Source organism: Lontra canadensis, unplaced genomic scaffold, assembly GCF_010015895.1.
Source record: "Lontra canadensis isolate GAN:19392208 unplaced genomic scaffold, GSC_riverotter_1.0 scaffold33, whole genome shotgun sequence".
Lineage (NCBI taxonomy): Eukaryota > Metazoa > Chordata > Mammalia > Carnivora > Mustelidae > Lontra > Lontra canadensis.
Genome location: NW_022631027.1, coordinates 2,949,902 through 3,021,990, shown reverse-complemented (window position 1 = coordinate 3,021,990; position 72,089 = coordinate 2,949,902). Strand labels below are relative to the sequence as shown.

The 72,089-nt window shown below is 38.4% G+C and overlaps 2 protein-coding genes across 2 annotated transcripts in view; both read left to right on the top strand.

Annotated features, from left to right (window-relative positions):
• The first annotated feature begins 23,096 nt into the window (after positions 1–23,096).
• On the top strand, positions 23,097–48,815 carry LOC116873333 (guanylate-binding protein 4-like). The gene is made up of 11 exons (XM_032867067.1): positions 23,097–23,370; positions 26,902–27,097; positions 37,455–37,582; positions 39,776–39,885; positions 40,088–40,290; positions 42,264–42,509; positions 43,396–43,676; positions 45,715–45,927; positions 47,006–47,108; positions 47,447–47,640; positions 48,542–48,815. The coding sequence occupies exons 2-11, from the start codon at positions 26,908–26,910 to the stop codon at positions 48,758–48,760; spliced, it is 1,887 nt and encodes a 628-aa protein (XP_032722958.1). The 5' UTR covers positions 23,097–23,370; positions 26,902–26,907; the 3' UTR covers positions 48,761–48,815.
• Positions 48,816–62,305: 13,490 nt separating this feature from the next.
• Positions 62,306–72,089, top strand: part of LOC116873443 (guanylate-binding protein 4-like) — a 24,929-nt gene continuing 15,145 nt past the window's right edge. The window contains exons 1-3 of the mRNA XM_032867268.1: positions 62,306–62,411; positions 68,073–68,268; positions 71,889–72,016. Of these exons, the coding sequence (XP_032723159.1) occupies positions 68,079–68,268; positions 71,889–72,016 (318 nt within the window). The 5' untranslated portion in view covers positions 62,306–62,411; positions 68,073–68,078. The remainder of the gene's footprint in view (positions 62,412–68,072; positions 68,269–71,888; positions 72,017–72,089) is intronic.

Genomic DNA, 72,089 nt, shown 5'->3' with positions numbered 1-72,089 from the left:
TGTTGTCTTGCCAGCCTGCCTCTTTCCTAGGCCTCTGGCTAAAGAAAATGTGCTTTGATGAGGTTTTTGTTTGGAAGCTTCCAAACAAGTTGCTATTTCTGGGTTGTCAGCTTTTCCAGCACCAAAACTGCTACACATCTAATTTGCCTCCTCTTTCCCTTCCAGAATTTTCTAAGGTTTGTTATGTATACAATAGTCAGGATGATTAGTGGTACTTAATGGGAGGAATAGGGAAAGCATTTCTACTTTATCTTTCTGGAAACGGAAGTCTTCAACTCTGAATATTTCCAATTTAAGGTAAAATGGGAAGAAAAAAGGAAAGGGGGCAGGAAAAAAGAAATATCTTGACCCCATATTTCAATCACAACACAATCTTTTGCTCCTTTTCAAATCAGTATTTTGACAAATTGCACCCCTTTTGTTTTTGAAAATTATGAAATATGATATATGCATAAGAATGCATAGAATATAAAATGTAAAATACACAATAGAATTTTAAAGACTTTATTTATTTGTCAGAGAGAGAGAGAGATTGGGAAAGCATGAGCAGGCAGAGGTAGAGAGAGAAGCATGTTCCCTGCTGAGCAAGGAGCCCCATGTGGGACTCGATCCCAGGATTCTGGGATTGTGACCTGAGCAAAGCAGCAGCTTAACCGACTGAGCCACCCAGACATCCCCACAATATAATTTTAAAACAAACACCTAATTATAGAAATTTAACATTCCTAAAAACCTAAAGGTGCATTCCTAAAATCCTGACAACCTTGCTAAGAGCCAACCAATATCACCAGCTTCACATTCCTTTCTAGGATCTTATCATGGACATCTGAGTCCTAAATAATATAGTTTAGTTTGGCCTGCTTTCAAACTGTAAATGCAATTACATTGTATGTATTATGTTGTGTCTTGATCATTTGTTCAACAGATATTTGTAAAATTCATCTAGTCCATTGTGTGTATTGTAAACTATAAATATTGAGCTATACAAGAACAATAATTTATTCATTCTATTATTGATAGGTATTTGGATTTTCAGGTTTATCTTTTATGAAATATTATTAAGGATTTGTTGAATATATGTAAAAAATTCCCTTGTGTAATAAAGTCAGAAGTGGAATTCCTAAGTCATAGAGGATTTGCATCTAGTCTTTCTAGATCGGGTTTAACATCATTTCAGTCTCTCTTACAATCTACCTACTTATCAGCAGAATAGAATTGTACTCCACATCAGACATCAGAACTTTTAACTTCTCTTAACATGATGACTGTATGACATATCTCAATATGTCATTGAGATATTAATCTGCATTTTCCTCACACAAATCAGATAGAATATATTTCCATACACTTGCTTGCTAGTTCTTAGTCTTTTTTTGTGAAATGGCTGTTGATGTCTATATACTGGGTTGTCTGTCTTTTCCTTGACTTGTATGATTTTTTTTCTAGCTTCCATCTTTATTTTTTTATTGTGTTATGTCAGTCACCATAAAATATATCATTAGTTTTTGATGCAGTGTTCCAAGATTCATTGTTTATGTACAACACCCAGTGCTCCACGCAATACATGCCCTCCTTAATACCCACCACCAGGCAATTTGTATGATTTCATAATTTATTCTGGACACGAGTTTTTGTTGGCTCAATAATTTGAAATGTCATTTCCCTTTTGGTGACTTGGGTCATTAACTCTTCTTATGGTGTTTTTCATGAAAAGAATTTTTAATGTTCATATCATCTAATAACATTTTATTTTATGGGTAGTGGAGCCTGTGTGTGTGTGTGTGTTCTATAAGAATTATTTTTCTTGTACTAAAATATTTATCATTTTCCCTTCCATATTTAGGTCCATAATCCACTGAGAATTTTTTCCCCATGTGGTGGGAAGTATAAGAGTAAAATATTTTTCTGGAGGATCACTCATTTTCTCATCAATTTCCCCACCCCTGTGAAGGGTTACTCTGTCATCTCTTGCTATTTGTTTTAAAGATTTTAAGTATACCCAACATGGGGATCAAACTTACAACCCTGAGATCAAGAGTCACATGCTCTATGGACTGAGCAAGCCAGACACCCCCAGGGTTACCTCTGCCATAAGTTAAATATCAATATATAAGTATACCTTTTCAGAGATTCTCTCTTTTGATCTATTTATTAATCCAAGTACAAATATTACAATGTATTACTTATTAAATTTTAATAAGCTTTTATTACTGTTCTAACCAATCCTTCTAAAATGTACTTCAAAAGTACATTTGACTTTCCTTGACCATTTGTGTTTCAATATACATTGTAAAATCATTTTATACACCAAGCAATGGTTTGTATTTTCACTGGGTTTAAACTGAATCCATTAAAAAATATTTCTATCAGCTTTACTCTGAAATCAACATTTTATTCATTTGGAAATTTTTTAACTGGGTAAAGAATTTTGGGTTGCCATTAGTTTTTCTCAGTACTTAAGAGATGTTTTTCCACTTTCTCTAATTTGCATGGCTTCCAGAAAGAAATCCCTCACATTCTTCATTTGTTTCTCTGTATGAAATGTTTGTGTTTCTCCGTATGTAATGTTTGTGTTTCTCCAGCAGCCTTCAAGATTTTTTCTTTATATTTAGATTTCATTACTCTGTCTACAGTGTGCCTAGTTGTGTTTTTCTTTGTGTTTATCCTGTTTGGGTTTCCCTGAACTTCTGGATCTGTGGGTAACTGTCTTTCAGTAATTCTGGAAAGTTATCCATCATGTTCTCTTTCCTTTCCATTTCTTTTGAAGTACATGATTACTGATATTGTGCTTTTCATTTTTAGCATTTCCATCTAACTCTATCAGTAGTTTCCATTTCTCCACTGACTATACACATGTGATTGTATGTGCTTTTCACTTCCCCCATTAGATCCCTTTATCCAATGATCATAGTGTTTTAAAGATCCTGTCTGATTGTTCCAACACTTGATCTATCTCTGTTTCTGGTGCTTGTTTTATCTCTTCACAATGGATAGTTTTACTTTATTTTTCTGTATATCTCATTTTTTTTAATTGAATGCTAGGCATTGTTTCAAAAATAGTTGAGATTGAGATATTAATATTTACCTGGAAATAGGACCTCCTTTATGTTACAATATTTGTGGCAAGCATTGATTCAATGAGTTGTAGTTCAGTTAGCTCTGGGTTTTGCTTTCCTTTTTCTATAGCTACCTTCAGTGTACCAGAAGCCTCAAATTTCTCCAGTGGAGTTCTGCTACTACATTGTTCTTTATATAAGGCCTGAAATGCCAGAATGTTTGTCTTGGTGTTGCTATTCCTCTCCCAGTTTTAGCAGCCCTGACATATCTATGTCACAAGGGTCTTTTTCTTTAGGCTCTTGTTCCTACCCCAGTGATAGGCTGCTGGGACTTGTAACCTGGTTCAAGATAACCTGGTTATCTCTACTCTACAGGTATTGCTGTGCAACCACAAATGATGGAATGCTCAGGTGGCCCGTCCAGCCCAAGGGGCTCCTTCATGTCTCATGCCGCCCACCAAACTTGCGTGATGGAGGCCACTTTTATGGTCTTTCAACTAACCTTGTATAGCAAGATATTACAAAATGAGACTCTTCATGTCTGTTTATTTTCATTGGCCCCAAGGCTGAATACAGTAGGTGCCAAAAACCCCACAATTTCTAATACAAGATATTAAGATCATTTTTTCTGGAGTTCAACTAATAGAATGTGAAAACACTTCAATTAAATGAAGCCTCATTAACCTCTGTCAGTTTAGGAAACCATTTTGACAATTCTTATTTTACCAATAATAGACTCCTGTGACTAAGATTTATTGAATATAATTTTAAAAGATATTCTTCTTTGCAACAATTACAAACCATAGAATCTGCAAGAAAGTTCAAATTTATTTTTACTTTCATTACTAAATAATAATTTTAAAAAATCTTGTTTATAGTCCAAAAAAAAAACTACCTAGGTATAGATTCCTTTTTTTCCTAGAGTGACATCTTTATAACCCCATTAAGAAAATGAAAAACAAAGACATAAGTGGGAGTACACTTCTTTGATCCAGTTAGGAGAGAAAAGACTGTCCTTACTCATATGCCTACCCACCTCGTACCTTAATGTCTATGTCTCAGCTTGGGTTCAATGCTCCAAATGGCCAAGTTTAGTGTCAGGACCCATTAAAAATCTGTCTCTGATATTGTTGCATGTACAATTATAATATATACTTCATTTCTAAGTATTATATGGTTGTATTTTGCAAGATGAGTTCATACAACCCAGCTAGAGATTTTATTTTTCTAACTACATTTCCAGCTTGGTGTGGTCATGTGATTACATTCTATATATAATATGAACAGAAGTGCATGTATGTCACTTGTGGATCTGGGCCAGAGAACTCTGAACCTGTACTCCATGGATCTCTTCTCTTTCCTACTGTCTGGATCACAGATGTGGCAGCAGTCAAGCTTTGACCTTGTAGATGAATACAGTGACTTAGTGGGTACAGAACAACAGGATGCAAGGAACCTGCATCCCTGAATGATCCTGTGGAGCAATGTTTCCATTCAAGCCAAGAGCAGAATGACTATAGCATGTTTTTTAAGCTGAACCAAGAGCCTCCTGAATAAGTTTTCTCCAGTATCTCCTATTCTCCCTCTTCTCCTGCCATCAAAGGGATGGACCTCAAGCACAGCTCTGAGCATACCTAATAATCTTCACTGTCCCTGGAATAAAGTCTATGACCAAGGTTGCCATTGATCTTCCAACCTCATCCTCAAAGGGCCCATTGGCTTTAGTGGACTCTGGCTGATTCCTAGCATTTACTCACTACCATTGCATATTTACTCATTCCCTTTCTTTGTTTTAAAATACAATTCATCCTATCTCTTTGATGAAATTGGAGTCATCCTCCAAAATTCAGCATAAATGGTACCTTCTTGTGAAGCCATCTATAATTTTTCTAAGTATAATTAATTGTTGCTTTTTTTTTAAGATTTTATCCATTTATTTGACAGACAGAGACTGCAAGTAGGCAGAGAGGCAGGCAGAGAGAGAGGAGGAAGCAGGCTCCCTGCTGAGCAGAGAGCCTGGTGCGGGACTTGATCCCAGGACCCTGGGACCATGACCTGAGCCGAAGGCAGAGGCCTCAACCCACTGAGCCACCCAGGTGCCCCTTAATTGTTGCTTTTAAAGAGACTCAAATATTTCATTTGTAACATTATATTAACACTGATCACTTCTCATTTTATTTACAGTATCTGCTCCTTCAAGGTATAGTCTCACCAAGAGCAAGAACTTTGCTTTGGTTCATTTTTAAATATCCATTAGCAATGGGTCCCATCTTGAATTATATGCTTTAGTAAAATGTGCCCTCAACTGTTGCAGGAAGAAAAAAAAAAAAACCCTCATTGCCCAATCCGAATAATCCCAAGTATAAATAGACAACTGAAAACAAACCAATAATCTAATTTCACAATGACATTACATAAGAAGAGTACATTTTTAACATTTAATATTAGGCAGGATAGTATATAAGCTCACTTTAAAGTCAACATTCCAATAAAAATGTGATTAATAGCATTATACATCAAAGGAAAAAGATTTTAAAGCTTCAATATGAAATTCTACTTACACATGGGTTACACTATTATGACACAAGTTTGTCATATTAGGAACTAAGAAGGGTATGGAAGTGAATCTCTAATATGTAAACATTGGTACTTATTTTTTGTCTCATTGTAGTCAGAGTCAATTTCACAAAAATATATTGGTGAAATTGGGTAAGATTCTTAACATCTTCTCAATTCACTCTGAACATTCTGGACATAGGAAAAGAGCAGATGAACCAGACAGTACATTGTTCTAGCAAAACAGTTCCTACCTGTATTCATTCAGAAGATGAGATATCATAAAAAAAACTAATTTAACTTCAATTCTTGTTCTATTGCTCAGCATAAGGGAATAAAATTTTAAGGTGTATTAAAATGGTTCATCTGTGTGCCTCAACTTTATATGCCAGAATTATTGCTCATACTGAAATTCAAATATGATAGGAAGTGCTCTAACAGAACTAAAACTTGGAAACTAAGATAAAATGTTTGTAGCATTTGTCAGCTTCAAAAAAAATGTTGCTTATGATTCATTTGCTCATTTTATTTTTTTATTTGCTCATTTTAAACATTTACTTTTAAGTTTTTATTATTTTATTCAAAGCTGAACCCTAAATTATATAAACTTCAAGATAGCAAAACCCCCATGTACGCTAGAATAAGCAGAGCAAAAATCGAGAAAAATATGCAACATAGTCATTATCTCTGGACTGTTATACTAGTCTTTCTGTTTTTTTATAGTGTTCATTGATTCATTAGCTGGATACAATACCCCGTGCTCATCAGATCATGTGCCCTCCTTAAAGAGCATCACCCAGTTACCCCATTTCCCCACTCCCTTCCTTCTGCATCCCTCAATTTGTTTCCTTTTTTTAAAAAAGCTGCTTTTTTTTTTTTTTTAAGATTTTATTTATTTGAGCCTGAGTTCCCCGCTGAGCAGGGAGCCTGATGCAGGGCTCCATCCCAGGAGCACAAAGGCAGATGCTTAACCAACCGAGCCACGCAGGTGCCCCATAATACTAGTCTTACACATAAAATATGTAACTTACATTATAATACTATAATGTTTATATAAACATTTTTAATATAAAAGAATACTCATGCTAACTACAAGAGTACTTTTTAAAAATGAGTGAGAAAGGCAAGAAAAAATAAGAAATAAGTAAACATTACAAAACACACACACACACACACACACACACACACAAACTGATTCAAACAAACCCCAAAGCTGTCCCCTGAGGAGGATGCATCCCGGGAGACATGCAGCCTCAGGCCCCGCCGCCGCCACACTCCCGCCGCGGGCTCAGTTTCCCTGACCAAGGCCACGGAGCCGACTGCGCATGCGGCGCCGGCACGCCTTGGGCGCCGGGACATCGGAGGTGCAGGAACCGCACGCACCTGCCGCGCGCCTCGTCCCACACGCCCAGCTCTCCCGCCTCATTGAAACAGGCGAAATCCCCCGCAGTTAGCGCCGCAAAAACTCTGCGTGTACTTTCGATTACGGTGCTCCGCATCCCCCACCCACGGCGGCATGGCTGTAATATCCCGCAGCTCTCCCGCTTCCAAAGGGAACAGGCAGCTTCCTGAGAAGCCAGACGCTGGCGGAGCGCCAGAGGGGAGAGGGAGAGCGCCCAGAACTTGTGCCCTGACTGCAGCGCCCTCCGCATGTCAACTTCGCTCCTAAACTTGGTTTTGCGCGGCCGTTTCGGCTTCGAGAACAGCACAGGCCCAAGCGCAGGGCCCAGGAAGGCGGCGGGAGGCCGGCGCGGGGAGCTTAGCTCCCGCCGCTCAGCGTGTCCCCTGGACCAGGGCGCCCACTGGGCAACAACGCTCATGCCTCGTCCCGGGAGGCGCCGCAGCCCCTCAGGCGTCACCAGGATCCGGGCGCGGGAGAAGCACCTGTGCCTACCGCCTGGGCTGCGGAAGGGGACTGAAGCCTTCCTTGGACTGGGTGGGGTCGCTCCTCCTGGGGCGTGTCCTGACTGCCCCCTGTCGGGTGCTGGGAAAACAGCCAGGATGGCCCTTGTGTCACTGGCTACTTAAATCACAGATTTTTTTCTGGCTTATTTTGTATTAAGTACATTTAATTCCATAGATTCTAAAAAGCTGTATTATATAGAGCAATTCGGTCTCGTTTACATTAACCAATTGTTAAAAATATAAAATTTACTTGTGTTTATCAGATACTTTTTATTTTTTTTAAGATTTTATGTATTTATTTGACAGTGAGAGAGAGAGACAGAGAAGAAGCAGGCAGAGTGGCAGGCAGAGGCGGAGAGAGAAGCAGCCTCCCGGCCGGGAGCCCAATACAGGCCTCGATCCCAGGATGCTGGGATCATGACCTGAGCCGAAGGCAACCGCTTAATCGACTGACCCACCCAGGCATCCCTATCAGGTACTTTATAAATACATGGTCCATGCACAAACCACATCAGAATGACCTGTAGCAGTTGTTGCAAATATGGATCTGGAACATCTTAATCACTCTAGATTCTTCTTATGGACAATAACTTTTGGAAACTGTTGACTGTCTACAGATCTCATAGAATTACCTCATTCTACTTGTTTAATTTGGAATTAAAACTTCTTTTCTTGGCTGTCTCGGCCCTCCTTTGCAGGAAAAACAAAAACCAAGCAAACAACCAACCAAATAAAACCAAACCTACAATTTTGTAAGTTCATTTACTCCTTCCCAAAGCTTTTTAAAATATTAACTCTAAGAATTCAGCAATTCTTCCTGCTTATAACACACCAAGAAAGGATTCATATTTTACTCTATACTGCTCCTCAAGAGCTGACATAAAATAAGATATATTATTCAGAGGAAGTCTGAGGAACCAATGTTTTTTTCCTGACAAAAGGATTTTTAGTTTATCTAGATTTCTTGTACTTTACAGCTTCTAGGGGCTTATTAACACATATGAACTCATGGCCTCACTTGCTTGTTGGAGAAATAGTATATTGATACTGGGAATTTAAAATAACTTACTGAGAAACTACTTGTCATTAACCAGTAATGAATCAAGAAGGAATAACTGTTTCACCCATAATATTGATGAAAACATTGAGGCTTGCAGAGATAAGATCCTTTTTCAAGCTCTCATAGGAATGATTTGAACTGAACATTTGAACTCTTGACAGCCTGACACCAGAATGTGTTGGGACAGCCCTAGATGGCACTGGCTTCCCCTTGCCTGGCATCCTCCAAGGATGCCCTCCCAGTCAGGTCTTGCTGATGACTGCTCCTGCCTGATCTTCTTTTGACAGGATGTGCCCTATCCTTCCTTACTTGGAGAGAGCCAAATTCTTTATCTCTTCTCTCAAGATCACTTCTCCATCCAAACTGCCTCCAAAGCCCACAGATTTACTAAATCTCAGCGAGCTCACAGATCACTTTTATTTTGTCTCTCTCTTAGAATACTCTTCGTATAATTTCAACGCCCAATATGCTGTATCATCATTTCCTGCTCATTTTCTGCAGAGCACGTCCCACCACCTAGCATACACATATTTCTGGTTTCTTGATGGTTCATGAGGCAGGAATTTGTATTCTTTTTTCTTTTTCCTATTTTTTTTTTTGAGAATCCCAGATACTGAACATCTAAAACAATGCCCAGTACATAGTGAATACTCAGTTTATCTTTGTTGATGTAATACATATTGGTAAACCTAATGATATATCTAGTCCTTCTATGTGAACTTTCTGAGTATATTTAATATTACTGATCACTGCCTCATTCTTGATATGCACTCATCCTAGGCTTCTGAGGCATGTTCTCCTAGAACTCCTAGGACCTTCTCTGACCACTCCTCAGTTTCCCTCATGTCTTATTCTGTTTGCAGTAATACTCAAAATATGAGTGTTCTCAAGGCTCCATCATCAGTCCTTTGCTTTTCTCATTCTAATTTTATGCATCCTCTGGGCAAAGTCTTATAAGGACATCCCTACAGTTTCCATGCATAAACTGCAGTCTTACAGATATACAATGAATATGTACCTAACTCCCAGGCAGAAATTTTTCCTGAGCTCCACATCTGTTCAAAGTAGCAATATTTATTTGGTCTCCTGTACGAACTGAGAATTGGCTTCTCATCTTACTGAGATGAGAACTTACTATCAGGAGATACAAATGAGCAGGATAAACTGTGAATAATGCTTTTCTAGCAGGAGATACATGCATTCAGGGTTATACAATTCCATTTGAATGTTCTATGAGTCTACAACTAGTTACACATGTCCAGAAAAAAATCAACATCCGCTGAAAAGACACTGCTGTGATTATGTTTGTTACTTTTTGACATCAACTTAGTTATTCAAGTGAAAAACCTAGGGATCATTTAGATACCTTCTAATCATCTTAATCCTTTAAATCATTCTATATGCTGTTACTTTTCAATTTTAACTGTCTTTACTAATTTGCTCCTTTTAGAAAATTTTCTTGGTTCAGTCTTCCTTCAGTGATATTAGATGATCCTTTTTTGTGTATAGTTAACACACAATGTTACATTAGTTTCAGGTGAACAACTTAGCGATTTGACAAATTTATACATTATGCTGTGCTCACCACTAGTGTGACTACCATCTGTCCTGTTACATGGCTATTACATATCATTGACTGTATTCCTTATGCTGTGCCTTTTATTCTAACTTATTTATTCCATAACTGGAAGCCTTTATCTCTCTCTCCATTTGGACTTTCCTTCTTTTTTATTTAGGCACTATTCTGTACCTATATCTATCATGCTGCTTTCTCTACTCAGGGTGCAATGATGTATTGTCTATCTACATCAATACAACATAAGTTCTAGAATTATCTATGGTTGCTGTGGAAGACACTAGGATTTATCTTGAGCATTCACTCTCTCCTTTTCTCATTGAAAAAGAACACTTGATTTTTACCTGGGTGCATGATACACAATTTGCATTTACACTTAGAATTTCTAATTTAAGTAGAATAGGAAATTACAATTAGAGATACTAAATGCCCTGGGCTTCTTTGCAGATAATCTTGCCATGACATGTAATTCTAGTAAATAATTATAATGAGATGTTATTATGCATAATCAATCACCTAGGAAATGTGCTTAGAGGGAGGAAACATTGTCTCTTTTTCCCTATACTCTTCTGCTGAGTGCAAGGTACACGTGAGGGTAAGAAAATTTTACCCATGAGGTGGCATGTTAAACAACAGCTAAGCAGCACACAAAAGGAACTAGGGCCTCTATGCTAATAAAGCACAACCAGGGGGTTTCAACTCTTTTAAGAGTCAGGAGGAGAAAACACATTAGGCCACCCAGACCAGCTGAATGGGTGCAGACTATACATACATTGGACTCAAAAGTGAGGGGAGCTGGGGATTGCGAACGGGACAAGTGTTAACAAGGCCTAATCACAGAAGCAAGCACTTAGGGGTATAAAGTATTGACCTAATTCCAAGACCTGACCTACAGAAAAGCACATACTCTCCCTGAAGGCGAAGCAGGAGGAATCAGATCTTAACCCCAGTATAAGGCAGGTTTGGCTGACATGGGTTTCATCCAAAAAAACAAGCCTAGGACCTAATCAGAAAGTAGGTCCGATCAGTCTGATCAGACCAATCAGAAAGTGGGACCATATCAGGCAGCCAGTCCAAATGAGGACTCACTATGGCCAATTTAAAGCTACTGCCTCAAGAAGGTTTCAGGATATGGGCTATCTATGCCCTGGAAGCTACGGAGATGAGTGGGGATGGGCTAGAGTTCTGCAAGTATGAAGGGCCCTGGAGTTCCAAGGTTGGCTGATGGGATGCGTTCTCTGCGTGCGCAGGCTTTCCACCATAGCACTGGAACAGTGCAAGTGCCGGGAGGAGTCGGGTCTCAGGAACGGGTTTTGGGTGGTGCAAGGCATCTGCTTAATCCCATGCACTAGGTACCCAAAGATGAATATCCCTGCTGAATATCCCGGGTAGTCCTGGTTCCAGGAGAAGCCTGGGTCGTCATCAGGCAAGAGGGTCACACGGGAACTGATGCCAGTTGAAAGCTGCTCACTCAGAATAATTTTCTTGGGGTGGACTTTCTCTAACCTGAGACTGTGCAGGTATTTGGGGATCAGCCTAAGCCGCACAAACACGGAAGGCTCAGGCTGTCCAAAGCCAGCCAATGTATTGCATAGTTCACATGCTTGTGCCCTTGCAGGACAGGGTAGCCAGAGGCCTGGAATAGAGTAAGCATCCTGATATGCTGGGTCACAGAAATGGGTTTGGGGGTGGGGGGGGCACTAGGTATTTACTTCATTCCAAATCTTAAACTACACAAATGTGCATATTCTCTCGGAAGGCAGACCTGGAGGAATCTGGCCGTCTTGCCACGATATCCTCCAATACAACCCTTGATTGGTTGGAGAAGCCCAGGATCCCATCCAGCAGCAAATCCAAATAGGGACTGACTGTCACCAGTTTAAAGCTCCTACCTCAGGAGATTTGTGGTGAGCCAGTTTCCTCCACCCTGAAGCCTATGCAGGTGATTGGGAACTGACCCAAGTCTCTCAGGCCTGGAGGGCCTCGGCTGCCCAAGGCTGGCTGGCAGAGTGTGTACTGTTCAGGCATGGGTGAACAGGTCAGAGTAGCCTGGGATATGGATCAGTCAAGTAGAGGGAAAGGCTGGGTCACAGCTCTTAGGTATTTAAGGAATCTGCCTAATTCCAAGCTCTTACCTACACAAATGAACCTATTCCCCCTGAAGATAATACTGGAGGATAAAATACTGCTGATTTGCCAATATCATCCAATAAATTACACCTTGGAGCTCTGGTGGGAGAAGGCTGGTACATAATCAATAGCAGGTCTAAATGGAAAATGACTGTAGCCTACTTGCCGCTGCCACCTCAGAGTGGAACCTTTTGAGATATGGGCTCCTTATATTCTGGAAGGTATACAGGGCTTTAGGCCTGGGCCTCAGATCCCCAGCTCTGGTAAGCCCCAGCTGCCCAGGGTTTACTGAAGGGCTGTGTATTACACATGTGCTTACAGCTCATTTCGGGATTATCAGCAATGTGGAACATGGCAAGGGTTGAGAGAGGCTGATCACAGGAGCAGGACCTTGGGTAAACAAGCATCTGTCCAGTCATGAGCCCTAACCTAGCCACTGACTAATATTCCCCATGAAGGCAAAATGTGAGGTTTTTGGCAGGGAGGGACTGGGCTGATTCATCCTGGGTTCCATCAACAGGAAACACCTGGGAGCCCTGATAATGGGAGAAGCCTGGGACCCAATTAAACCACAAATTCAAATGAAGACTGACTGTTGCCAGTTTAAAGCTCCACCTCAGATTAATTTTCAGTAGGTGTGCTCCCTCCAGCGTGGAGTCTATACAGGTGGTTAGTCACACACCCAAGCTCCACAGGTCTGGAGGGACCCTGATTCCCAAAGCCATAGCTGGAATGTGTACTGGGCTCCTTCCCGTTGGAAGGCCAGGGTAGCCAGGGACCTGGAACAGGTCAGGTATCTGGAGAAGCTGAGTCCTAGGAGCAGAATCCTGGAGGAGCAAGGAATCTGCCTATTCATAAATTCTGACATACCCAATGGGTAATACTACCCCGAAGACGCAACAGAAGATATTACTTTGACTATCTTGCAAGGGAGTTGAGCGGACTGACCACAGTATCCTTCAAAAAGTGACACCTGGGTGCCTTGGGCATAGGTAATGCCAACCTGGGTAACTTCAATTTCTAAAGGTCAACTTGTATCATATCATATAACCTAATCGTGACATGAAAATCCAACAAATTCCCAGGGATTGTGTAAATTCTTTCTCTGATTTAACCTGGAGCCTGATAACTAGTGTTCGACACAGAGTCAACAGTTCTTAACTGTTATATGCATGTGCTCATGCTACCTCTGTGGAATTGAGAACCTTTTCTCTTTTATAGAACTGCTTAATAGGGGCGCCTGGGTGGCTCAGTGGGTTAAAGCCTCTGCCTTTAGCTCAGGTCATGATCTCAGGGTCCTGGGATCAAGCCCCACATCGGGATCTCTGCTCAATGCGGATCCTGCTTCCCCCTCTCTCTCTGCCTGCTTCTCTGCCTACTTGTGATCTCTTTCTGTCAAATAAATAAAATCTTAAAAAAAAAACAACTGCTTAATAAAGTATCACTTAATGAAGGATTGAAAAAGAAGTCTGAGGAGTTGCATTTAGAGATATATTAACTAAAAGAAGAAACTGAAACAACTAAAAATAAAAGTGGTTATTGATTTCAAAGATCATAGATATGTCTGGCAGTGTGGTAATTGTTTCACTACCTGGTACTGCTAATCTGTTTGGTGTGGGGATAAAAATTTTCAGCCCACTGACAAAACAGGCTTATATTTCCTGGCGTGGATATTACAAAATGAAGCATCTTTTGTTTTAATAGCATAATACTGTAGCTCATTTTTGAAGTCTATGTGTCATACTAGTTTCATTCAACAAAAGTTCAAAAATAAATGATTCAAAAAATATTAGTACATTATAATTATTTTATTAATATTTTGGTATTTTGGCTAATTTCTCTTTTCATATTTCATACACATTTGTTCAGTGTATTCATGATGAAAGGATATACAAAGACTTTATTACAGAGTTCTATTCCTTATATAAATGTTCTAAATACAAGTTGTTAGAACCATCAACTTACAGACACCATATTCTAATCAAGTGACTTACCTGTTTTTGTCCAATGGTCATAGTGTGAAAACAGTGTAGGGGAAACAATGCAGTGAACACTTTCAAATACGTTGGAATCAGAGGTGCCTGGCTGACTCAGTAGATCATGAGTTTCTTGATCTTGGGATTGTAAGTCCAAGCCCCATGTTGGGTAGAGAGATTACTTAAAAATAAAATCTTTTTTAAAAATGTTGGATTTATCCTCTATTGGAATTTTATCCTTATGTTGGCACATCAGTATGGATTTGGTCAGGAAAATAGAGTGACCACCATGCATTGATTATGCTTCATGTGGGAATTATGTTGATACAGGAAACATAAATGATTCAGGGGAGCTAAGGTGTGAAGGTCTGATTGGGGAGACGTGGTGGGACGAAGAGTTACTAAGCATTGAGCCTGAAGCATTCATGCAGATAGAGAAGATGGAGCTTGTGGGAAAGTCCAAAAACCTGTACCCATCTGACTACCAACACAAGACTGGAGAGATCTGCGGAATAGCTGCTTCTGGCCAGCATTGCGAATGAAGCCCCAAATTGCCCTGGAATCATGGTATCCACTCTACTTCTGCCTTCCAAATAACCTTTGAAACTTGTATCTAGAGTATATAAAGAACTCTTACAGCTCAATAATAAAAAGAGAAATTACCCAAGGAAAACATGGGCAAAAAAATATGAATAAAGATTTCTCCAAAGAAGATATACATGTGACCAAGCAGCCCATGAGAAGATGCTCAGCATCATTAGCCATTAGGAAGATGTAAAATCAAAACCACAGTGAGGTACCACTTCACACCCACTACGATGGTAAGAATAAAGAAGACACATTGTAACGAGTTGGTGAGGAAGAATGTAGAGCAGTTTTGACCTCCATATGTCGCTAGTGAGAATGAGAGGTGGGACAGCCACTTTGGAAAACAGACTGGCAGCTTCTTAAAAGATTAGAGGTAAAATTCCCTTATGACCCAGCAATTCCATTTCTAGCTATATACTAAGTGTAACAAAGTGAGTTCCTCAAGACCTTGTGTTGTACAATTCCATTTATGTAAGGTTAAGGTTGAAATAAATTTAGTTTGGCTTCAGTTTAGGATGATGAAAAAGTTCTGGAAATGGATAGTGGTGATGGTTGCATGACAATGTGAATGTACTTCATGCCACTGAACTATATATTTAAACATGGTTAAAATGATAAGTTTTAGTTATATGTATTTTACCACAATGGAAAATTAAAGTATCTGTTTCACAGCTCTGTTGAGCCAGCAACATCTAAATGGTTTGTTCTGTAGTATTATCAGTTGAATTTATGATCACATGAATTTAAACTCATTTTGTGTTGTGTCAGTATCCAAGTTCATTGGCAAGGATTACAAAGAAGCACACCTTGAGAGGCAGATGTTGATGTCACATTGCCCTCCTGATAGCCAGGGGAGAAAAGGGGCTAGCCAAGGAGCTATAGCTTTAACAGCAATTAGTAAGTTGACTTTTAAGAACGAGCTGCTTACTCTTATTTATCACTTCAGTGGACCAGTGCATGTGTAGAGGAAAAAAAAAAAGTCAATATCAGTTGACAATATTGAATGTATTTATGCTAAATATATGAAGATATTATGCTAAAAATAAAAACTGATCCGATTCCTAAACAGAGTAGGCCTCTAGCAGGTCATTAATGCAGTTTCCATTTTCCTCATACTCTAGGAAATGTAACATCAAGACAAAGGAGGTTGGGTTTGGCTGATGGCTCTCTAAATGTCCTCCCACTGCAGGAATTGTATGAAATGGTAAAATGTAGTCCAAGGGCCACACTCTCCTTCTACATTTGTTTTTTTTTTGTTTGTTTTTTGTTTTTTTTAAGGTTTTATTTATTTATTTATTTGACAGACAGAGATCACAAGCAGGCAGAGAGGCAGGCAGAGAGAAAGAGAGGAAGAAGCAGGCTCGCCGCTGAGCAGAAAGCCCAATGCGGGGCTCAATCCCAGGACCCTGAGATCATGACCTGAGCTGAAGGCAGAGGCTTCAACCCACTGAGCCACCCAGGTGCCCCTCTCCTTCTACATCTGTAGCATGATTATTAGAAACATATTCTGAAAGAGTAGTGGAAATGAATGAGAAGGTAGACCCTCCTGCTGAGCAAGGAGGCTTAATGGAACCCACAGCTCTGAATGTGAAATTTCTGTTATAGTGTGAGCTCTTTATAGTGACAAGTACACAGGCACTTAGGTCTTCAGGTTTTGTATTAGATTCATTTTATTATTATTATTGGGGTAGGAACACTCAACATGAAATCTACCCCCTTAACAAATCTTTAGAAGCACAGTACATTACTATCAGCCATAAGCATGTTGGTTCTACATCAGATCTTTAGAATTGATTCATTTTGTAAAACTGAAACTTTATGTGTGTTAAGCAACAACTCCCTGTGCCCCTCTTTTCTTAGATTCTGCTTTTTCCTTTGGGGTGGTTCTAAAAGACAACCCCCTCCCTCTTCAAATCTTAAAGTCTCTCAATTTTTGTTATGTGGACTCTGCCACTCAAGAAATGGTAAAAAAGGAGACATTAAGCTAGAGATAACATTTCCCCCTCATAAACCAGGACTGATGAGGCTTTACAGTGAGAACTGCCTAACAGTGAGATCTAAAACCCAAGTCAAAATTTCAGAACTTCTCAACTTAAAGTGGACCAAATGTGAAAAGGAAGTACTTGAGGTCTGGCCCAACGCCAGTGCACTTACCTATGTCTTCACACCAAAACAGATGCGGTGGGCCCTGGAGGGTCACACCCACTAATTGTTGTGAAGGTGTTTTTCAGATTGGGTCTCTGGGACAAGGATGAAATGCTTTTTCACATCAGGCCCATTTATAAGTCACTGAATTGTCACCCTGGGAAGTCAGAGCCGTGTGTCTGAAGGGTCTCCCAGAAGGAAGAATAACCAGGAGCCTGGGGCCAGGGAGTGCTTGTTATTGTCTTTGATGTGGTTCCAGGCTGAGTCTCACCTCATTTAAGGTGAGGTGAGTAGAGGGAACTCACTGGATTGAACTTGTATGGAATAAGGGAACAGGGAATTTTCTAGGGCTTCTCAGAAAGTGACATGAGAGATGCTTTGGACTGCCATAAACTCGTAATTATACAGTAGTAGCTTTCCAGGCATTCCTCAAGGCTCTTTCTTCTCCTAAATATCTATCTCACTAATTAAAATCCTCTATAATTTTAGTTTTCCATGTATGCCCTGTATTCCAAAAGATCATAACTAAAATGAAGGTGTGCCCTCCCTCTAGTCATGTACTCTTTAGCTTGCTGGAAAGGGGACATGCTTATTATAGTCAACAGGCAAGCTAGATCATTGCCTTACTTTTTGCATAGTTCTGAATTCTATTCTTTTATTGTGGTTTTTTTTTGGGGGGTGGGTTTGTGTGTGTGTGGTGAAAACACAATCAACCCTTCAAGAAATTTCAACTATACAATACAGTATTGTTAACCATAGTCACATTGTTGTATATTAGATCTCCAGAACTTATCTTACATAGCTGAAATATACTCCTTGAGCAATATCTTCCCATTTCCTCCTCCCTCAGCTCTTGGCAACCAACATTCTACTCTCTGCTGCTATGATTTTACTATTTTTGATTACACATATAAGTGAGATAATGCAGTATTTGCATTTCAGCATCTGGCCCATTTCCCTTGACATTATGTCCTCCAGGTCCAATCCACATTGTCACAAATGGCAGGATCTCCTTCTTTAAGGCTGAGTAATATTCCACTTCACTTATATCCACATTTTCTTTATCCCTTTATTGATTGGTGGACATTTAGATTGTTCCCATATCTTGGCTATTGTGAATAACGCTTCAGTGAACATAGGGATGCAAATATCTCTTTGAGATCCTGATTTCATCTCCTTTGGATATATACCCAGGGGCTGGCTTGCTGGGTAATATAATAGTTCTGTTTTTAATTTTCTGAGGAACCTACCATTCACAGTAATGGTAAAAATAATAAAATACTGAAAAATAAACTTTGCCGAAGAGGTAACAGATTTGTACACTGAAACTTATAAATCAGTGATGAAGGAAAATAAAGAAGACACAAATAAATGGGAAGACATCTCACATTCACGGATTAGAAAAATTAATATTGTTAAAAGGTCCATACTACCCAAAGAGATCTACATATTCAAAGCAATACCTATGCAAATTCCGGTGGTATTCTGTGCAGAAATAGAAAAATCACCCTAAAACCTGTGTAGAGTCACAAAAGACCCTGAATAATCAAAGCAATCTTGAGCAAGAACTAAGCTAACAGCATCACATCTCCTGATTTCAAAATATATTAAGAATCTACAATAATAGGAACAGTATATACTGGCATAAAAACCAAAATTTAGGCTAATGTAATGGAATATGGAGGCTAGAAATAAACACATTGAAGGCCAACTGATCTTCAACAAAAGAAGCAAGAATACACAATAGGGAAAGGATAGCCTCTGAAAACTGGATATCCACATACAGAATGATGAAATTGGACACTTACCTCACATCATATGCAAAAATAAACTGAAAATGGAGGAAAGACTGGGGTGGGTGGCTCAGTTAGTTACGCTTCTGCCTTCAGCTCAGGTCGTGATGCCAGGGTCCTGAGATAGAGCCCCACATGGAGCACCACATCCGGCTCCCTGCTCAGGGGGAGACTGCTTCTTCCTCTGCCCTTCCCCCCTACTTGCACTCTCTCTTAATTTCTCTCTCTCTCAAAAAAAGAAATAAAATCTCTTAAAAAGTGGATTAAAGACCTAAAAGCTGTGGTTTTTTTCGATGCTCAACAACATCCAACATGCTTTTAGTTCGGGTTGATTTTTATAGTTAAATCACCATGCTAACCCTCTCTGATTCTAGAATTCTTTAAGCATGTGAATCTTGTTTCCTTTGTACACACATTTTTCTCAGTGGCAGAATTGCATTAAATAGATTTTTTAAACAGAAACTGCTTTAAGTTTGTGTCCCTTCAGAAGAGCTAAAGTATCCATGGCTTTGTAACCAATTGTTGTATAGCAGGATGTTAAAATGAGACTCTTCCTGTCTGAGAATTTCCATCAAATAAACAGTTTCTAAAATAACATCATTATTTTTGGAGTTAAAGTAGTATAACATGAAAAAACTTCATTTTAGCTAAATTGTCTCATTTATTTCCATGAATTCCATAAATAAATTTAGGAAACTATTCAACCATTCTTTCATTACCAATATTATACTCTCATTATGACTTGTCTATAATTTTAAATTTAAACTTTAAGAGATTTTTTTCCATAGCAATTATATACCTGGGAAGTTAAAAGAAAAACTCCAAATTTATTTTCTTACATTATAAAATAATAATCTTACCATTTTTAAGGTAATACATACTTTATTTAAAATTATAAAATACAAATGTTAAATTTAAAATATATAAAATATTAAGTACAAATAATAAAAATAATTTTTTAGATCTTTTGGGCAAAAATTACTAGCTTTAAATTCTTCAACTCCGGACTTGGCATTTTTATAGCCTCCTCATGAACAAAAACAAAAGAGAGAGAAGATTTTAACCAAGTTGGCTGAAGGATTGTCTTCATAGGACTTGAGTCATGTGCTCACCTTTTCTTCTATAAAACCTTTTTTTCTCAAGACATGCATGTCCCCTATACTTAGCCCAGCTAGGGTTTAAGTTTTGAAGCTACTATGTTCAATTTCAGGACTTAAAGACATCCATCTGTGATACTGTTGCATATACTTTTGAGTTAGACCATTAAGCTCTAAATTTTGTATTTTTATGCTTTACCTGGTACCCCCCCCCCAGAAAAAAAACCTCCAAATCCATCTTAGTGTAAGCAGAGAAGAAAACTGGAAGACAATGGAAAAAATATTAATGAATATCTCTGGACTATAAAATTAGGGATCTTATATATACACACATAAATATGTTTTTTTGTTATTGAAAAAAACACGTTAATAATAAAAGTTCTTCCCAAAAAGGAGGGAAGAGAAAAGGAATGACTAAGTAAAGCAATTAAAAAAAAAAATCCTTTCTTCTTGACAAAAGGCTGTTGAGATAGTCTCATCCTACCACTATTTTGTTCACATTCACATCTGGTTCTCTAGATTTGTTGTGCTGGATCAAGAAGCCTACGACATTTATGGAAATTCCATCAATACTTCTTTGGAGATGGGCAGAGACAAGAAAGCAGGATAAATACTAATATCATACAAAGTAGACTTTAATAGACTACAAGAGACCAAAAAAAGGTCATTATATTATGGTATTGAGATCAATACCTCAAGAAGATAAAACATTTGTAAATATATATGTACGCAACATCAGAGCTCCTAAATATATGAAGCAAGCATTGACAGAATTGAAGGAAGAAACCGACACATTTACATAACAATAGGAAAATCAATACCTCACTTTCCAAGAATGGATACAGTTACCAGACAGAAGATCAATAAGGAAAGAGGACTTGAGCAACATTAGAAGCCAACTGGACCTAACAAGCATATACAAAACTCTACACCCAACACCAGAATGCAGTTTTCTCAAGTGCAAATGGAATATTGTCCAGGGTAGACTTAATGTTAGGACACAAAATAAGTCTTAATACATTCAAATTATTGAAATCATGCTACCTATCCTTCACAGTGGAATGGAGCTAGAAATAAACTGGAAAGGAGGAGATAAAATTATCCCTATTTGAAGACAATATAATCTTGTATGCAGAAAACCCTAAATGTTCACATACAAAAAAGTTATAATTAATGAATTCAGCAAAGTTGCAGGATATAAAATCAATACTCAAAATCAGTTGCATTTTTATAAGCTTACAATAAACAAATCATAAAGGAAGTTAAGAAACCAATTCCATTTACAATAGTACCAAAAACAGGGGCACCTGGGTGGCTCAGTCTGTTAAGTGTCTGCCTTCGCTCAGGTGGTGATCTCAGAGTTGCGGGATCAAACCCTGCATTGGGCTCTCTGCTCAGCAGGGAGTCTGCTTCTTTCTCTCTCTGCCTCTCCCTCTGCTCATACTCTCTCTCTCTCTCAAATTAATAAATAAAATCTTTTTAAAAAATAGCACCGAAAATAATAAATTCTTAGGAATAAACTTAAACAAGGAAACTAAAGGCTTATACATTCAAAAACTACAAAACATTGCTGAAAGAAATTAAGGAAGACATGGGGTGTCTGGGTGGCTCAGTTGGCTAAGTGTCTGCCTTTGGCTCATGTCATGATCCCAGGGTCCTAGAATCAAGCCCCATATCAGGCTCCCTGCTCACTGGGGAGTCTGCTTCTCCCTCTCCCTCTCCCTCTCCTTCTGCCCTTACCCTGCTTATGCTCTCTCTCACTCTCTCCCTCTTTCTCTCTTTTTCTCTCTCGTAAATAAAATAAGGGTAAATTAAAGAAGATAAGAATAAATGGAAAGACATCTTGTGTATATGGATTATAAGACTTAGTGAAATAAACCAATCACAAAAAGACAAAATCTGTAATTCCACTTACACAGGATAGCTAGAGTAGTCAAGTTCATAGAAAATGTAGACTGGTGACTGCCAGGGACTGAGAGAGAGGAAAACTGGTAATTACTATTTATTGGGTATAGGATTTCAGTTCTGCAAGATGAAAAGAGCTCTGGTGATCGCACAACAGTGTGAATATCCTTAACACTGTACTGTATACTTAAACAATAGTTAAGATAGTTGTGTTATATATATTTTACCACAATTAAAAATAAATGTTATCGCTTGCATTCCATCACATATCAAAGGAAATGGGTCTCTTTAAAATTGACAATTAGAAATTTGTTGTCTGATACCACATTCCATGTAACAGCTTTCTTAATTCAAGTCTGATTTTAAGGAATTGTTTTTAATAGTATTATAAATAATGAATCTCTAATATCTCTTAGTACTTAGTTTTTACCATGTTATTTTCAAAGAGCCAATTTCACACAAACATATTAACAAAAATGTAATTAATATTCTCACTGTCTTTTCAGTTCACTCAGAACATTTTCGGCAGAGGAAAGCAGCCAATGAACCAAAGGCCACAGAGATTCCATGGCACAGCTCCTATCTATCCATCCAGAAGGCAACACATTGTAGTAAAAGAGTAATTGATTACATAGTCCAGTTCTGTAGCTCAATACCATGGAATGCCTTAAATTCATATTTTTTGTTATTTTTCCAGAGTTATTGCTCATACTAAAGTTCAGATACGAAAGAGAGTACCGTAATAGAAGAAAAATAATAGAAAAACATTTTTGTAGCATGTTAGGTTTTTACATTTTTTTGTTCCTATTTCTTTGCTCATTTTAAATAAATATCTACTTGTGAAATTTTCTTTGTATTTGAGTGAACCCTCAAAATGTATAAGCTTCAGTTTCCCAAAATCTGCATCCACCCTAGGGAGAAAATAAAATGGATAAACTGTGACTTAAAATAATAGTGATTATTTCTGAACTATAAAATATTAATTTCAAAATTATATATACATATCCCCTAATTTTATATGTATACATATGCATTTTATTGTTATTTTAAAAATATTTATGTAATACCAAGAAGGGCTTTTTTTTTTTAAGAAGGGCTTTTTATTTTAATTTAAAAAAAAAAAAGGCAGTGAGAGAACACATAACCAAGTAAAAACTTAAAACAGACAAAAACCTCTCCCTGACAAAGTACCCCAGAGAAAAGGTTGTTCAAATATTCTCAACCTACTTTGCTCACATTCACTCCCACTGCTCCGTATTTATTGGGGGTGCCAAGGAAACCTAAGCCAGCTGTACAGGAGGAAGGGGTGCGGGAGAACCAAAGATGTTCAACTTCGCCTCATTCACACAGTCAGGTATCCTGAAGGCTAGAAGTGAAAATCCACATAGATGGAACAGGAATAATGCCTCTCCTTTCGATTTCGGTCTCCATCCCGAACCTTCATGAAAAGCATGGCTGTAATATCCGGTTTGCTTTAAGTTCTAAAGAGAACAGACCCTCTCGGTAGAAGCCAGACGCGGGAGCGCGAAAGGATAGGCGAGGGCAGCTGAGAACGTGTCCCCTGACTGCAGCGCCTGCCCTAGGTAAGTTCGCTGCTAAACTTGATCTTCCGTGCATATAGCCGCTAACTAACAGCAACAACAAATTCCCAAACGCAGACTCCACGCTGGCAGGTCGCAAAGACAGCAAAAGAACCGGGAGGGTGCTAGACGGTGTGTGCCTTTTGGGGCGCTTTGCTTTGGCGGCAAAGCCACGGCGCGCCCGCACCGTGTCCTCGGAACGCGCGGCTCCTCCTCTGGCGTCCCCCCAGGTGTGCATAAAAAGCTCTGCACGGAAGGAGTGCATCCCACCCCACCCACAGAAAGGGAGATGAAGCCCCTTCTCAGACTGAAGAACCAAACCCCAGACCCCCGGTCATGTCGCAGAGGCCCTGCGTAGAGTAGGGTCGCTCCTTCCACTTCCCAACGCCCTTCCCCCTCAGACAGGTCCTGCCTGCGCCCTGCTGAGCTTTGGAAAAACAAAAAGATGATCCTTACCTTAGAGACAATTGGAATCTAAAATTTGGATTGTCGATTGTTCTTTTATTAATAACGTCCAATATTCTGAAAATACTACAAAGCTATATTACATGGAATAACTCATTGGCATTCTTCCTAATCCATTGTTAATCAACTGTTAAAAATAACTGTGTGACGGAACTATATGGTTTGTTCATCATACACTGTTTCCAAATGCACAATCCCCACAAATAATAACTGGCAGTATTTATTAAAAATATAGGTTTTGAGCATTTAACCATCAGTCCAGATAACTCGTACAGACAGTACCTTAGGAAACCAATGATCATTTATCTGTATAGAATAGAACTATCTCATTCTGCTTGTTTATTTTGGAGATAAAGCTTCTTGCTTTGCATGAAAAAAAATTTTAAATCATTTTGTAATATCATCTCTTCCCCAAAACTTTTCAAAATATTAATTATGAGAACTCTACATTTCTTCCTCACACAGTTTTACAAAGCTCATGTTTTACTTCTAATCTCTTCTCCCACCCATCCATAGAAAAGAAGAGAAATTGCACATAAATCTGTTGAGAATCAGATTGATTTTTTTAAAGAAAAACTATTTTAGTTACCGTATTATTTCTTGGTATTCCCCGTTTACAGAACTTGCTGTTTCAATACTCCATGGTTTAACAGGCTCATTGTAGAAACAGTACATTAACTGTGGAAAATTTAATGTATTGGGAAGTTTTTATTATTGCCCTGTACAGTAATGGATTAAGCAGGAATTACCCGTAACACTGATAAGAAAGTCAAGATTTACAGAGGTAGGTTTCTTTTTCAAGGTCTCCCAGGCAGTAGATGATTAGAACTCTTAAGTGTTGAACCACAACATTTTCCCTCCCAAATCAGTGCTAACATCTGGTCATGTCTCTCTTTTGCCCCTACCTGACACTGTAATACCCTTCTAGTCAGTGGTTCATGCTGGTTCGGCTTCTGCCAACTCTGGCTTCTCATGGGACAATTTGCTTGCAGTAATCATTGTCTCCTTGACACCAGCTTTTATTCATGGGAAAGAATTGTCACCATTTTTCCCAAACCAATTTTTTGCCTTCTGGAATTTCACCCTGAGATCATGAACTGAGCCAAAGGCAGACGCTTAACCCACTGAGCCACCCAGGTGCTCCTTAGATACTTATTTTTAAGCAATACTTGCATAACATTTATTAGGTATCAAATATAATTTTTAAATGTTCTGTATGTATGTATTCTGGGATGTTTTTATTCTACTGGCCCTACAATTTAGTTACTATAAGAATTCCCATTTCACAGATTGAAAAAAACCAAGGCCCAGAGAGATATCTCTCCAGGAGTCCCACAGCTCGTAAAGATGGATCCAGTATTCGTGCCCTGGCAGTTGGGCTCCAAACACAGAGTATGATGCTGTCCCTGTCAGTCATCCCTGTCTCTCCAGGATCTTCAATCTTTCTCTCTCTGTCTCTCTCAATCTTATCTCCTTGCTCTCGCTCTAATTTAATTCTGCTCTACATTTCCCAGTCTCTTACTAACACCTTTGACAAATCCCTTTTGTGTGCCTGAAAATGTATGCGTATTTGCCATGTAGTTAATCATCTTTGTTTCTCAGAAGAAACAAATGGACAATATTTTATATTCCCACAAAATGTGAAAAGCAAATATAATATTGAAAAGTTATGTAATGAGGCATTCTTTATCCAGAAATCATGCTTGATTACAGACTGATATTTCAATTAGTGTCTCAAACCAGCTAAGAAAATTGTAATTGTGTATCACCAACTGTCCCCAAATATACAGGATTATATTATCTAGAGCACTGAGTTCAGTTCTCTCTCTTGAAGGACGCGCTTAATTGTGCCCAATGAGCATTGATTTACTTGTGGGAATGCTCTCATTGGGGTACCTTTGTACATGAGAGCTCCTACCACTTTGGGTCCCATACTGCTTGAATGACTATTCAAGTAACCCCACCTTAAGCAGAGGGCTGGAAGCAGTGTGGGGACACATGAATGTTACTAAGCATTATCTTGGACTAAAGGCACAGCAAATGTTCTTTGGCAGGTCTCTATCTTTTGGTATGATGGAATGTTCCATTCATTTAGATGAAACAACCAAGGCAGAATCTAGCTCAGACGTGGGACTCTGTCAGATCCGGGAAGATCCTTAAACATCTTTACAACTGGTTCTCTTTGCTGTAAACTTATAAATGAGAAATATTTTCCAGTTACATGAATGAATCCTGGACCCATATATTTCTTTAAGCACAATGCATAGAGATCTTGCATGTTGAGACAAGCTGCATTATTATTTCTTCTCCCTTCTTTTATGCTCACTCCCCCAACCAATCTGTTTCATGTTACTGCCCTTTCATGAAATCTTTCCTCATCACAGACACTGATTACCTTCATTTTGTCTCTTTCTTGGAATATTCTGTATATAATTCCACCCCATTCCAATTCCAATTCCAATTCCAATTTCAACCCCTATCCATTGCTGTGTATTTCATTCCCTGCTTACTTTTCTCCAGACCACTCACTATCATCTAACACATATCTTCGCTCATTTGTTTTGTTGATTACCTGACTGCCCCTACTAGTCTAGAACTCCACGAGGCAAGAGTTTCAGCCACTTGTTCACTTCTGGATACTGAGCACCTGCAACAGTACAGCACAGCTGCACTCAATAAATATTTGCAGAACTGATGAGCCACCATATTGTCCTGGAACTCTTAGAAACTCTTCTGACTACTCTTCTCATCTATCTTTATGTTTCATTCTGCCTTACCCCCAACATACTGGTTTTCTCAGGTCTCCATCTCCATCCTTTGCTTTCTTTGTTGTATTCATTTTATACATCTCCTGTATATGGTTATTTTAAGATTCATTTTAAGATCAATAAGATAAGAGATGAAAGGCTTCTGTCTCAAGCTTTGACACATTAACTAGGGTGCATAATTTACCCTTAGAAATGGTGTCTGTATTCCATAAACAGAAAGATGATAGGTGTATAGTTTGTATGACCAACAGAGGGGACTTTGGGCTCTTGTGTTATATTGAACAGCTCTTCTGGATTACAGGTCACCATGGCATCTGGACCCACCATGACAGCCCCCATCTGCCTGGTAGAAAACCAGAAAGAGCAGCTGACAGTGAATCCAGAAGCACTAGAGATTCTTAACAATATATCTCAGCCTGTGGTGGTGGTGGCCATTGCAGGACTGTCTCGGACAGGAAAATCCTACTTGATGAACCGCCTGGCGGGACAGAACCATGGTGAGTGTTGTCCTGGAACTGGGGCCATTTGGTTGGAATCATTGATAGTGCAGGCTGGTCATGGTTCTTCCAGTGTCATCTTAGGGAAGAGCCTAACTCCTCCCACTGAAGAAGAATTCTAATTCTCACCACCAAATCTACAACTTCAACCCAACCTTTCTACAAAATCTCATTCTTTTATCTAGTAAGAAAGAAGAATCTCCCAACCCTATCAATAGATCCCTTCTACTTATCCTCTGGATCCCATCCACTCTCATCAACTTAGCTTCTGCTATGATCCCTTCCCTTCCTTTCTTTTGCATCACTTTTGCCCAAACTACATGATCATTCCCAGCAGCATAAAATTTTATTTTATTGTGTCGTATTCAAAAAAAATAGAGGAAAGGAAAAAGGAAGGAAGAGAAAGGAGGGAGGGAAAAACCTGTTATTCCCAAATCTCAAGGGAGCAAAGATTCATTTTTTTGTTCATAATAAATTTTGATAAATTACACTCCCTTTCTTTCTGTATTCAGTATTTTCTAATGAGTGAACTATATCTCACACAGAAAAGTGTATAAAACAGTCATGTACTATAAATTTATTAAATGAAAAGTGATCACCTGCATAATCACTGCTCAGGTCAAGATTACCTTGATTACCAAGATTACCAAGATCGAAAGCCCAAACCACTTTTCACATTCCCATCTGTGGTCACTAATGTTTTTCATTTTCATGGCACTTATTAAAAATGGTTTCACTGTCTATGTATTTCAAAAAAGTTTAATTTGATCTGCTTTTAAAGTTTATGTAATTAGAATTATACTGCATGCATTCTTTTGCATATCATTTTCTCAAGTTTATAAAAATCATCCACTTTCTTATATGTATATGCAATTTATTTATTTGAACTGCTTTATAGTATGCAATCATATGAAGATATCACATTTTTCCCCATTTATTATTAATGGGTGTTGATATTAGTCCCAGATTTTATTGTTTCTGAATTTATCTATCATAAATGTTTTTGTGCTTATATTCTGGTGCTCAACCTTCCTCTGTTGATTATACACAGAAATGAACTTGCAAGATCACAGACTATATTTGTTTTCAGACTTTCCAGATAATATCAAACAGTTTTTCAAACTTTAAGTACAATTTACATGATTACTAGCAGTCATGGAGATTTTTTCACACCCTTATCACCCTCTGGTAACTGTATAGTCATACGGCATATGTCTCATTATAAGTCAATCTGAGAACTTTCTCAAACTTATTTGGTGTTTGTATTTCCTATTTTGTTAGTGCAAATATTTTATTTCTCCTTTATTTCCTCCCCCCGACTTCATAAGATCTAAAATTTTATTTAATCCACAATATTCTTTTTTCTAAAGATTTATTTAATTTAGTTAATATTTTTAAAGATTTTATTTATTTGACAGAGAGAGACATAACAAGAGAGGGAACATAAGCAGGGGGAGTGGGAGAGAGAGAAGCAGGCTCCCTACCAAGAAAGGAGCCAGATGTGGGGCTCCATCCCAGGACTCCAGGATCATGACCTGAGCTGAAGGTAGACGCTTAATGACAAAGCCACCCAGGTGCACCAAGATTTATTTATTTTAAAGAGAGAGAGTAGGAGGGGCAGAGGGAGAGGGAGAGAGAATCTCAAAATGACTCTGTCCTGAATGTGGAGTCTAACGTAGGGCTCTATCGCATGACTATGAGATCACGACCTGAGCCAAAACCAAGAGTCAGATGTTTAAGCAACTGGGCCACCCAGGTGGTCCACAGTATTCTTTTTTTTTAATCATCTGTAATTAATCATGTAAAATGTGAGAAAAAAAAACACTAATCAATTTTTTTAATTTATTTAATTTATTTAAATTTTGTTTGTTTTTTAAATTTTTTAATAAGCATATAAGGTATTTTTATCCCCAGGGGTACAGGTCTGTGAATCACCAGGTTTACACACTTCACAGCACTCACCATAGCACATATCCTCCCCAATGTCCATAACCCCACCTCCCTCTCCCGACTCCCATCCCAACAGCAACCCTCAGTTTGTTTTGTGAGATTAAGAGTCATCTATGGTTTGTTTCCCTCCCGATCCCATCTTCTTTCATTTATTCTTTTCCTACCACCCAACCCCCCCCGTGTTGCATCTCCACTTCCTCATATCAGGGAGATCATATGATAGTTGTCTTTTTCTGATTAACTTATTTCGCTAAGCATGATACCCTCTAATTCCAGCCACGTTGTCGCAAATGGCAAGATTTCATTTCTTTTGATGGCTGCATAGTATTCCCTTGTATATATATATACCACATCTCCTTTATACATTCATCTGTTGACGGACATCTAGGTTCTTTCCATAGTTTGACTATTGTAGACACTGCTGCTGTAAACATTCGGGTGCACGTGCCCCTTCGGATCACTACGTTTGTATCTTTAGGGTAAATACCCAGTAGTGCAATTGCTGGGTCATAGGGTAGCTCTATTTTCAACTTTTTGAGGAACCTCCATGCTGTTTTCCAGAGTGGTTGCAACAGCTTGCATTCCCACCAACAGTGTAGGAGGGTTCCCCTTTCTCCACATCCTCACCAGCATCTGTCATTTCCTGACTTGTTAATTTTAGCCATTCTGACTGGTGTGAGGTGATAGCTCATTGTGGTTTTGATTTGTATTTCCCTGATGCCGAGTGATATGGAACACTTTTTCATGTGTCTGTTGGCCATCTGGATGTCTTCTTTGCAGAAATGTCTCTTCATGTCCTCTGCCCATTTCTTGATTGGATTATTTGTTCTTTGGGTGTTGAGTTTGATAAGGTCTTTATAGATTTTGTACACTAGCCCTTTATCTGATATGTCGTTTGCAAATATCTTCTCCCATTCTGTCAGTTGTCTTTTGGTTTTGTTAACTGTTTCCTTTGCTGTGCAAAAGCTTTTGATCTTGATGAAATCCCAATAGTTCATTTTTGCCCTTGCTTCCCTTGCCTTTGGCGATGTTCCTAGGAAGATATTGCTGCGGCTGAGGTCGAAGAGGTTGTTGTCTGTGTTCTCCTCAAGGATTTTGATGGATTCCTTTCTCACATTGAGGTCCTTCATCCATTTTGAGTCTATTTTTGTGTAAGGAAATGGTCCAATTTCATTTTGCTGCATGTGGCTGTCCAATTTGCCCAACACCATTTATTGAAGAGGCTGTCTTTTTTCCATTGGACATTCTTTCCTGCTTTGTCGAAGATTAGTTGACCATAGAGCTGAGGGTCTATTTCTGGGCTCTCTATTCTGTTCCATTGATGTATGTGTCTGTTTTTGTGCCAGTACCATACTGTCTTGATGATGATAGCTTTATAATAGAGCTTGAATTCCGGAATTGTGATGCCACCAACTTTGGCTTTCTATTTCAATATTCCTTTGGCTATTCAAGGTCTTTTCTGGTTCCATATAAATTTTAGGATTATTTGTTCCATTTCTTTGAAAAAGAATGGATGGGATTTTGATAAGGATTGCATTAAATGTGTAGATTGCTTTAGGTATCATAGACATTTTCACAATGTTTGTTCTTCCAATCCAGGAGCATGGAACATTTTTCCATCTCTTTGTGGCTTCCTCAATTTCTTTCATGAGTACTTTATAGTTTTCTGAGTATAGATTCTTTGCCTCTTTGGTTCAGTTTATTCCTAAGTACCTTATAGTTTTGGGTGCAATTGTAAATGGGATTGACTCCTTAATTTCTCTTTCTTCTGTCTCTTTGTTGTTGTAGAGAAATGCAACTGGTTTCTGTGCATTGCTTTTACATCCTGACACTTTACTGAATACTTGTACAAGTCCTAGCAGTTTTGGAGTGGTCTTTGGGGTTTTCCACATATAGTATCATATCATCCACAAAGAGTGATAGTTTGATTTCTTCTTTGCTGATTTGGATGCCTTTAATTTCTTTTTGTTGTCTGATTGCTGAGGCTAGGTCTTCTAGTACTATGTTGAATAGCAGTGATGATGATGGACATCCCTGCCGTGTTCCTGACCTTAGTGGAAAAGCTTTCAGTTTTTCTCCATTGAAAATTATATTTGCAGTGGGTTTTTCATAGATGGCTTTGATAATATTGAGGTATGTGCCCTCTATCCCTATACTTGGAAGAGTTTTGATCAGGAAGGGATGCTGTACTTTGTCAAATGCTTTTTCAGCATCTATGGAGAGTTTCATATGGTTCTTGTTCTTTCTTTTATTAATGTATTGTATCACATTGATTGAACCAACCTTGCAGCCCAGGAATAAATCCCACTTGGTCGTGGTGAATAATCCTTTTAATGTACTGTTGGATCCTATTGGCTAGTATTTTGGTGAGAATTTTCGCATCTGTATTCATCAAGGATATTGGTATGTAATTCTCTTTTTTGATGGGATCCTTGTCTGGTTTGGGGATCAAGGTGATGCTGGCCTCATAAAATGAGTTTGGAAGTTTTCCTTCCATTTCTGTTTTTTGGAACAGTTTCAGGATACTAGGTATTAATAATTTTTTAAATGTTTGGTAGAATTCCCCTGGGAAGCCGCCTGGCCCTGGGCTCTTGTTTTTTGGAGATTTTTGATGACTGTTTCAAACTCCTTACTGGTTCTGGGTCTGTTCAGGTTTTCTATTTCTTCCTGGTTCAGTTGTGGTAGTTTATATGTCTCTAGGAATGCATCCATTTTTTCCAGATTGTCAAATTTGTTGGTGTAGAGTTGCTCATAGTATGTTCTTATAATTGTATTTCTTTGGTGTTGGTTGTGATCTCTCCTCTTTCATTCATGATTTTATTTATTTGGATCCTTTCTCTTTTCTTTTTGATAAGTCTGGCCAGGGGGTTATCTATCTTATTAATTCTTTCAAAGAACCAGCTCCTAGTTTCATTGATTTGTTCTATTGTTTTTTTTGGGTGTTTTTTTTTTTTTTTTTTAGTTTCTATTTCATTGATTTCTGCTCTGATCTTTATGATTTCTCTTCTCCTGCTGGGTTTAGAGTTTCTTTCTTGTTCTTTTTCCAACTCCTTTAGGTGTAGGGTTAGGTTGTGTATTTGAGACCTTTCTTGTTTCTTGAGAAAGGCTTGTACTGCTATATATTTTCCTCTCAGGACTGCCTTTGCTGTGTCCCACATATTTTGAACAGTTGTGTTTTCATTATCATTTGTTTCCATGAATTTTTTCAATTCTTCTTTAATATCCTGGTTTACCCATTCATTCTTTAGAAGGATGCTGTTTAGTTTCCATGTATTTAGGTTCTTTCCCAATTTCCTCTTGTGATTGAGTTCTAGCTTCAGAGCATTGTGGTCTGAAAATATGCAGGGAATGATCCCAATCTTTTGATACCAGTTGAGACCTGATTTGTGACCCAGGATGTGATCTATTCTGGAGAATGTTCCATGTGCACTCGAGAAGAATGTGTATTCTGTTGCTTTGGGATGAAATATTCTGAATATGTCTGTGATGTCCATCTGGTCCATTGTGTCATTTAAGGCCTTTATTTCCTTGTTGATCTTTTGCTTGGATGACCTGTCCATTTCAGTGAGGGTAGTGTTGAAGGCCCCTACTATTATTGATTATTGTTGATGTGTTTCTTTGATTTTGTTATTAATTGGTTTATATAGTTGGCTGTTCCCATGTTAGGGGCATAGATATTTAAAATTGTTAGATCTTCTTGTTGGACAGACCCTTTGAGTATGACATAGTGTCCTTCGTCATCTCTTATTATAGTCTTTGGCTTAAAATCTAATTGATGTGATCTAAGGATTGCCACCCCAGCTTTCTTTTGATGTCCATTAGCATGGTACATTGTTTTCCACCCTCTCACTTTAAATCTGGAGGTAACTTCGGGTCTAAAATGAGTTTCTTCTAGGCAGCATATTGATTTTTTTTTTTTATCCATTCTGATACTCTGTGTCTTTTGATTGGGGCATTTAGCCCATTAACATTCAGGGTAATTATTGAGAGATATGAATTTAGTGCCATTGTATTGCCTGTAAGGTGACTGTTACTGTATATTGTCTCTGCTCCTTTCTGATCTACTACTTTTAGGCTTTCTCTTTGCTTAGAGGACCCCTTTCAATATTTCCTGTAGAGCTGGTTTGGTGTTTGCAAATTCTTTCAGTTTTTTTTTGTCCTGAAGGCTTTTTATTTCTCCTTCTATTTTCAATGATAGCCTAGCTGGATATAGTATTCTTGGCTGCATGTTTATCTCGTTTAGTGCTCTGAATATATCATGCCAGCTCTTTCTGGCCTGCCAGGTCTCTGTGGATAAGTCTGCTGCCAATCTAATATTTTTACCATTGTATGTTACAGACTTCTTCTCCCGGGCTGCTTTCAGGATTTTCTCTTTGTCACTAAGACTTGTAAATTTTACTATTAGGAGACAGGGTGTGGACCTATTCTTGTTGATTTTGAGGGGAGTTCTCTGTACCTCCTGGATTTTGATGCTTGTTCCCTTTGCCATATTAGGGAAATTCTCTCCAATAATTCTCTCCAATATACCTTCTGCTCTCCTCTCTCTTCTTCTTCTGGAATCCTAATTATTCTAATGTTATTTCGTCTTATGGTGTCACTTATCTTTCGAATTCTCCCCTAGTGGTCCAGTAGCTGTTTGTCTCTCTTTTGCTCAGATTCTTTATTGTCTGTCATTTGGTCTTCTATATCACTAATTCTTTCTTCTGCCTCATTTATCCTATCAGTAAGAGCCTCCATTTTTTATTGCACCTCATTAATAGCTTTTTTTTTTTATTTCAACTTGGTTAGATTTTAGTTCTTTTATTTCTCCAGAAAGGGCTTTTATATCTCCCAAGAGGGTTTCTCTAATATCTTCCATACTTTTTTCGAGTCTGGCTAGAAACTTGAGAATCATCATTCTGAACTCTAGATCTGACATATTACCAATGTCCATATTGATTAGGTCCCTAGCCTTTGGTACTGCCTCTTGTTCTTTTTTTTGTGGTGAGTTTTTTCACCTTATCATTTTGTCCAGATAAGAATATATGAAGGAGCAAATAAAATACTAAAAGGGTGGCAAAGACCCCAGGAAAATGTGCTTTAACCAAATCAGAAGAGACCCCAAATCGTTGGGGGGGAGAAAGGGGATAAAAAGAAGTTTAGAAAAAAAATTTAAAAAAGAAAACAAATAAAGAAAAAATATGAAAAAGAAAAAAAATATATATATATATTAGACTGGTGACTTGAACAGGTCACCCACTTAATTTTGGGAATATTTTGGTCTCTTAGAAGAAACTACCTCCCAAAATTTTAAGGAATGAAAAACATATATAAGTGTAAACACAATGAAGGGATGGAATATGCCTATAAAGATGGAAAAAGAAATTTTTTTTTAAATTTCTAAAAATGGAGTTGATAAAGTAAGTTGGTTGGGAGAATAAAGAAAAAGAAAGTGGAGAGAATTTGCTTGGGCTGGAGACTAGAACAAGCCCAGAGCTAGATTTAGGGTATATTTTGATCTATTAGAAGAAGTTATACCCCAAATTTTTTAGAAGAAAAAAACCTATGTGTATATAAAAAATAAAGTTAGATACAATGAAAGATAAAATATCACTATGATAATGAAGGTTCAAAAAAGATTATTATTACTTTTTTATGAAAATGATTGTTAAGATAAACTAGTTTAAAAAACGTTAAAAAAGGAAAGGTTAAAAGTTAAAAAAAATTTAGCAGAAGAAAAAAAAAATTTTTAAAAATTTAAATTAACTGCAAAACTAAAGAATCATGGGGAGAAAGCCATGAGTTCCATGCTTTGTTTTCTCCTCTGGAATTCCACTGTTTTCCTGGGTAAGTGAACTTGGTCTTCGCTGGATTTCTTGTTGATCTTCTGCGGGAGGGGCCTGTTGCAGTGATTCTCAAGTGTCTTTGCCCCAGGCGGAATCGCACCACCCTTACCAGGGGCCAGGCTAAGTAATCCACTCGGGTTCGCTTTCAGGAGCTTTTGTTCCCTGAATGCTTTCCATAGAGTTCTGGAGGATGGGAATGAAAATGGCGGCCTCCCAATCTCTGTCCCAGAGGAGCCGAGAGCTAGGGGCCCCTCATTGCACCCTCAGAGAAAAGCACTCAATCACTCCTGTCTCCCTGGCCTCTGGCTGCACTTGGAGAAAAGTGCTCAATCATGCTTATCTCCCTGGCTTCCAGTTGTGCTCTGAGCTCACCCAGCCTGTGACCGGTTCAAGGTAACCCCGAGCTGAGAACTCACTCCTCGGCTCTGTCTCTGTAGCTGGCTTCCCCACTCTAATACCTGAGAGCTCTGTGACACTCAGACACCCCCGATCCTTCTGTGACCCTGCGGGACCTGGGGCCATGCTGACCCCGTGTGGGCTTCACCCCAGTTTAGCCTCTGGAGTGATGTCCCTCAGTGGAGCAGACTTTTACAAGTCCTGATTTAGTGCTCCATTGTTCCGCTGCTTGCTGGGAGCTGGTCCCTCCCCCCGCGTTCTATTTTCATCACTTTGGATTCACTTCTCCGCCGGTCCTACCTTTCAGAAAGTGGTCGATTTTCTGTTTTAGAATTGCTGTTCTTCTTCTCTTTGATCTCCTACTGGATTTGTAGGTGTTTTCAATGGTTTGATAAGCTATCTAGCTGATCTCCTGCTACCTGATGTTGTCTCAGCCTGCTACTTCTCCCAAAACAATCAATTTAAAATCTCAGCCTTCCGTGCTCAGCAGGGAGGCTGCTTAAGATTCTCTCCCTCTCCCTCTGCCCCTCCCTCTCCTACTGTGTGAGCCCATGCGCTCACATACATTCTCTCTCTCTCTCTCAAATAAATAAACCTAAAATCTCTGCCCTTTCCTCTGTGGTTACAGCAACTTAGGAGAAGTCTACAGCATTTACTATTTTAGCTGGCTCAGATACTGATATTGATAACATACTTTTTTTACTTGAAAATCAATGCTTAAAGACTTGATTAATTGTACAATTTTGAATCATCAGTGATAAGTGTCCCAGAAGTCACAAGAAGTCTAAAGGGGGCTTCTAGGTCTTATACAATGTCCAACACTGTGCTAATTACTGACAAACATTGAGTTTTCCCTTCAATGTTACAGTCTTTATAAAAATAAATATAATAGTTAGGGTCAATGTAGTCTGTTGTTCAGAACAATGTGAATGTTCTTGTTTCCTGATCTGGAGTTTTGTTTTTGTTGTTTAACTTAGTTGTTCCTTGTGGTTCTTACTGGTGCTTTAGGAAAATTTCTCCACTATCCTATAGGACTTTCTGTCTCTTTAGAACATGCAGCTTTTATTTTCAAATGTATTAATTCCTCTCTGGCCCAACACCACTAGAGGTTGAACCGCAGTACACTAAATTCTCAGGATCCCACATACCCATCCATTTCTCTCCCTCCTTCCTCCCTTTCTCCTTTCTTTCTCAGTCTATAGTTTCTGCTTCCTTCTCTCTCCCATTTTACTTTCCAATCTCCTAATAGTTTCTAAGCAAATATCGTGTCTTTATTTTTCTTTTAAGGAAAATTCTTGACCAATCAGAGAAGGACACTTCCTTGTCTGACCCAAATAAATTCGTAAGTTTTATTTGAGGGATTCAATATTAGCTAAAGAGTTTCAACAATTCCTTTTTCTTTTCCACTCAAGATGACATCAGTAATAACAAGGCAATTTCCCAGTGGACTGCATGGTCATGAGAGTCCATCTCTGCTCTAAATTTCTGGAAGCCGCCTAACTACTTCAGAATCTCAATTCTGAATTACTCCCCTATTTCAATATCATACTGATTTTTCTAAATATACTTTTGGTTTTATTACCATACATCTCAAAAACTTAAGTGATTTTCTTATCTAACAAATGCAGTCTACTTATCTAGGCATTCAGAACCTCACATTATGGGTAACATGCCTACATTCCAACATTCAGTCCTCACTGCTCTCCTACTAGGCAACTGTTGGGACAGAATTGGATTCAAGTGACAGCTCAGTGCTATCCTTCCCATGTCAGTGTTTTCTCCATTTAGAGGTTCTCTCTTAACAATAACCCAGATAAGGAAAAGGAAACGCTATATGAAGTGTGAACCACAAACACAGAGTTCTTGTTTCAGTCTCCTTTCTAATTCTACTTATGGATGCATGCTTTTTCTTTCCTCTTAAGGGTCAACTAAAACTACACAGGTTGGTAGAGTTTACATTAATCTTTCACCTGACCTATTTGAACCTCTACAGGTGCAAGTTGAATAGGGAACCCAAAGCATTTCTTTAGAAAGTTCTTAATCTGAATTAACATTAGATTGTCACCAAAATGGAAAAAACTCTTCTCCCTGCTGGGCCCTTACTTTATTACAAGCTTCACGACTGTAGCTCCTGGGCAACCTGTACTCTCCACTGTCCCTGTATGTTGTGGACCCCTCCCTTGCAGGTTTCCGACTGAACTCCACAGTGAGATCTGAAACCAAGGGCATCTGGATGTGGTGTGTGCCCCACTCCACCAAGAAGAACCACACCCTGATCCTTCTGGACACTGAGGGGCTGGGGGATGTGAAAAAGGTAAGGCAGGCAGTTGAGAACCCTTCTTTGCTCTTGCTTATGAATTCACCACCTCAATTCAACTTCTGTGACATATCTCCACAAATAGTAAGTGTAAATTATAGATAATGAGGTTAGATTCTCTTACCTTGAAATTTTTTTTCCTTAAGAACACACATATTCTGGTATTTGGAGGCAAGATATTTATCTTATTTTTAATGTCGGGGTTAATGACACAATTTAAGCAGCTAAATCCAGGGCTCTCTGCTAAGTACTAGAGACACTTCAGTGAAGAAAAGTAAAGACCCAGAGGCCAGCTGGGGAGATATCAAGTACTTAGTTCAATCAGTACAGAGTGTCATGGATGCAACCTCGTTTTAAGTAAGGATTAGATTTAAGCTTTCCTGGTGAAATGACATTTAAAATATCTAAATTGTAACTCATCAGGTCAATGGGCCTACCAGTAAAAATCTATAGATTCGTGACCTTGAATATAGTAGTCTTGAAAATAGGGTTAAAACAAAGTAATCTATTTAATTAAACCCCAGAAAATCTTCAGCTGTTCCAAAAACATTCATAATGATTTTAGTCTAACTTGCTGGACTTTAAAGATTAATTCTTCACCGACGTCTAAAAAACATGATCTTGACCAGCAGAAAACAGTGCAAACAGGATACTTGTAGGTGTGTTGTCTTTACAATCAGTACTTTTTCCTTATTTTATAGAAGTCTGAGTCTAGATTGTTGCTGCAGTAGATTATTTGATTCCAATACTGCTCCCCCGCCCCCAGAATAAAGGAGAAATTTAGAAATTCTGAATTTAAAAAATTTTTAATGTTTTAAAACTTCAGAAATTGTAAAGTGCTTGATAAAAAATAAAGTATAAAACAAAAACAGAAGAGAAACTAAACAATACATATCAGGCCTCATCAATTCATCTCACCGTGTTTGAATTTTAACAAGTTTATTCCTTCTTTGAATGTACCAGCAACTTTTCACACTAAACAACAGTAACAACAACAAGAAATCCTACATACTTGTTACTTATTTTACACGGCCCCTAAGTTAATTCCCAATGAATTAGATCTACTCTAATTATCACCTCCCTCTGCCCCCCAAAAATGAAGAGGGACTTTTAATGGTGCAAAATGTCATATTTTGGCCCAAATTTGTTTCTTTTTATGTAATTGCTTTTGTTTAAAGGACCAAATCATATTATATTATTAATAACTGATGGCAGCAGAACAGTTCAATAAATTTAGAACATGTGGCATGATTTAGGTAGTGTGTAATTCTGCTTTCCTGGCCTTCAGTGCCACTCACATACTGTCCTGAGTCTCCTTCCCAGCCTTGTTGTCTACTCCCACACATTTACACATTGCTTCAGCCAAAGGGAATAATTCTATCTTTGTATGACTGTACTTTTCAATTCTGACTTGGCTTGTGTTAGTCTTTCTACCTGCATGATCTTTTCATTTCCACAAGTCCAAGTCCACAACTTCATCATTTCTTTAAAACCCAGCTATTTTTTAATTTTTTTAAATATTTTATTTGTTTATTTGAGAGAAAAAGAGAGCATGAGCAGGGGGAGGGCTGGAGGAAATGGAGAAACACACTCTCTGCTAAGTATGAAGCCCGACACAGGGCTTGATCCCAGGACCCTGAGATCATGACCTGAGCTGAAAGCAAATGCTTAACCAACTAAGCCACCCAGGTGCCCCAACCCAGCTTTTTTTTTTTTTTTTTTTACTTACTGCCATCATTTCACAGTCAGAAGTAATGTCTTGCTCAGAATTCCCAGGACACATTTTTCCCCCCATTTTTGGATTTGCCCCCTTTTTCTTTTATATTTTAGCTTTTGGCTCTACTCCTGGCAGAGATCATTAACTTGGTTGCAGGTGTTATGTTTACTTATTGGTCAGCCAACCCAGAAAGTCAACTTCTTGAGGGCGGGGACTAGCATATGGAACTTTGCATCCACCTAAACAAATGCACTGCCTGGCATTTAGAAGAAACTCAAACAACAGCTGTTGAATTTAACTGAACAACATTATGCTTTTAATGTTGACCATGACACATCAAATTTGCTGTAGGAATAATTTCCTCTTTATTGGTGCATTCCTACTATGTTCCAGTCACTGTGTTATGGAATGGAAAAGCTAACAAGTAAATGAAGAGTGGACTCTCTAGTCTTTTGCTTTAATGTGCTTTCTAGGTCGACCCTAAGAATGACTCATGGATCTTTGCCCTGACGGTGCTTCTGAGCAGCACCTTGATCTACAACAGCATGGGCACCATCAACCACCAGGCCCTGGAGCAGCTGCAGTATCCTTCCAGGGACCAAACCACCAAGTTTCATTGAGTTTACAGGAATGGCAACTGAGACGGTCATCTTTCTTGTGACTTAACTGTCATGCTTGAGGAGAAGGGAACGTGAGACATAAGTTAATGTTTATAAAATTTGTTTTTAAATACAAGCTGAAAATTGTGGTGTAAATAATTTCTCCTTCCTTAGCTAAATTCTCAGCTATGTCACTGAACTAACACAGCTAATCAGGGCAAAATCCTCCTCAACCTCTGAGGAAGTGAAGGACTCCACTGAGTTTGTGAGTTTCTTTCCAGACTTTGTATGGACTGTTCGGGATTTCACCTTGGAGTTGAAGATAGGTGAAGCTCCAATCACCGAAGACGAGTACCTGGAGGATGCCTTGAAGCTGGTTCCAGAGCATGGTCTGGGCGGTGGAAGTTTCAACAGGGGGTTGGGATCAACTAAGCCCTATCAGTCAGCACTTGAATTCAATTTTTGTTTAACATCGGATTGAGATGCAGTCTTAATAGTGAAGGGTGATTGTTGAATGGCGTTTGGTGATTGTTTTTCATAGATTATTACTTGTGAAACTCCAGCTGCTGGAGCAATCTCATTGAGGAAATTTAAGGACCAATATTGAACCGAATGATTTTAGACCAAATAGGTATTGTGAAACATTTTTCTAGGTTATAGTGCTGTAACTTCCTAAGCCCCACATACTTGGGCTCCTTATTGTGTGCTCCTCCTGTTCCATCCTGACAGAAATAGCTCATCAGATGAGAAGCTGGTAAACCTAGAATCACAAGAAATAAAAGGACCTAAATTTTGTTATGGAAAAATAGACAAAACATAAAATTTACCATTTTAACCATTTTTTTTTTTTAGGTTTAAAGCTCTGTGGCAGTAAATACATTCACATTGCTGTGGAATCATCACCACCCACCCACGCCAGAAGTTTTCATCTTCCCTATCTGAAATTCTCTACCCATTAAAAACTAACTCCCTGGGATGCTTTGGTGGTTCATTCATTATACATCTGTCTTCAGCTCAAGTCATGATCCCAGGGTCCTGGGATCAAGTCCCACATTGGGCTCCCTGCTCAATGGGGAGTCTGCTCCTCCCTCCGCCTCTTCCCTCGGCTCATGCTCTCTCTCTCTCAAATAAATAAATAAAATCTTACAGAAAAAAAAACTAACTCCTTAATACCCCCCACCCACAGCCCTTGGCAGCCATTCCATTCTCTGTCTCCATATAGGTACCTCATACAAATGGAGTCATATGCTACTTGTCTTTTTGTGACTGGCTTATTTCACTAACCATAATGTCCTAAAGATTCATTCATGCTGTAGCATGTGTAGAATATCTTCCTTTCTAAGACTGAATAGTATTTTTTTACATTTATATACCACATTTAAATGACCTAATTTTAAAAATATATTTCATGTTTCTATGAAATATTCTATGAATATTTTACTAGTGCCCAGATACTTACAAATTTCAGAGAAAGTATATTTACATAGTAAATATCCAGGAGGAAAAATGTCCTTCTGGTAACACTTTCAGATTCACATTGATCTTCCTTATGATTTCACGTTCTTCTTTCTCACAGTCTTGTACATTATGTTCCCACTTTAATATTATTAATTTACTACATGTAAATTTTACAAACAGTTTATTTTTATTTTATTTTAATCAGGTGAATAACTGATGGCACTTGGAAGTAATACATACTTCTGTTTCATCATTCATGTATTCATTGTTTCAAAGAAATTTATTAAACATCTGACACACTCCCCAAATCATTCTATGAAGCATTGTCAAGTCGGATATAGTTTGATATATCATCTTACCTTTGAGATGTTTCTGCTAAAAGAACTCCAAACATATTTATTTAGTGTGTTTTTTTTTAATCTGAATTTTAGATACTTCTTTCTTACCTTGATATTATTCGTCCTCCACCTGATATTTTAACAAGCAATATCTTACTCTTCTTTTGGTATTATTTTATTTTAGGGTCCATATTTCATATCTAATATGGGGACAGTCGAATCACAAAAGGAATTCTTACCATTTTTTTTGGTTCCTCACTCATTTGATAAACATTTAATGAATATGTCAACCACTAAACTCCATAACAGTACTAAGGAAACCAACCATAACTTGCTTCAGTTGGGACTGATGCCTCTCCTTCTCCCCTATTTTCTTGGCTCTGCTCCATGTAGAAATGGAATTTCCTTGCCTGTGGTGATGGCCCAGATTGATTTGAAATGATTGGGTTAAAGGAGATTTATAAGCATAGGAAATGTCATAATGCAAAGATGCCTGGAAATAAAAGTTCTGACTCCCTTACCTAAAGACCACATTTCAATGATCAGTTTTTTTTCCATTTTTGCAGGCACAAATCCCAAAATCCAGAATTCCAACATGCCCAGAGAGTGTATCAGGCAGTTCTTTCCAAAACGGAAGTGCTTCGTCTTTGACCGGCCTACAAGTGACAGAAATCTCTTATTCCATCTTGAGAAGGTGCCAGAAGACAAGCTAGACAGTACTTTCCAGGAGCAATCAAAGAAATTCTGTACCTATATTTTCAATCACACAAAGACCAAGACCCTAAGAGAGGGAATCACTGTCACTGGGAGCCGTGAGTCACCTTTGTCCCAAAGCATGTCTCTGTGTCAGTGTGTGGTGGAGCTTTGATGAGAGCCTGGATTTGTCAGTAATTTTGTTTACATTTGTGTGCAACTATGGAGAAGCAGATGTTCATGGCCTGAAAAGAAATCCATGTGTGTTTACTCATTAAAGTTTCCCTGTGTTAGGGTCTGCTGAGACCTGATATACCTCAGGAACATAAGCCACTAATCCTAAGAAGACAAGATGGTGTTAAAGAGAGGATATTTGTATTTGAGAAATCCTATGGAGTAACTTCTTGTCTTGAAGGAGATAGCAGGTTATTTTGTAAATTTACATGAGTCAGGTCATAAAGAGCAAGCTATGAGTTCCTGCAAGACCACTGAGAAACAGAATTATGTGTCATCTTATGTGTAGGGCAGGCTCCGTGGGCATGTAACTTATGCAGTCCTATAGTATCCTGTGTGGAGATGGGCCCATACTTGCTTTAAGATTCTCTATCCCTGTTTTGAATTCTCGATCATGTTCAACTAGGAGTTTACATTTTTGTTTTGTACCGCGGCACACACATTATGCAGCTGGTCTTGTTTGTGTTTATTACTTCACCTATGTAATCTATTCCTTTACATTCTCATGAATGGGAAACCATTTTTCCAGTACACAGGTGCATATTGTATAGTTGGTAATTTAAATTGTGCTGTGACAAAATGGAGAACAATAAAAGAAAGAACAGGAAAACAATAATGCTATTAAAAGGAATAGATTCCCAAAAGGAGAAAATAAAACTTCCTTGTAAATAAGGTGGGGTTTTTTTGTGATCTTAGAATGATGCTTCATAAAAACTATAAGCGACTGATTGAGACCTTGTTATTTATGCTCAAATTCCCTGGCTTATATAGGGCTGGGGACTCTGTTGAAAGCCTATGTGGATGCCATCAAGAAAGGAGCAGTTCCTTGCTTGGAGAACGTGGTGACAACTCTGGCTCAGCGTGAGAACTCAGTGGCCGTGCAGAAGGCAGCTGACCACTACAGCAAGCAGATGGCCCAGCGACTGAGGCTCCCCACAGACACACTCCAGGAGCTTCTGGATGTACATGCACACTGTGAGAGGGAAGCCATCGCAGTGTTCATGGAGCACTCCTTTAAGGATGACAAGCGGGAATTCCAGAAAAAGCTGGTGGTAATGTGTCTTAGCATTTATCCTTCCTGATTTCTACCCTTCCAGATTCATGCTTAGAGTACATTTTTTTCCTACTCTGTGGCTCATCTAGCTCTCATGGTCAACAGAGCCTGGGTTCTTGTGAGTGACAGGGCTCTACCAGGTTACTGTTCACCTTTTTACTAAAAGATAGACATTTTATTAAATTTCTATTGCCACATTTGAAAAATTACCCTTAATTTATATAGGCTCACAATTCTGTAGGTCAAAAGGAGGCATAGGATGGCACCATACTCTGCTCAGAGACTGCTCACAGTCCGCTTACAGAATGGAAACAAGATTTTGGCCAAAACGAGCTCTCAGCGGGAGGCTCTGGAGTGGCTCCAAGTTCATTCCTGTTGTTGACTGGATCAACTTCCTTTTTTTTTTTTAAATTTTTTATTTTTTCAGCCTAACAGTATTCATTATTTTTGCACCACACCCAGTGCTCCATGTAATCTGTGCCCTCTCCAATACCCACCACCTGGATCCCCCAACCTCCCACCCCCCGCCCCTTCAAAACCCTCAGATTGTTTTTCAGAGTCCATAGTCTCTCATGGTTCACCTCCCCTTCCAATTTCCCTCAACTCCCTTCTCCTCTCCATCTCCCCTTGTCCTCCATGCTATTTGTTATGCTCCACAAATAAGTGAAACCATATAATTGACTTTCTCTGCTTGACTTATTTCACTCAGCATAATCTCTTCCAGTCCTGTCCATGTTGCCACAAAAGTTGGGTATTCATCCTTTCTGATGGAGGCATAATACTCCATAGTGTATATGGACCACATCTTCCTTATCCATTCGTCCGTTGAACGACTTCCTTTTGATTGTAGGACTCATGTTCCCTTTTTTGTTGGCTTTCTGACAGGGGGTGCTTCCAAGCTCCCAGAAGCATTTTTCATATACCTCCATGTTCTCCTTTCTGCTTCAAGCCAACAATGACGCATCAAATACTTTTCATGTTTTAGCTTTTTTGATTTCCTGAAGATAACTCTCAGAGCTCATGTTCTTATCTAAGACTTCTCCACCTCTATCCTCTAGTTATCTCCATTTCTTATTTTTTTAAAGATTTTATTTATTTATTTATTTATTTGACAAAGAAAGACACAGTGAGAGAGGGAACACATGCAGGAGGAGTGGGAAAGTGAGAAGCAGGCTTCCTGCCAAGCAGGGAGCCCATTTGAGGGCTCAATCCCAAGACCCTGGGATCATGAACTCTGCTGAAGGCAGACCCTTAATGACTGAGCCACCCAGGCACCCCTAGTTATCTCCATTTCTTAAAGTCAACTTGTACCATATAATAAAGCCTAACTACTGTAATAAAATTCATCAAGTTCACTGAATCCAGGACTGTGGAAGGAGTATACATCAGAGGAAAAAAATCTTAGGGGACAATTTAATTCTTGGGGACAACTAATTAGCATGGGTACCTTCAGTGGAAATTTGTCTCAGTCTATGACCAGCCTAGGAGTGAAAAAACCTCTTTGTTCCTATTGAAGATGTGCCAGAAAGTCTGCTGTATTATAATTTTCAAGAGCAGAGGAAATGTTTATTTCTTTTTCTTTACACACTCAAATTCTTATTAGAAGAATTTATGAAGAGTTCCAAACTCTGTTCAGAGTACACTTTATTCTTTACCAGATGATTGAGTTGTTGGGAGGGCAGGGATGTTGAATGTGCATTGTCATCCGTAGCAACACAAATTCTCTGAGGAAACTCTACTTTCAGCCATAATTCAACTTTCTATTGCTGATTGTTAATGGTTGGGTCACTTTTAATCATACTATACAGCAGAAGGAACCATGGAGTTCATGTCTTCCAACCCAAGGAAGTAAAGGGACTTTACACAGGTCACACCTAGAATTGCTCAGAACTAGAACTAAAAGTCTCTTGAGTCCTGGTCTTCTCCATGTTCCAATCTACTCTTAGGTGACTGGGATGCTTTTTCTAAGAGGATGACATTGGACTTTCCCTTCTAAGAGCTTCTTTCTATTGGATTTCTCTACATTTCCCTGGCAGGACACCATTGAGAAAAAGAAGGAAGATTTCTTGCAGCAGAATGAAGATGCATCTTTCAAATATTGCCAGGCTATAATGAAGCAGCTTTCAGAGCCTCTGAAGAAAAGCATTTCAGAAAAAACTTTCTCTGTTCATGGAGGACATGATCTCTACTTACAAGCAAAGAGAAAGGTTGAACTTGACTATAAACTGGTGCCTAGGAAAGGAGTTAAGGTAAGGAATAAAGGGAAAAAGGTTGAACAGTAGAGTGGAATTAGGTGGTCATTGTTGTTCCTCCTGAATATCTAAGACTCCAGCACCAATTATGGGAAAAAAATCAGAGCAAGGCAGTAAGTCCGAATTTTCAGATTTTACATCTACAATTAATTAGGTACTCCTGTAGATACCAGAAATTAAATTCCTCCCAAAGAAAGGATTTACAATCATGAATTCAGGTGACACAAAATACTTGATTCATTTATGAAACATGTGTTAATATTTGGTTAAGTCCCTGGAGAATGCAAGTATTAGAGACACAACTTGCTCTCAAGATGCTGAGGATTTTACCAGAGATACAGGCAAATAGTGAAGAGGATAGGGTATGATAAAGGTTATACTGGTATTCAAAGATACTAATGATGATGGTGATGATGATAAGAATGGTTAACACACTGAGACTAACTTTCTTTACTGCACATGGTCTTAGGTGCTTTTGTTGGATTATTAATTTAATCCTCAGGGTAATATTATAAATTAAGTATACTACTATCTACATTATGCATTTGATAAATGTATTGCAAAAAAAAGTTAATAAATTGCCTAAGGTCATATGAACAGTAAGTGACGGAGCCAGTAGGGCAAATCAGTATCTTGGTGGCCATTCAAAGCTCAGATTGCAGTTTAGGAAATTATACAGAAGGTAGTTCCTAGAAGTTTAAGATGAAGTATTTATAGATGTTTTGTTGAGAAAGGCTAGAATAGCTTCCAGGAAGAAGAAAAGAATATCCCAAAACAAGTAAACAATAGGTATAATGTATTTGTAGAATTATGAATGTGAATGGCTATAACCCATGGTGAGGTTGGGGACAGTATCAGTGAGAAAGCGAACTCAAGAACTAGGAAGACTATGATGGAGTTTTCCCATTATCATCAATAGACTTGGAATGTATACTGTGGACATAGAAGGAAGGGAATTACTCAGGGATACACAATTTACAGGGTTATATTTGGAGTTTTATTGAACAATTATTTCCATAGCGAGAGACTAGATCTTTGTTGCCTGATGTGTATTTGCTCCTTGTTGGTTCCTCAGGCAAATGAGATCCTCCAGAACTTCCTACAGTCGCAGGCAACAATAGAGGAATCCATCGTGCAGTTAGACACAGCCCTTAATAGAGGAGCCATGGCCATAGCAGGTACAGGGGAGGGTCTGGCTTGTGGTGGAATGGGTAGGTTCCTGCAGGGACTGCTGACAGATCTGACCAGAAGACCTTCTTGCAACAAAGAGTTTCCTCTTCTGCCACAGAACACATGTTCTGTTCAATCAAATCTGAAAATAACAAGACAAATGGTAGTTGCACATCAGCAGCTAGGCAGAGCCTATATCTTCACACTGAGAAACATGCCAGCAGTGTGGCCATTTGGTGAAATTACAAATTTCCCAGTCACCATTGCAAAGTCAGTTTAGTCTCTGAGCTTAGTAGGTCAGGTCTCACCTGTTCTTTTGTTCCCTTTAAAAACTTTCATGGGTCAGTGGAGCGGGCCAAAAAGGAGGCAGCTGAGAAAGAACAGGAGCAGCTAAAACAGAAAGAAGATGAGCAACGGCAAAAAATGGAGGCTCAAGAGAGAAGCTTCAGTGAAAACCTGGGCCAGCTGGAAGAGAAAATAAAGAAGGAAAGAGAAAACTTTCGGGAAATGCTGGAAAGGATGTTGAAGCATTATCTGCAGGTAAGTATGGCCTGGATTCAGCCAGATTCTCATTCCTCAGGAAGAGAAGGATAAAATTTTAAGCAAAATTATGATCCAAGAGGGAAATGCAAATGGCATATGATTTACTAAGTGCCTGAATCCATCTGTATCCTGCTGTAACCCTAAAAAGCATATTATTCCTGCCTTTTCTGCAGTGTTAGACTTCGGAGTATACAAATAACATCCCTTGGGGAAGTGGGTTGCTATTTGTGGTGTTCATGCAATGGTCCCATGGGCCCCAGTTGGGTTGAGTCTTTGTCTTCTAGTCCTATAGAGAACCATTAGAGAGATCTGAAATAGATCTATTTTGTCTTGAAAGTATCTGATTAGGTCTGATATGAAATGCAAGACACTAAAATTTCTAAAACTTGCTGCATTTGTTTCCATACAAATGCAAGACAATAAAGGTTCCAAAACTTGCTCCATCTGTCTGAATATCCTGGGATTACTATAAAATATAGAGGAACATCTTTCCTTGGTCCAACCTGGAGCTTGATAAGCATTGCTCTATACAGAATCAGCAGTTACCACTTTTTATTAGATGGTTGTTGCCATGCATCCTCAAGTGGAACTGAGAATGAATTAGAATTAAAACTGTACTCCTACCCAAAGAGCATCATTTGGGCTAAAGTGCATAGTGGAGAAAGTTCCCAAGTCTGATCTAGCCCCAACACCTACCCATCCCAGAGAGAGGGTTGTGAGGACATCTTAGGAAGTTACAAACCATGGATACTCTCATTATCCAGAACAAAAAGTATGGACACATTGGACATCCCCCAAAGAACAATCTAAAGTGGTAGAAAAATAGACATCTGTGTTTACTGTTGACTGTGTCTTGATAATTAGAGATCTTAAAAGATGGGCTCTTTTCCTTTTATAGGTCCAAGAAGAATTGCTTAATGAAAGATTTGGAAAGAAATCTGAGGAATTGAATAAGGAGATAAATCGACTAAAAAAAGAGATTGAGACAGCAAAAAAAAATGATTCACTATTGATTTCAAATGCAATTGAAGTGGCTGGGAAAGTATTAATTGTTGCACTACCTGAAATTTTTAAGCTATTCCATGAAGGGAAGACAGTTCTCAGTGAAAAAAATTAAATGGGCTTAGATTTCTTGTTAAGGATATTATAAAATGAGGCTTCTTTTGCATTAATAATGTAATACTGTGCTCATTTTTGAAATACATGTGTTATGCCACTTTCACACAACTTCATTTACTTTCACACAATTTTATTTATGCTCAAAAATAAAAAGTGATTACATGGGGTGCGTGGTGGCTCAATTGTTTAAGCATCCAACTCTTTATGTCAGCTCAGATCATGATCTCATAGTCGTGAAATGGAGCCCTGTGTTGGGCTCTGCACTTAGCAGGGAGTCTGCTAGACATTCTCTCTCTCCCTCTGTCCCTCCCCCTGCTTGCGCGCTCTCCCTCTTTCTCTGTCAAATACATAAATAAATCATAAAAAAATGGTTATAGAAAACATCAGCTCGTGGCATACAAAAGACAAACAATTTTTGATTGAATAAACTAATTTTTTTAAGATTTTATTTATTTATTTGACAGAGAGAGATCACAAGTAGACAGAGGGGCAGAGAGAGAGAAAGAGAGAGAGAGGGAAGCAGGCTCCCTGCCGAGCAGAGAGCCTGATACGGGACTCGATCCCAGGACCCTGAGATCATGACCTGAGCCGAAGGCAGCGGCTTAACCCACTGAGCCACCCAGGCGCCCCTGAATAAACTAATTTTTTAAGATTTTATTTATTTATTTATGTAAGAAAGAGAGAACACTAGCAAGGGTGAGGGGCAGAGGGAGAGGGAAAAGCAGACAACCCCCCCCGTTGCTGAGCAGGGAGCTCCATGCAGGGCTCGATCCCAGGACCCAGAAATCATGACCTGAGCCAAAGGCAGATGTTTAACTGATTGAACCACCCAGGCATCCCTAAACTTCACTTAAAGATATATTTTAAATGTTACTGAAAAACACAAAAATTTATAACAATAAATCAAAGTAAATATACCAATCCTTATAAGTCATATATATGTGTGTATATGTATATGTACATGTATATGTACATGATTTATACATGTACAAGTGTACATGTACATTTTTTGAAAGTAGACAAATTTGTTTTACAGTGTACATGAAAAAACTACAAGCAAAAATAGCCAATGCAATTCTATAAAGAGAAAAATAAGGAGGGGCAGGTATCTCTAATTATATGTTAAAACACCTCAATAATTAACATAGTGGTCCCGGCACCTGAATATTCAAACATCAATAAAATACTATTGAAAGCTTAGATTTCAACAAATATTCATAAAAGAAATTTATTATATAATAAATTTGGCACTTCATGTTAGTGAAGGGAAAAGTGGTATTCCATAAATGGAATTTGGACTAGATATAGCCATCTGGAAGACAAAAAAAAAAAAGTTGGAGTTTACCTCTCTCCATAAACCAAAACAAATTTCAGATGTACCAAAGATTTTAAAAGGAAAATTAGATTATAAAAGATTAAAAAATGGTTTCATCGTAGTAAAGTCCTTTGTCAGTGTGAAAATTATGATAAAAAAGATTAACATATCCTCCTACATAAAAATAATGAGGTTATTCATAGAAAAGATAAAAACAAAGACAAACAGAAATATGGATATAAATTCACAATTTATATCCCAATGAGAATATTTCATTAAGCAATAAAGAGCTTATAAATCAATGAGGAAAGATAAACAACCCCACTGAAAATGTGTATAACTCTAAGTCGAAAATATAGTTTATCAAGTCTTCTAATAAGAACTATGTAAAGGAAAGCCATCAGCTACCTGTTTCACTTCCCTGATTTGCAAGAAACAACACGTTTGACAGAAGACTAGGTTATAAGAATAGGGAGAAGCAGGAGGGGTCTGCTCAGTAGAACAGGGAACTATGAAGTACAGAAATGCACCCATCTTGTTTTCTTTAGGATTTTTCAGTAAAGCCTGAAAATTCTAGCCCCTAATTTCTTTTCAAATAAAAATTCACTTAGAAAGTCTTCTGGAATAGGCTCCAAGTTCTAGTTCAAAATGATAATATGAGTAAAAGAGAAGGAAATTTTTCTTCGAGATCAATCGTATGGAATTCTTTCTAGCTGTCTAGTGCTTTTGATTCTGCTATGGCTAGAATGAATTCCTTCTGATTTTACAAGTTTCACATGTTTTATCTTGACTCTAGGTTTTTGCACCATACATATGCTTGTTAACGTAACCCTGCTTTCTGGGGCACCAAGATGGCATCTGCCTTGGGCTCAGATCATGATCTCAAGGTCCTGGGATCGAGCCCTGCATCAGGCTCCTTGCTCAGCAGGGAGTCTGCTTATCCTTTGCCCCTTCCCCCGCTAGTTATCTCTCTCTCTCTCACTCTCAAAAATAAATAAATAAATAAATAAATAAATAAATACATAAATACATAAACAAGCAAACAAACAAATAAAAATCTTAAAAGAAAAAATAATCTTGGTTTCTTACTTGATGTTCTTTATATGGTAGCCTCTGTTCTTCCTTCAGATCTCCTATTTCCTGACTTCCCGAGACCAGATGATGCGACCCTTCTCTGTGCTGCCATTGTGCCTTGTCACTCCTACCATAGCACTTTTTATGTAGTTGTAAAATTAAAATGACCTATTTACAGCTGTCTCCTCCCTCTGTCTCTTGCTCTTGGGTACTTGGTCTTCTTCATCTTATCTTTAGCTCCCACCACAGAGCCCACCTTATAATCACCCAGTGTTCAAAAAAAATGTTGATTGAATAAATACATGAGCTGCCATCCAACAGGGTCCCATTTTACAATGTCATAACTGGATTATCTGATCTCTGGGGTCTAGATATAAAAGATACAGCAGTTTCAATCCCTGGAAAAAGGCATAACTGACTTGAGCTACTGGACCCTCCATACATTATGTCTTATTCATACAAAGGTAAACGGGTCCTGTTCCATTCTCCTAATCCATTCCATACTTTAAACTCCACAGACTTCATTATTTAGCCAACCCTTATGCCACAGAAAAGAGTGCTTCCTGTGTTAAATCACCAGCTCTGAAGATGATCCTTAGAGACGAGGGCAATTCACTGGCTCACTAACCACAGGAAGGCATAAATTGGAGTTAGCCTCTGAACACATAGAGCACACTGCTTATTCTGAAGTATTTTATTCTTTTTTTTTAAGATTTTATTCATTTATTTGAGAGAGAGAGAGAGAGAGAGAGAGAGAGAACAAACCTGGGAAAGGCAGGGGGAGAAGCAGACTCCCTGCTGAACAAGGAGCCCAATATGGGACTCGATTCCAGGACCCAGGATCATGACCTGAGCCCAAATCAGATGTTCAACCAACTGAGCCACCCAGGAGCCCCAATTTCTGAAGTACTTTAAAGTAAATTATCACTTTAATGAAATAATTTACCCCAATTCCAACCTACTGCTCTCATGGTTTGTCTCATTCATTTGGTCACCAGGAAAAGGCATCCTTTTCATCCAGCAACTATATGAAAAGCTCCTGGCGTTTGTCCAAACCAGGGATTGGTACAATCTATTATCCCAAGAAGCCTTTTCTATCCAAACTATCTTACTATAAATAACTCAAATGTGTCCAGTTAAACCCTAATGTATGACAAAGTTCTTTTATAGTCATTGCTTATTAAATAATTGTCTAACCAATAAATATCTAATCTAAAAGCACTAACCCACTACATAGAAACTACTCAGAAAATGTCCTTTTCCCAGGAAAGGCTTGGGAGGGTATGCAGGAAATTCAGTTCCTTTATAAACAAAACTCACAGGAAAATTGGGCTCTTCCTAGAATTATGTTTGACTGCTCCCTATAAACAATAGACTTCACTTATCAGAAGAAAAAGCAAGTGATTTCTTAACATTAGTTCTATTTTCAAGTAGCCCTGCCCTTATTTTCCTTTCCAAACTCGCCTATAATAACAAGAAACAGAGTTTCAAAATTTGTCCTAAAACTGACACCAGACTTTACTTTCATAAAAAAGATGGAGATAAACTATAGGCTTAGTCATTAACAGATTGTTAATTACAAACAAGTAAGGAAGGCCACAGGAGAAACAAATACCACTGATGAGCTCTGGCTCAATTTTTCTCAGAATGGAGTTGAATATAGCCCCCAAGTCTATGGACACACTGGTGTCATTTTAGGTTCTGAGCCTATACTCTTGATGGTTTGGGTACAAACTATAATTCTGGATAGAATGTAAAATTGTCCAGGGACAATAATTCTCTTTTGACCAAACTTTAGTCAGCTTTCTCTGAATTCTCTTCACAAGGAGGGCTTGACTTAGGGGCTTCATGTTTGTCTCTGCATTGTTCCATTTTAGCAAGAATCCTACTAAGTCAAGTTAGCCAGAACCTCTCACTCTTGATACATGTTCATCCTCAATATCTGATTGAGTTCTTTATCTTCCACCATTCCCCAGGTGATATCTGATCACACTGGCCTACCTTTACCAAAAAACATGTAGTCAGTTAGCCAAAATCCTCCCCAGCCCTGATGATTCCTCTTAGTAATTTTCTCTCTGCTGACCTCCCCTTTCCTGCCTCTTGGTAGTAAATTCCCACTTTTCCTTACATTTGGAGTTGAGCTCCATCTCTTTTACTACCACAAAATCCCACTGTACTGAACCTTTACCTATCATCATGTCCCAATTGAATAAAATCTTTAGGACCATTTTAACAAATATCATGAACAATTTTTTCAAGCACTGTGATTCTGCAAGAGTCTAACTTCTATTAGTTGCCTGTGGCATAAAAGAGGCAAAAGTTCTGAACATGCTTGTTTGTTTTGACAGAAAATATTTATAATTAAAGGACCCAAGTGGCCTTTTTATTATGATAAAGACTTTTGCCAGAAATTTAATTTTACATTTTAAACTGTTCAATAGGAAGACAATAACACTAACAATGCTCTTGAAGCTTTCTTATGCCCCTTTTTCTATCAGAGCTCTCCTCTCCTACTAAATGTTGCCCATTTTCCTGAATTTTATTTTTTTAATTTTTAATTTTGGTAAACTACTCATAACAGAAGATTTCCCATTTTAACCATTTTAAAGTGTATAAATCGTTAGTGTTAAGTCATTCACATCATTGTGCAAGGAATCTGCAGGATTCTTCACCTTACAACAATTCCATTTCTCCTACGCCCCAGCTCCTGACAATCATCAAGCCACTTTGTGGATTTGACTACTTCCTGTAAGTACCTCTTACAAGAGGAATCATACACTGTCTTTTTGTTACTGGTTTATTTCACTTAAAATAATTTCCTTAAGATTCATTCCTGTTGTAACAGGTGTCAGAATTTCCTTCCTTCTTAAGGTTGAATAACACCATATTGTGGGTGTATACATATCACACTTACTGTAATACATTTACTGTATTACACTCAGTTTGCTTCTACCTTTTTATTATTGTGAATAGTGCTACTGTGGGCATAGGTGTACAGATATCTTTTGAGATACTACATTCAATTATTTTGTGTATACACTCAGAACTGGAATTTGTAAATCATATAGTAATAATATTTTAAATTTTTTGAGAAACCCCCCACTGTTTTCCATAGTGGTTATACCATTTTACATTACCACCAACAGTGTACGAGGGTTCCCTTTTCTCCACATCCTCACCAGTGCTTATTATTTTTTGTCTTTTTGCTCAAAGCCACTCTGGCAGGTATGAAATGAAATCTCATTGTAGTTTTGATTTGCATTTCCCTGATGATGAGTGATGTTGAGCATCTTTCCATGTGCCTATTGGCCATCTGTATGCCTTCCTTGGAAAATGTCCATTCAAGTCTTCTGCCCATTTTTTAATCAGGTTTCTTGGCTTTTTCATATTTAGTTGTGTACTTTTTTTTAATCAATTTGAATACTAACCCCTTATCAGATTTGCAAATATCTGTTCCCATTCAGTAGGCTGCCTTTTTGTTTGTTGATAGTTTCATTCACTCTGCAAAAGCTTTCTAGTCTGAAGTAATCCCATTTGTTTATTTTAGCTTTTGTTGCCTTTGCCTTGTCCATTGTTACAGTCTTTGTTTTAAAATTTATTTTGTCTTGGGGGCTCCTGAGTGGCTCAGTTGGTTGAATGTCTGACTCCTGGTTTCACTTAGGTCATGATCTCCTGGGTGGTGGGATCAAGGCCCATGTCCCGCTCCACACTCAGTAAGGAGTTTCCTTGAGATTCTCTCCCTCCATCCCTCCCCCTACTCACGTGCTCTCTCTCAAATAAATAAATAACTAAATAAATCTTCAAGAACATTATTTTGTCTGATATGAGTATTGCTATTCCAACTATATTTTCATCTCCATTTGCATGGCCTTTTTCCATTCTTTTTAGTCTGTGTGTGTCTTTAAATCTGAAGAGAGTCTTTTGTTGGCAACATATAGATGGGTCTTGTTTTTTATACACTTAGCTACCCCATGTCTTTTGATTGAGTATTAAGTCCACTTACATTTGAAGTAATTATTTATAGGTATTATCTATTGTAATTTAGAAAAATTTTTTCTGATTATTTTTGTAGTTCTCTGTTCCTTTCTTCTTCTCTTGGTTTCTTTCTTGTGGCTTGATGCCTTTCTTTATTGTTATTTTGGGTTTCCTTTTCTTTAATTTTTTTTGTGCATCTATTGTAGGTTTTTGGTTTGTGGTTACCATGAAGTTCTTATCTATCTATCTATCTATCTATCATCTATCTATCACAGTCTATTTTAATCTGATAGTTACTCATATTTGAATGCATTATAAAAGCACCTAATTTTTAAATCCTTTCCCAAGTTTCATGTTTTTAATGTTGTATTTTACATCTTTTTATTTATCCCTTAAATACTTATTGTAGTTATAGTAATTTTTACTATTCTTTTTCTTTAAGCATTTTTTTAAACTTTATTTTATTCTTTCAGTGTTCCAAGATTCACTGTTTATGGATCACACCCAGTGCTCCATGCAAACATGCCCTCCTTAATACCTACCACCAGGCTCACCCAACCTCTCAACCCCCTCCCCTCCAAAACCCTCAGTTTGTTTCTCAGAGTCCACAGTCTCTTATGGTTCATCTCCCCCTCTGATTTCACCCAACACCCTTTTCCTCACCTTCTAATCTCCTCCATGTTATTCCTTATGCTCCACAAGTAAGTGAAACCATATGATAATTGACTCTCTCTGCTTGACTTATTTCACTCAGCATAATCTCCTCCAGTCCCGCCTATGTTGGTACAAAAGTTGGGTATTCATCCTTTCTGATGGAGGCATAAAATTCCATTGTATATATGGACCATATATCTTCTTTATCCATTCGTCTATTGAAGGGCATCTTGGTTTTCTCCACAGTTTGTCAACTGTGGCCATTGCCGCTATGAACACTGCAGTACAGGTGGCCCTTCTTTTTACTCCATCTGTATCTTTGGGGTAAATACCCAGTAGTGCAGTTGCAGGGTCATAGGGTAGTTCTCTTTTTAATTTTTTGAGGAATCTCCACACTCTTTTCCAAAGTGGCTGTACAAACTTGCATTCCCACCAACAGTGTAAGAGGATTCCCCTTTCTCCACATCCTCTCCAACATTTGTTGTTTACTGACTTGTTAATTTTGGCCATTCTAACTGGTGTAAAGTGGTATCTCAATGTGGTTTTGATTGAATTTCCCTGACGGTTAACGATGATGGACATTTTTTCATATGTCTGTTAGCCATTTGTATGTCTTCTTTGGAGAAGTGTCTGTTCATGTCTTCTACCCATTTTTTGATGTGATTATCTGTTTTGTGTATGTTGAGTTTGAGGAGTTCTTTATAGATCTTGGATACAGGCCCTTTGTCTGTAGTGTCATTTGCGAATATCTTCTCCCATTCCATGGGTTGCTTCTTTGTTTTGTTGACTATTTCCTTTGCTGTGCAGAAGCTTTTGATCTTGATGAAGTCCCAAAAGTTCATTTTTGCTTTTGTTTCCTTTGCCTTTGGAGACATGTCTTGAAAGAGGTTGCTGTGGATGATGTCGAAGAGGTTACTGCCTAAGTTCTCCTCTAAGATTTTGATAGATTCCTGCCTCACATAGAGGTCTTTTATCCATTTCGAGTTTATCTTTGTGTATGGTGTAAGAGAATGGTCAATTTTCATTTTTCTATATGTAGCTGTCCAATTTTCCCAGCACCACTTATTGAAGAGACTGTCTTTTTTCCACTGTATGTTTTTTCCTGCCTTGTCGAAGATTATTTGACCATAGAGTTGCTGGTCCATATCTGAGCTCTCTACTCTGTTCCACTAGTCTATGTGTCTGTTTTTGTGCCAGTACCATGCTGTCTTGGTGATTACAGCTTTGTAGTAAAGCTTGAAATCAGGTAACTCTTGGAATCATTCTCATATGACATCTTGTGAGAATGTGTGCATTCTCATTGTGTCAGGAGGCTGCAAAAATTCTAAATTTTCAGGGTACTTCCAATTCAGTCTTTTAAAAATCAGTAATTTTTAGTTGATTTCTTCTTACCTTTGTGCTATGTCAAAGATTTAAAACTTTATGCGGCATGTCTCTTCTAAAGAGATTGGTGTCTTGAGAACTCAGTTTACCTGTTTGCCATGTATTGCCATGTATTGTCAGTTCCTAGAGAACAGTTTCTAGGTAAAACATTATGACTTTTTAGAATATCTGGTCCTTTCTGTAAGGCTGAGAGAAAAAGAAGAACTCATACCTTTGTTCACTTTATTAGTTACTACAATTTTATCAACCTATTAATCTTTGCCAAGGACCAACATTTTGGATTCTTTGACTCTATTTCATATTTGTTTTCTATTTTATTAAATTCTTGCATTATTTTTTATTTTTCTTTCTTACATGTTTTGTCCACTTTCTAACTTCTTGAGATCAGTATTTAGCTAATTCTTCTTTCATACATGAGGGGTTTTTTTAATATTTTATTTATTTATTTGACAGAGATCACAAGTAGGCAGAGAGGCAGGCAGAGAGAGAGAGGAGGAAGCAGGCTCTCTGCTAAGCAGAGAGCCCGATGCGGGGCTCGATGCCAGGACCCTGAGATCATGACCTGAGCTGAAGGCAGAGGCTTAACCCACTGAGCCACCCAGGTGCCCCCATACATGAGTTTATTTAATATGATGAATTTCACAATGAGAAGTGATTTACCCATACCCAATAAGTTTGATATAAGGATTATCAGTATCTTTCAGGTTAAAGTATTTTAGTCATTATCATAAGTCTTCTTAGACCCATAGTATTTTTTTAGAAGTGGAATTTTTAAATTATATTTGGGGATTTCCATTTATCCTTTCATTATAGTTTCTTAACATGTATCAAAGTAAACCACGCTTTGCTTGATTGAAATCCTTTGAGCCCAAAAAATATTTTTTCTACCATATTTTAGCACAATTATCTAGATAGTAAATAACTATTTGTTTAGTTTTGCTAATCATGATGCTCAAATCTTCAATATTCATTTTACAGGTTCAATCTAGCAAATTGTCACAGAGTATTGTAAATGTTTCTTTATAATTGTAGTCTTCTCTATTCTTATACTTATTCCCATTTTTGCTTATTTGAGTCTATATTTTGGAAAAAGTTTTAAAAGTTAACAAAAATTAACAGCTTTAAATCCTCCTGAAAACTGGGATTTTCATTATTTTCTGCATCATTCTTCATCTCTAGGCATACTTTCTTTCTTTCTTAATATATTTTTCATATGGTACTATATATTACACAATACATAGGTTTGCACATATTATAATATTCCTATTACTTCTCTGCTTTGCTCTCATCTAAACCATTGGCATTCAAAATGGTTATCAATACATTGAGGTCAATATCTACCATATTTGTTACTGTTTTCTGTTTGTTGCTCTTGTTTTTTGTTCCTATTTTTGCCTTCCTCTCTCTTTCTGCCTTTTTGTGGTTTTAACCTAGCTTTTTATGATTCTATTTTTCTCTCCTTTCTTTGCATATGGGTGTTTTTTTCTTCACTTTTTAGCAGTTGCTCTAGAATTTTGGGGTTTTTTTTTTAAGATTTTATTTATTTATCTGAGAGATGGAAAGAGAGAGGCATGTGGAGGGAGAAATGGGCTCCCTGCTCAGCAGAGAGCCCAACCTGGGGTTCGATCCCAGGATCCTAAAATCATGACTCAAGCCAAAGACAGCCACTTTAACTAACTGAGCCACCTAGGCATCCCTGTTCTAGAGTTCATGATATACGTTTACAACTTATCCAAATCTCCTTTCAAATAATATTATATTTTACCACTTCACAAGTAGTGTACTTTAAAATAAGAAAATAAGCCTAATTCCTCCTCCCCATTCCTTGTGTTGCTGCTGTCATTCTCTTATGTACATAAATATACATAGCATATATCTATATCTATATCCATATATATAATGCATACCAAGATATATACATAAGCATATGTAACCAAATATATTGTTGGCACTGTAATTCTGAACAAACTGTTCTCTTAGATTAATTATGAATAAGAAAAATCAACACACATGTCTTTTTCAGCTGAAAAAATTCAGTCAGCAGATATCAAAACTGAAACTGCTTTACCTTGTGCTCTCTGGAAGGGCTAGTGCATCCATAACTTTTTGTTTTTCACAATGTGTAGCAGAATGTTAAAATGAGACTTTTCCTAAGAACTTCAAATAAGTTCAGAAGCTGAATACACTAGGTGCCAAATAAAAACATTTCTAAAACAACATGATAGGCTATTATTTTTTGGAGTTAAATGAATAGTACATGAAAAACACTTTGTCTTTGTTAAATAAAACTTCCTTATCCTCCACCAGTTTAGGAAAACATTTTTAATGATTCTTCCTTTGCCAATATTGTGCTCCTGTTACTTAGAGTTACAAAATATAAAAGATTTTTTGCTTTGAAGTAATTATAAACAAGGAAAACTTAAAGAAAGGCTCCAAATTTATTTTTTTCTTTCATTGCTAAATACTAATAAAAACATTTTTTTCAAGATTTTATTTATTTATTTGTCAGAGTGAGAAAGAGCATAAGCAGGGTGCAAGTGAGTGGCAGGTGGAGGGAGAGGGAGAAGCAGGTTCCTCACTGAGCAAGGAGACTAATGAGGGACTGATTCCAGGACTCTGGGATCATGACCTGAGCCAAAAGCAGACACTTAACCAACTGAGCCACCCAGGCATCCCTAATAAAAACATTTTGCTATAAGAAATATTATATCGTGGGGCACCTGGGTGGCTCAGTGGGTTAAGCCTCTGCCTTCAGCTCAGGTCATGATCTCAGCATCCTGGGATCAAGCCCTGCATCAGGCTCTCTACTCAGCTAGGAGCCTGCTTCCCCCTCTCTCTCTGCCTGCCTTTCTGTCTACTTGTGATCTCTCTCTCTCTGTGTGTCAAATAAATAAATAAAAATTAAAAAAAAGAAAAGAAATATTATATCGTGAATAAGATTGAGAGCAGGAGCAAGTTGGATGTGTGCCATTAAAGAACTTACACCACACAAAAGATGGTATAAAAAGAATGATGGGTTCAACTCTCAAAATGGTCAACTTTAATTTTAAAACTTAAAAAAAAAATCTGGCACTATAACAGACTTTCAACTCTAAATATTGTAAGATTCTATGGTATAAGATGAGTTGAAGACGACTCTTCTAGATATTGTATTTTTCTCGCTGTTCTTACAGCTAACAGTGGCCATATGATTATGTTTGTATATGAAATAAGTATAGAAGTATAGTTTTGTCATTCGAAAGTCAGGGCCAGAGAACTTCGAGCTTATAATCCACCAGTCCCTTTTTTCCCTCCTATTGTACCATCACAGATGTAGCAGCCATCAATGTTTGACCTTGCAAACGAGTACATGCCTTAGTGGTAGAGAAGAAACCTGCACCTTGAATGATCTGGTGGAGCATTGTTTCCATACAAACTTACAGTGGAAGGACTCTAAAATCTTTAAATTGTTCAATAGCCTCCAAAGTGATCTCTGTCTCCAGTATCCCCACTTTATAGTCTCTCTCCTGCTCAGAGGGATAGGTGATAACGCTGAACTTTAAAGCATGTCTGATAACACTTAAGACTTCACTGGGTCTGACCAAGATCCCAGCTATCTTTCAACCTCATCCTCAATGCTATCAGGACCCTGGATGATTCTTAGTATTGCTCACTACCATTGTATATTTGCTAATTTATTTCCTTTGTTTTAAAATACATTTTGTCTAGTCTTTCCTCAATTAAATCTGAGTCATTCTTCAAGATCTAAAAGTAATGCTACCTCCTCTGTGAGGCCATCTAAAATCCTTCTGAATATAAACAATTGTTGCTTTTGCAGACAACCAAGTAGTTAATTTGTAACATTACTTAACACCCAACACATCTTATTTTATGTTACAATATTTGCTCCAAAGATCCACCAAAAGAGAGAATTCTGATTTACTCTAAAAATACCCAAGAGCAATGGGTTCTTTGTTTGGATTATATGTTTCAGTAGGAAAAAAAATACTGTTGTTCAATTTTAATAATATCAAGTAAAGGCAATTTTAAAAGGACATCCAGTTTCACTAGTGGTATAAGTAGGAGTATATTTTTATATACTATTAAGAAGACAATATATAAGTTCATATTAAAAGACAAATTGCCCATAAAACTGTAATTGATTTCAAAAGAATATGGTAGCATTACATTACATATGAAAGGAAAAGGGGGATTTAAAATTTTCAATGTGAAATTTTATTTTCTGATATTTTTAAACAGTTTTGTCATATTGGTGCTATAGTTTTATAATTTAATAAAATTTATTTTTAATTTTTTATAATTTAATAAAATTTTTGATAGCATATAGAAAGTGAGTCTATAACCATCGGCAGGTACTTAGTTTTTACACTGTTATTGCCAAAGAGCCTATTTCACACAAATACAGTGGTGAAGATGGAACTGACACTTAATGTCTACTTAATCCACTCAGAAGTTTCTGAAAATGTAGCATTTGCCAGCTTTTTAAAATGTGATGTTGGTTATGATTTCTTTGCTTATTTCTAATAAAAATTCACTGTTGACTTCGTATTTTTCTATTATTCGGAGCAAACCCCAGATTATATAAGCAATATGCCCCCCCCCATCTGCCTCCATCGTAGAATAAACGGAGAAAAAAATAACTGCAAGAACTGGAATAAAGTGCTGGTGATTATTTGGGGACGATATACGTATTTTTATCGTTATGAAAGAATACTTAACAGTAGTAGCGAGAGTAGTTCTTTGAATGGGGGGAAAAGAAAAAAGAAAAGAGGAAAGAGCAAGTAGAAGATAAAGAACAAAACAGAACACAGCTGTGCACTGACGGGAAGACGTCCTGGGAGACAGGCAGCCTCAGGCCCCCGCTGCCGCCCCACTCCCGCCGCACTCCCGCCGCGGGCTCAGTTTCCCTGACCAAGGCCACGGAGCCGACTGCGCATGCGGCGCCGGCCAAGTTTGGGCGCCCGGACAGGAACGCAAGCACCTGCCGCGCGCCTCGTCCCGCACGCCCCGCTCTCCCGCCTCAGTGAAACAGGCGAAATCCCCCGCAGTTAGCGCCGCAAAAACTGCGTGTACTTTCAATTACGGTGCTCCGCATCCCCCACCCACGGCCGCATGGCTGTAATATCCGGCAGCTCTCCCGCTTCCAAAGGGAACAGGCAGCTTCCTGAGAAGCCAGACGCAGGCGGAGCGCCAGAGGGGAGAGGGAGAGCGCCCAGAACTTGTGCCCTGACTGCAGCGCCCGCGCCACGTAAGTTCGCTCCTAAACTTGGTTTTGCGCGGCCGTTTCGGCTAACAAACAAGAACAGCACAGGCCCAAGCGCAGGGCAGCGGGAAGGCGGCGGGAGGCCGACGCGGGGAGCTTAGCTCCCGCCGCTCAGCTTGTCCCGAGGACCCGGGCGCCCGCGGGGCGACCCCGGTCGCGCCGCGTCCCGGGAGGCGCCGCAGCCCCTCAGGCGTCACGGGGAGCCGGGCGCGGGAGAAGCACCGGTGCCTGCCGCCTGGGCTGCGGAAGGGGACTGAAGCCTTCCTCCGGCAGGATGGAGGCACCTTCCACTCCCGCCGTTCGTCCCCCAGGGGCGCTGGGTGGCGTCCTCCCTCCTGAGGCGTGTCCTGCCTGCCCCCTGCCGGGCGCCGGGAAAACAGCCTGGATGGCCCTTGTGTCACTGACCACTAACATCCCGGAAGACGACTTCTTGTGTGTGTGTACTATAAACATGTAATATACCGTAGAGTCAGCAGTGGTGTATGGAGTTATTCAATCTCACGCTAATCGATTGTTAAAAATAAGCCTAAGGTTTAAGCGTGTTTATCCTGCACTGTTTATAAATGTGTGTTCCATACACAAACTACATCAGAGTATCTTGTAGTATTTGTTGAAAATATGGATTTGGGGCATTTTTAACCATCATGCGAGATGATTCTTATAGACCATAACTTTTGTAAACCATTGACTAACTCTGTCTAGTAGAACCATCTCATTCTATTTATATAATTTGGATTTAGAATCATCTTAGCTTGGATACCTCAGTCCTGCTTTGCAGCTAAAAAAGTAATAATAATAAGCTTTGTAATCCATATATTCCGCCCCAAAGGTTTTAAAAATATTAAGTCCAAGAAAAGAAATCTGCAATTTGTCCTATAGTACACCAGCAAAACTCTTGCTTTACTCCATATTTTTTAACTCTCTAGCACCTAATGAACTGATTTTTTTTTTTTAAGAAAAGGATTTTTATTTAGCCTAGATTTTTGGTAATGTACACCTGATAGAATGTACTGACACAATAACTCATTGCCTCAGTTGCTAATTACAGAAAAAGTATATTAGCTGTTGAAAATTAGAAGTAATTCATTGACAGCCTATTCATTGTTAGTCTATACAGTTATGGATGAAGAAGGAATTATTATTTTACCCTTAATATTGATAAGAAAATCAAGGCTTGGGGCACCTGAGTGGCTCAGTTGATTGGGCATCTGCCTTAAGCTCAGGTAATGATCCTGGGATCCTGGGTGAGTCCTGCATCAGGCTCCCTGCTGAGCAGGGAATCTGGTTCTCCCTCTCCCTCTGCTCTCCCCCTCCCTCCCTTCCACCCCCTTCCGTTCTCCCACCCCCTCCAGCTCATAAATCTTAGAAAGAAACAAAATCAAGGCTTACCCAGTCCCTTTTTCAAGGTTTCACAGACAGTAGGTGATTTGAACCTTCTAAGTTGAACCTGATAGCCTGACTCCAGATGCTGTGCTGGGACACCCAGAGATGGCTCTGTGCTCCTCCTGCTGGCTCCCCCTGCATCAGTGACCTCCATGTCAGCCCTTCGTGCTGTGCCTCTCTTGCCTGTTCTTCCTTCTCATGAGATGTACCCTTTCCTTGTTTGCATCCTTCCTTGTTTCCTTCGCACTCACATTGACTCTTGGATGAGAGAAGTGTCACTATTTCTGTCCAAAATGGTCCTTCACATGCATTTGGAATTCTATCTCTTCTGTCACCTCAGATACGTACAATGCACCAGCCATGGTTTTAAGTTGTCATAACTGTCATGAATTATTTAATACTCCCAGTGATCTATAATGTAGTTACTATTAGTATTACCACCTTATGAGATTACTCACAGAGGCACAAAGAGATTATGTATTCTTTTCGTGGTCAAACAGAATGGATCCAGTATAGGAACCCAGGCGATCAGGCTGTAAACACAGCATATTATGGTGCCTTTCTTCAGTTGTCACTCTTGTTCCTGCTCTAGTTTTATTTCTACTGGAGCTCACCCCCTCTATTACCAGTGGCTTCAGGCAGCTTTGTATTATAAGCTGAAAGGCCTGGGTATTTGCCATGCAGTTAATAATTTTTTGTTTCTCACAGGAAATAAATGGACAATGTCTAATTTCACAAAATATAGAGACAAAATAGAAAGTTGAGAAGTGTATGCAAAAGCTTTCTTTATCCTGAAGTTATGCTTAGTTGCTCTTTAGTATTTCATTTAGTATCTCAAATGAGGTAAGAGAGTTATTGTTACATGTCAGCAATAGTCTGTCCTGTATGATACAAGATTGTGCTTAAGTATTGTATAAACTTACAACAATGGCACAGGAAGCAGATGCTCAGTCGTGTGGAGGGAGCTCAGCTTTGACTTATAGGCTAAACTTTGGGGCACCTTTGAGCCTGACAGTGTCTTCCACTTGTGCTCCAGGACTGCCTCAGTCACTGTCAAAGGAACACCTCCTTGGATGGAAAGCTGGAAACAGTGGGAACACCACTGCTCAACACTGTTGTAGAAAAAATAAAGGGAGAGTCAAAGCTGCATGATTGATCTCTCTATGTCTCATGAAATGCTCTACTCACTGAAAGGAAAATATTCAAACTTTCCCAGATACGGGATTCTGTCAGATCTGGGCAGAATCTTAAGCATCCACACAACTGGCTCACTTCTCTGTAAGCCTATAAACAAAAATAAAACATTATAAAGCATAGAAATGTCCTTTTCTTCCAGTTTAATAAATTCTGGAACCATATCTTTCTTGTCACTATAAAGGTATTTCTATTTAGTTTTAAGAGAGAGCTCCATTCTTTGCCACTCTCCTCTCATGTTACTCAGGTATCCACCCAGGCTCTTTTCCCCAACAGTTCACTGTTTTCATCAAGCTCACTGATGACCTCCATTATGTCTCTTTCTCAGGGAGACCATCACTGACTACCCTATGTATGAATTCAACCCTAACACCGCATATCCCTATTGCCTGCTTATTTCACACCCTGATAATTTTTCTCTAGAATATTCATCATCATCTAACATTTCATATATTACATGTATCATATAATATGTATGTATATGTTTATATATATATAATTTATATAATATATTTTGCTTATTAGAGGTCTTCTCCTAACAGAACAGAGCTCCATGAGGCAGGAATTTATATCTATTTTGTTCACTGCTGGGTACAGAGCACCTAGAATAATGTCCAGCACATGGCAGGTATACAACACGTATATAAGTTAAATTAATGATTATTCACAACCTAAGAATATGTTTAGTCCTTCTCTTATGTAAACTCCATATATTTAGTCTTTCTGGTCACTTCCTCCCTCTTGATACCCACACCACCTACCCTTCTGAGACACATAGGCTCTTGGAACTCATTTTATGTATTCACCATGTGGGAGATATAAAAACATCCTTGCTGTTTTGATGCATATACTACAACCTCTCATATCTTACTTTACCGATAAATCTTTCTCCTAGTTGCACATCAATTCAAATGAGCAAATGTTTATGTAGTGCCCAGTAGGTGCTGAGAATTGTGGAGGCCTTACCTTCACTGAACTTAGTGTTAAAAGATTCAGATGAACATGACAAAGTATAGGTTGAATGCTTACCAGCCTATAATGCTTTCATTCAGGTCTACACAATTCTATTTAATGTCTATGAGTATATCAGAATTAAATATTTCTAAAAATTTCAACACCCACGAAAAACAGACTCGTGTTTTTCTTTTTGACATTTACCCAGGTGTCCAAGGTAAAAACCAAGGAGTCACTTTAGATGCCTCTTTCTCATTTGAATCCTCCAAGTCATCACACATGCTGTCTCTTCTCATGTTTAACTCTCTCCTGTTGTCATAGTTACCAAATTGTATCTTTTGATTTCTTCTTTCAAGCTATATTAGAGCACCTTTCTTTTACTGGACACTAGGCCATGCATATGTCTATCATGGTATTTCTCTACTTACGCTGCAATCGTGACTATTGCCTGTCTTCTCCAATATACCATAAGCTCTTGAAGTATAATTGTAGTAACTGAACTCTGAGCTGAAGGGATGTGTGGTCATCATGATCAATTATCCATGAGATATGCTTAAAGGAAGGTGACCTAGCCTCCTTCCTCCTTTCTTCTTCTGCTGGTTAGAAGGAACATGTGATGATAAGTCAACTTGTACCATGAAGTGGCATTGTTAAAAGATGGCTAAGCAAGACATAAAAGGAAACTTTGCCCCTGATGACTTTGTGAATTATAATCTTTATCTTTGTAAACTTGTGACAAAGGGTAGTACACTTTCAGCTTTTTAAGCATCGGCTATCTAGGCTTTTCTGTTATTTGTAGAGGAACCAAAGCCTAGCTAATATAGATTCTAAGGCACTTTGAAGGTTGGAACTCTATCTTACTCATTTTTATATCCCCAGCATTGAACATGGCATCAGGCTCATCAATTATATAATGAATTAGATAGTGATTAGGTAATCAATTAGGTAATAAGTTAGACTGGATATCAAAGTTATACCTTTTGTGGGGCACCTGGGTGGCTCAGTGGGTTAAGCCTCTGCCTTCGGCTCAGGTCATGATCTCAGGGTCCTGGGATCCAGCCCCACATTGGGCTCTCTGCTCAGCAGGGAGCCTGCTTCCCCTTCTCCCTCTGCCTGCCTCTCTGCCTACTTGTAATCTCTATCTCTCTGCCAAATAAATAAATAAAATCTTTTTTTAAAAAAGAGTTATACCTTTTACAAAATGTAAGATGAACTGCAGTCTCCAGTGAGACACATACCCTGTAAATAGAGGGGTTGGTCTGGAAATAGATTGGTGGCTTGATGACTGTGCAGGAATAACAGTATCTGTTTAGATCACACTATGTATTATAATGACTTCATACCTAATGAGTCAATAGAGAACCCTGCAGTTTCCCCATCAAGAAACTTACCTATTTGTTAAAAGCGTATTTGAGGAAATTAATTCTGATAGGTTAGATTTTGGAGTAGTTAGTGCAGTGAGATTGCTATTCAACTCTTGCTTTTGCCACTAACTGACCATAAAGCCTCTACCAATCCTTTAACTTAAATATCTGTATTATCATTACTTCATCCAGTAAGAAAAGATAAAATTCTTTAACTTCCAGGGATTTTTTTAAGGAAAAAAAAAGATGTATACATATATGTCTTTTTTCCTTAAAAAATTTTTTAAAAGATTTTATCTATTTATTTGACAGAGAGAGAGAGAGCACAAGTAGGCAGAGCGGCAGGCGGAGAGAAAAGGAGAAGCAGGCTCTCTGCCAATGCGGAGCTTGATCTCAGAACACTGAGATCATGACCTGAGCCAAAGACAGCTGCTTTAACTGACTGAGTCACCAAGGTACCCCACCTTAAAAAAATTTTTACCAAGGCTTTTTATGCAGAGGGATTCCTGAGCAAGAACATTATTTTTAGAGAACTGAATCACTGGAGACAAACAATACATATGTGCCATCATAGATATCGCTAGGGATTATGGGCATGTTAGAAGAAATCTGTGATCTACTGGTGGCAGGCTGTATACTTCTCCCTTAAAAACATACAAAACGTAGGAAGTAGATATGCACGTTCCTTGAATAACCATTAAAGATGACTTTGGGATCTTACATTCTACTGAGAGGCTCTTCTGCATTTCAGGTTACCATGGCATCTGGACCCACCATGACAGAACCCATTTGTCTAGTGGAAAACCACGGAGAGCAGTTGAATGTGAATCGAAAAGCGTTACAGATTCTTGACAAGATTTCTCAGCCTGTGATGGTGGTAGGCATTGTAGGGCAATATCGGACAGGAAAATCCTACCTGTTGAACCGCCTAGTAGGACAGAACCATGGTGAGTGTTGTCCTGGGACCGGAGTCATTTGCTTGGAACCAACGATACTGCAGATTGGTCATGCTCCTCTGATGTCATCTAAAGGAAGAGGCTGACTCTGCCCAATAAAGAAAACTTGTAATATTGACCATCTAATGAACAACCTCAACCCCATTTGTTCATAAAACCTCTTTTCTCCAATAATGAACAGCCATTTTCCACACCCTATTAGAGATCCAAGCCTCCCTCTCCCAACTAATTCCTCTGGATCCCATCCACTCTTCTTAGAAACTCAGCTTCTACTACTACTTCCTTTCTTTCTCCTGTATCACTTCTGCCAAACCTGTAATGTCATTTCAAGAAGCTTCAAATTACTTTAATATTTACTACTTTTGTTAGAAGAGGAAAGGAAGAGAAAAAGGGGGAAATCTTTTTTATCCTATATGTCAATAGAGCTACCATTTTATTTTTCTGCTCCATGTCAAGGCAAAATTTTCATAAGTTATAACCCCTTCTCTCTCTTTTTTTAGCCTTTTCAAATATGTGAAATTTAACACATACAGAAGAGTGCCTAAAACACAGTGTACAATAAAATGAATAAAGTGAACACCTGTGTAATCATGGCTTGAGTCAAGAAATAAATCATTGGTGGGGCATCTGGGTGGCTCAGTTTGGTTAAACATCCAACTCTTGATCTCCACTCAGGTCTTCAGCTCAGGATCATGAGTTCAAGCCCTGTGTTGGCTTGAGCCTAAGTAGGCTTTTATTTTAAGACCTACTTACAATAAAAATTTAAAAAAAAAAAAAGAAAAAGAAAAAGAAATCATTGTCAACACCCAAAGGCCCAAACCATACCCTCTCACACTCTCACTAGTGCTCACCAGTGTTTTGATTTTCATGATACTTATTCCTTTGCTTTTTAAAAATGGTATTATAGTTTATGTTTGTATTTCTAAAACATACTTTATTTTGGACTGCTTTTAAAATTGATATAAATGGAATTTAATCAAGTTCTAGTCTCAGATCACAGCTCCAAATGTGAAAATTTGTCATTCTTTTCCATTCCTGGTCCCCAGCATTTACTCCTAGAACTTGTACCTCTCTTCCCACATAAAAGAATTCCACACCTAAAGAGTCTTGATGGGGGCAGAGACTACCTCCATCCATAGAGGAGAGAACCTACTTTACCAGTCTTGCAGTTGGACATGACATGAAGCTTCAACAGTCATATGACCACCTGCAACTCTGACTCAAGACATGTGATAGACACACTGTGACAGTGCCCATGCATTGGGCACAGGTGGTCTGAGCAGTGTCACAGTATTGTCATGCAGCTATCAGGGGCTGCAGAGATAGCAATCCTAGCCTCAGTGTCCAGTGTCCTCCCTCAGGCGAGTCAGTGCTGTGGACAGTAGCCAGACACTGGCTCTGTGTGCACCTCCATTAAGGTCCAGTGTCGATTCTGCTACTGGCTGTGTAGCCTCAAACCCGTATTGTGGCTTTCCTGGAAATAAAACAAAGTCCCATTTAAAAAAAATTTTTTTTCTTTTCAATTTTTTATTTAAATTCTAGTTAACACACAGTGCTATATTGGTTTCTGGAGTAGAAGTCAGTGATTCATCACTCACATACAACATCCACCGCTCATCACAAGAAGTGCCCTCTTTAATATCCATTTCAATACTCATCACCTATCTAGCCCATCTTTAAGAGTCTCTTAGGGTTTCTTTAAGAGTCTCTTATGGTTTGTTTTCCTCTCTCTTTTTTTTTCCTCCCTCTCATATGTTCACCTGTTTTGTTTCTTTAAATTACACATATGAGTGAAATTATATGGCATTTGTCTTTCTTTGACTGATTTATTTTACTTAGCATAATACATTCTTAGCTTCATCCATGTCCTTGAAAATGGCAAGGAATGAAAGTTTGACTTCTTCCTAGCCCATTCAGATGCCTTTTATTTCTTTGTGTTGTTTAGTTGCTGAGTGGCTAAGGCTTCCGATACTATGTTAAATAATAATGGTAAGAGGGCACATCCTTGTCTTATTCCTGACTATAGGGGAAAGGCTCTCAGTTTTTCCCTATCAAGGGATATTAGCTGTGGGTCTTTCATATATGGCATTTACGATATTGAAGTATGTCTCATCTTTATATACTTTACTGAGGGTTTTTATCAAGAAAGGACACTGTATTTTGTCGAATGCTTTTTTTTTTGGCATCTATTAACAGGATCATATGGTTCTTATCTTTTCTTTTATTAATGTGGTATATCACATCAATTGATTTGTGAATACTAAACCAGCCCTGAAGCCCAGGAATAAATCCCGTTTGGTCATGGTGAATAATTCTTTTAATGTACTCTTGAATTCAATTTGCTGGTGTCATGTTGAAAATTTTTACATCCATGTTCATCAGGGATATTGGTCTGTAATTTTCCTTTTTAGGGGGGTCTTTGTCTGGTTTTGGAATCGAGGTAATGCTGATTACCTGGTAGAATGAGTTTGGAAGTTTTCTTTTTTTTTTTTTTTTTTTTTCTTAAAGATTTTATTTATTTATTTGACAGAGAGAGATCACAAGTAGGCAGAGAGGCAGGCAGAGAGAGGAGGAAGAAGGCTCCCTGCTGAGCAGAGAGCCCAGATGTGGGGCTCGATCCCAGGACCCTGGGATCATGACCTGAGCCGAAGCCAGAGGCTTTAATCCACTGAGCCACCCAGGCGCCCCGAGTTTGGAAGTTTTCTTAAATGGAGTTAAATTTTATGTATTTCTTGAGGTCTTCTTTTGCTCAACAAGAAGTTTTTAAGATTCATCCTTTTTTGTATGTACCTATAATTTATTTCAAGGCATTATAGTAACATTTATCTTTTTTTTTAAAGATTTTATTTATTTGTTTGACAGACAGAGATCACAATTAGTCAGAAAGCAGACAGAGAGAGAGAGAGGAGGAAGCAGACTCCCTGCTAAGCAGAGAGCCCAATGTGAGGTTCGATCCCAGCACCCTGGGATCATAACCTGAGCTGAAGGCAGATGCTTTAACCCACTGAGCCACCCAGGTGTCCCGTAACTTTTATCTTTTATGAACAAAATTGTCTTAGATATTCTTGTAATTTTATCCTGATATATAGGTACACAAACTTCTCATATAATATATCCTGAAGTGGAATTTCTACGTCACAAAGTATTTGTTTCTTTAGGACTTCCAGATAAAATCAATGTCTTTTTCAACTCTCTGTTTAAGTTACATGTTTATTAGTAGCAATTAAGAATTCTCACATCCAAAGAAAAATTTTTGACTTTTACTGTTATGATGACTGCTTGGTTCTATGTCATGTGCCTCACTATAAGTAAGGTTGAGTATCCTTTCACATATTATTTGCCCTTTGTAATTCCTATTTTGTTAAATGCCTGTTGAAGTCTTTTTAAAAAATTGTAATTGGATTGTCTTGTTTAGTTCTTACTGATTTTTAGGAGAACCTGCCTCTGGCCCCATTAGTCATTAGTCATTTATTTCTATGTAGACCATGCAGCCCTGGTTTTCCAAATATCTTACCTCCTCTCTGGCTCAGCAGCAGTAGGTGCTGAACTTCAGTCCACTAAACTCTAAGCATCCCCATACATCCATGTTGCTTTCTTCTCTTCTCTTGCAGGCTTCCTCCTGGGTTCCACAGTGAGGTCTAAAACCAAAGGTATTTGGATGTGGTGTGTACCCCACCCCTCCAAGCTGAACCACACCCTGGTCCTTCTGGACACTGAAGGTCTAGGTAATATAGAAAAGGTAAGGCAAAGTCATGGGGGAATCTTGACTCTACTTTTCATTTACTACCTCAATTCAAGTTCTATTACCTATT

Excerpts from the sequence above, each read along its gene's own strand:
- LOC116873333 (XM_032867067.1), top strand. The coding sequence starts at position 26,908 with ATGGCATCTGGACCCACCATGACAGCCCCCATCTGCCTGGTAGAAAAC. Across the intron at positions 45,928-47,005 it reads TGCCTAGGAAAGGAGTTAAG|GCAAATGAGATCCTCCAGAA; the intron begins GTAAGGAATAAA and ends TTGGTTCCTCAG. Across the intron at positions 47,109-47,446 it reads AGGAGCCATGGCCATAGCAG|TGGAGCGGGCCAAAAAGGAG; the intron begins GTACAGGGGAGG and ends TTCATGGGTCAG.